Source organism: Euprymna scolopes, chromosome 31 (genome assembly GCF_053919585.1).
Source record: "Euprymna scolopes isolate OS-2025 chromosome 31, ASM5391958v1, whole genome shotgun sequence".
Lineage (NCBI taxonomy): Eukaryota > Metazoa > Mollusca > Cephalopoda > Sepiida > Sepiolidae > Euprymna > Euprymna scolopes.
Window position 1 is genome coordinate 56,556,397 of NC_136512.1, and position 72,089 is coordinate 56,628,485.

A 72,089-nucleotide genomic window follows, 5' to 3' on the forward strand; every position below is an offset into this window, starting at 1 on the left:
TCCAACTATACACACAAATACGATTGAAGGAGAAGTAAAGTGAGACCAAGAAGAAACTGTGCCTTATATTTCCTATGTCACATTTGAAAAAAAAAAAAAAAAAAAAAATTCAGCAACATCATCTACTGGATTTGTATTTATTATGTAGTTTAAAACTGATTTATTCATATTTTTGATTTTTTAACTTTAAAGTTATCTTAGAACTACTATGATTTATTAATTTCTGTGAAAATATTCTTATTTTTGTTTCTTTTAATTTCTGTTAAAATATTCATATTTTAGAATTATTAAACATATAAAAAATATATATATATAACAATAAATAAACATTTCGTAAAAATGAATAAACATATTTTAAAAGATTTTTTTTTCACATAATATTCTGACATGTCAAATTTTAATTTTCACATATTTAATTTAATTTTCACATAATATTCTGACATGTCAATACGGAAAAGAAACAAGTTGGCACTTTTATGAATAGTGACGATTTTCGTTCAATTATGGCCTTGTTCAACTTCATGACAGAAGAGTACAATAAGTTAAACTACCAAGTAATGCTTTACTTTTTCTACCATGTCAAGTTCTATCTCTTATTATCAAACATATACTAAAAATATCTTCAAGGGAGATAACTGTTATATCACAAACAAATCTATTATCACGCTTATATATTCCTATGTCACACCACTAGAGCAAAAAAAAAAAAAAATGTTTAAAAGAAAAGAAAGAGAAACATCAAGAATATACTTTTCAAAACTTACTTTAATTTTAATAATAAAAAATGATTTAATTTTTCAATATTCACTGTCAGTTGACCACTCAATAAGAGAGAAATTCATTGGGTATGGGAGTAGGTATTAGTATAAGAGTGAAATAGATGCTATCTTCTTTTTTGGAAGAAAGAGCTATGTAATAAAGTTGCATTTTCTTTTTATCTAAGATTATTTTGTAGCGAACTGAACGTATTACAAGGTGATATTAAAAGAGTGAACTTACTCAATATGCAAATTAAAAAAATACCCCTTTTAAAAAAAACAAAAAAACTTGAATGCAAATATAAAGATTTGAATTTTTTAATCTTGATTTTACTCATTGTGGCTGATGTGACCTCCAATTTTCTTTAGGTGCAGCGTTTTGAAATTAGGAACCTTCTAGTTTAACTTTGGAATCTTAATGAAGCTATAGAGTTTTGAAGTTAACTCTTTATTTAATTCAGTGAGGGTAGATTGTTCTCATTTTGTCAGCCATGACTTGGTAGAAGTGTTAATTTGTTATGCTTAATTATTATTTCCTGTAGTAAAGAGTGAACATTCAACTTCCAGATGACTCTCAGAACAGACTGTTAACCAATGCTGTTATCCATTATGCCATGTGTTGAAACTTGATGAGCAGGTTCCCAGGTTAAAAAAAGATGTGTCTGAAAAAAGTCTGGGTTTACTTTGGCTGAAATATATTAGTGATAGGACAATTCCAATATTTTTCCTGATTCCAATATAATTACGGATTCCGTGCTAAATTCCCGATTCCGATTCTTTATAAATCTCTAATTATGTAGCTATAAGATTGTTATTTTCCCGATTTTCCTAAAAACCCATGTTAAATTTGCAGATATTTTCCTAAACATCAAAATACACTTGTGGAGAGTGATCTATCGATTTTAGCTTTACTGGTAATCCAAAATCAATAAATATTTATTATTTTATCATTATTACCAGTAATGGAAGATTTTGCTTTAAATACAAGAAAAATCAAATAAAAAAGAAAATTAAAAGAATTATTTTGGCATCTGAAAATAGGCATCAATTTTTCTGATTTTAATACCGATTCTGATACCCCCAAATCTTCCGATTCCCGATTCTGATTAATCATCCCAACACTAATATATATATATATATATATATATATATAATAACCAGATGAGAATATTAATTTGAATAGATATTATCATCTAAAAATTGACAAAACAAACAAAATGTCTGGGATTTAATCGATATTATAGACAAAAAATTAAAAATTCTTATGGCAACTAAATTTCGTTTCCCTTAAAAACAAATGCATATAATCCTAAAGTGAAATTGTTCAGAGCTCCATTTTAAAAAAATTGTTACATTAAAAAAATAAACTAATGAAAATTATTTATATGTTAAACTATGCTTTTGCGCTTATTTTTCACTGTTTGTGTATCGCAATCCTCTTTTAATTAAAAGCTCTATATGTGTTAAATATAGCAGTTTATATGAACAACAATTTTGCTATATTCGAAAATCCAAGGTTTTATTAATCTTACTAATCATTCATTTAACAAGCTTCAGTACATTTTTTTTTACAGATCCGTTTCATTCATGGGGAACAATCAATATCTGTATGTCAACATTGGATATTCCTTTTCGTAGACTCATCAGAAAAAAAACAAAGTTCTTAGAAAGAAAAATGCATAATGTGGAAAATGAAGCATAGAAAAAAAAAAACAAAAAAACTTTACATCGTCTGCTTTACTGTTGGTGGCCATCTTTGTTTTATGAAGGAAAAACTATTTGTATCAGTATATTGCTGTATCGATTTAAATTATATGTTTCAATTGGGTTCTAAGTTACAAAAATAAAAATTATATAAAAAAGATTTTAATCTTTTTTAAACTAATAATTACTATATATTGTATGTTAATTGGGTTTAAAAATTGAAGACTTATTCAATTTGTGGGTGTGAAACTAATTCTGTATATATGTTAAATGTATTTCATATTCTGAGTGCAGCCATCTTGTTTTTATTTTAGAAGGAAACTATTGTATCATCTTTAGTCCTATTTACTTAAACTTTTAAGATTTTCTTTTTGGTTACTGGTTACAAAAAGTATATATATATATATATATATATATATATATATATATATATATATATATATATATATATAAAACCTTAGTATATTTTAAATTAATACCTATTGTCTGTTGTATGCTAATTGGGGTTACTCTTGGAGAAGGAGCATTCCTAGTTTCTATTATTACAAAGCTATTCATGAATCTCGTATTCATTACATACTGTTCAAGGGACATAACCCTGTTTTTTTTTTCATTTTCTTTCTTTGAAGATTGTACCTATTTACTATGCCTCCCCACGGGACAGAGTTAGAAACCAGGGTCGTTTTTTAACGTGGAGAAAAGGTACAAAAATAAAAATTGTCTCAGTCGTGAAGGATTTCTCCTCCACCGAAAGAGAACAAGAAATAGAAGTGCAGCATCTGAAGAACAGATACTACACTTTGATCTTGACCAAAAGGCCAAGCACATGCCAAACCAACTACCAAGATTCCCCTGCTTTTTATTGAAACCAACAGAGAGCTTTTTTAGTATCCTCGATGTTTCTTTAAGTGCAATTGTCTGAATATCTTTTGCACTAGGTTCACCCTGACCTATTCATTGTCAATATGAGGTTTCCTTTTTATAACATACAGTGATTGTTCTTATGGATTAGTTGTATTATAAAGTATTTTTAACAAGGTATCTCCTCTCATAATTCAATGGCATCGGATGATTATGGTTATGCTCTATTTTTTTAAATTTATATTTTGCTATGCCTTAGATGAGAGTGTACGTATTTGGCTATTTGCAAAAAGTTTTGGATCACTTTTGCCTTTTGTCTTATAAATTATCATTAGATGATATGATTCTAGAATGCAAAGGTTGCATCTCTTAGATTTATTTGGTTTATATTTTCTTGCTCTATTGACCATTTCAATTTACATTCTGCATTACTGCTATGTAATTCCCTTAACCACTTTGCTAGCATAGATTTCTTGTTTGTATTGTTGCTATAAATGATCTATGTTTTCAAAATTTGTTCTTGAACCTGCAACTAATGAACCTTATGTATGTCCTAGTTCTTTCAATAATGTCACATACACGATGACCAAGATAAAGGGCATTTATTAATGTTTCTACAATTGCATAGTGGTTCTCCATCAGTATTCTGGCTGATATCCCCTCAATCTTTTTAATTCCTTATTTACTTTTATGGAATCTATTATAGTTGTAGCTAAATTAATTAGATATTGAAAATGATAATTTCACTGTTTATGTTTATAAATTTTCCTATGTTTATATATGAAGGTCGTTCCAATTATTTTTTAACTCAAAAAGTTGAAGCGCAACAAAGATGCGAATAGTATCATTTAAATGACCAACTTTTTGTGCCACAGAATTTATTTTTCTACATAGCCATTACCATTCTCAATGTACGTTTACCAGCAATAAACGAGAACCTGGATGCCCTGGTTGTAAAAGTTAACTGTTGAGGCGGTCCCTTTTTTCACAGCTTCAATTGTTGTCAAAGAAATTCCACCAATGTAATGTGTTCTTCAGAAGTCCAAACAAGTCTATATAATCCAGGTCGGAACTATATAGTGGGTGAAAAAGCAGTCCAACCAAACTTTGTCACACATAGTCTTCAAACTTCTGTGTGACTTGGCATTGTTGTGTTGTAAACAGAATTTTTCCCTTTTCTTTGACCACGCATGGCAATCTGGGCCTTCATCTTTGTCAACGTTTTAATGTAATGGTCAGAGTTGGCTGTCAACTCTGGCTCCAAGAGATCTCAGAAGATAGTGCACATCACATTGCCTGCAGATGTCTGTGTCTTGAACTTTTTTGCTGGGAGCATAAGTGGTGCTATTCCATCAGCTGCTGTTTGAATTCCAGCTTGTAGTCGTGACACCACATCTCGTCACTAGTGAGGCGGCAGACTAAGAATCTGTCACCTTCAACTTCGTACTAATTCAACAAATTCTGACAGACATCCCATCAGCGTTTTTTTTTTTTTTTTTGCCCTGTGTGAGCATCCGTGAAACCCACCTAACACACACTTTGTTGTATCCTCAAGATAACAACATCATTTCCAGTGCGCTGACACCCTCATTCAACTCTACACACATTTCATTCACTGTTATCCGCCGGTCAGCACAAATAAGTTGTTTTTTGTGAAAGTTGAGCAAGGGGCGCCCATAGATTTTCCATGTTATAATGATTTTATGAAAGATTTTTGGGAACATTTAGATTAACTTTGCCTGACTGTTGATCTCGAGTTTTAAGGAACTGTTTACTTAAAAAAGAAAAACTGCTCTGTACCGTGACATTTTTCGCACAAATGGAATAGATTTATTGCCATCTACAACTGGCTAAAAAGTAAGAAATCAATTTTCCTTTAATAAGATAGAATACCAACTTTAAAACTTTTTTTTTGTTATACTCTTCTCCTACTTCATGTATATATATATATATATATATATACATATACAGTGATGATCATATTTATTGGCACGGTAAAATAAAAGTTAAATTTTGTCTAATAAATTCTAAAAAAGGGATTAAATTAAAGAAAATAACAAAGTACATTATGTATTTTTAACTGGCCTTTCCGATGCAGCAATCGGATTTTAGAAAAAATAAATAACAAAGGAACAACAAACATAATTGCAAAAAACCCTTGTTCAAAATTATTGGCACGGCTTTGTTTTTCTTTTAGTATCAGTATAATATCAATCAATTTCCGGTTTACGTGCTTTCTGAACTTTTTTATAGCCATATTATGCTTGTTTAACGCTAATTCAGTGAATAATTTTTTTCAGATAATTTTTAGATAGCGATTTATTTAAACTATTATAAGTGACTAAATTATAATTTTCAATCGCCATGGTTAAAACTAAGGAACACAGCGAAGACGTCAGGAAGCTTGTTGTAGCATGCCATACCAATGGGGAGGGCTATGATAAGATTTCAAAGAAGCTAAACCTTCCCAAATCCACTGTTAGAGCCATAATAAACAAGTTCAAATCGCAAGGCCACGTTATGAGTTTAGAGGGTAGAGGGAGAAAAAGGATTCTTTCCCCAAGAGATGAACGGAAAATTGTTCGACAAGTAAAACAAAACCCAAGGATCTCTGTTGGGGAGATTGTTGATGAACAGAGCACCTCTGGAGTGAATGTATCTCGACATACAGTTGGTAGAGTTTTGAAGAGAGCTGGTTTAAAAGCATGTCGTCCGAGAAAGACTCCCTTATTGAAGCCTATGCACCTGAAAGCAAGGCTAGCCTTTGCAAAACGTCATATTGATAAAGATGTTGCATTCTGGAAACGTGTTCTATGGACTGACGAAACGAAAATAGAGTTATTTGGCCATAATAAAGTGTCTTATATTTACAGAAAATCTGGCGAAGCTTTCCTGCCTAAGAACACCATACCCACAGTGAAGCACGGTGGAGGCAGTTTGATGTTTTGGGGATCCTTTGCTGCCTCTGGACCAGGGCGACTTGTTAAGGTCACAGGTAGCATAAAAAAGGAAGATTATGTTAAAATATTGGATGAAAACCTGAAAGACTCTGCTAAAGAGCTCTCACTTGGTCGTTGTTGGTGGTTCATGCAAGATAATGACCCAAAGCATTCGGCTAAACTGACTAAGAAATGGCTTCAGGACAATCATATTAATGTTTTGGAGTGGCCATCACAAAGCCCAGACCTTAATCCAATTGAAAATTTATGGAGAACATTAAAATTGAGGGTAATGCAAAGGAAGCCTAAGAATCTTATTCAATTGGAGGATTATTGTCAGGAAGAGTGGGCTAAAATTACTACTGAAGAGTGCAACAACTTGGTTGTAAACTATGAAAAGCGACTGAGGAAGGTAATCAAGGCCAAAGGCTATACAATTGATTATTAAATAAATCGTGCCAATAATTTTGAACAAGGGTTTTTTGCAATTATGTTTGTTGTTCCTTTGCTATTTATTTTTTCTAAAATCCGATTGCTGCATCGGAAAGGCCAGTTAAAAATACATAATATACTTTGTTATTTTCTTTAATTTAATCCCTTTTTTAGAATTTATTAGACAAAATTTAACTTTTATTTTACCGTGCCAATAAATATGATCATCACTGTATATATATATATATATATATATATATATATACACATATATATAATCTATATATCTATGAAAGTGTGTGTGTGTGTGCGTGTGTGTTTGTCTGTCTGTCTGTGTACATTTCCCTACATAATAACTGTCAGTTTTCAGTCTACAGACTCGAAATTTGATATACAGGGTATTGAGATTTGGGAAAATCTTTGTAATCCGTTTTCAGCCAGAAATTTGGCTGTTAAGAGGTCAAAGTTCAACGATTTGATCTTTGAGAACTCTACCAAACTCCTCCGACAATTTTGGGTCTAAACACTTGAAATTTTAGATATAGGTTCCTTGGACATGAATCTAACTTAATAACTTGATTTGAGCCCAAAACAAACGTTAAGGGGTTATAATAGGGGTCAAAGTTAAAAACAATTTGACCACTTAGGTCTCTACCAAATTACTCAGAACATTTTTTGTCTAAATGTTTGAAATTTTACATAAAGGGTATTCAGAGATAGGGCAAGATTTTTAATCGGTTTGGGTTGAAAATTTGAGCTATGAATATATAAATGAATGTATGTATGTTTGCATGTCTGCCTAAAACTTTCGACAGAGACAACGGATTTTTACAAGATCAGTATTGTTTTGAAGTTTGACCTTTCAGACGACAAATATCAAAAAATTGGCTAAAAACATTAATATTTTCACCTTCAACTGGGCAATTTTTCAAAAGTCATCCTCTCCTTTCAATTGTCTAGCCTTAATTAAAACCAACGTCACTTCCGGTTTGGCAGTGGCCGTAACAGTAAAGACGTCAGGTTTTTTCCCCCCCCCCCGTTCTTTTCCTCCTTTGCGGTACGGGTTCGAGCCTGCCATCCTATTACCACTTTTTTTATTTTTTTGCTCAACATACACCTCCAAACACCTGGGCAACGCCAGGCTGAAATGCTAGTATATATATGTGTGTGTGTGTGTGTGTGTGTGTGTAGGTATTTAAAAAGTTATCATAGTAATAATTATATATAAATGTTTATGGGGAAATATGTTTATTTAATTATATTTCACCTTTTATTTGTACCAGTTCTTTAATTTATGGAGGTCAATGCAACTGCAGAGCATATATAAATAAATAAGAAACATCTATATTCCAAATTTCAAGATGTTAACCATCTTACTGTTTATTTCTTTAAGTATGTTGAAATGGTCAATTCTTGGCAGCACCTGTTTCGTAGCGCAAAATCATTAATGTAATTATTATGTCAATTTTTAAATTTATTCTAACTGTAACTCATCAGAAGAATAGGAACTCATCAACTTTAAAAGAAAGTAAAGAAATATGGGCACGATTACAAAGTCCAAAATTGGAAGAGAAGTTGCAATCATTTTTCAATTTGTCAAATTTTTTAATTTTAATATATCATATATTTAAATATATTTGTGCAGCATATTTTCCTTGATTCAAGTTTGATTAAACGACAGTGACAATTCCTATTCATTTTATTTTTGATCCATCCTTTCGAGTTAACAAGCAAATGATCTAATATTCTGCACAAGTGTGAACAGTAACTTGCTATATTTACAAATGTTTTTGGACTTTCATGAATCTTTATCAACATGTGACAAGTTATAAAATTAAAATTAATGTATCTATTGAGAAATTGGACTAAAGTCATTTCAGTTTTTCATAATTCATCACATGCCCGACGAAGACTCATAAGCGTCAAAAACGATTACAGATATGGGGAATTCCTGTTCAGTCAAGAAGAAACATAAAAGGATCAAAAACAGGAATTATTACTGTTGTTTAATCAAACTTACATACTAGCAGGAGGACCCGGCGTTGCCCGGGATTGAATGATGATCTATAAATGTTTCACATTTGTATATTTTTATTGTCATTGAAATCGATTAAATCACCCATTTTTTAATCAAATCAATTGTCTAGTTGGGGATCCATCGCTGCTCACTGGGAGGAAACTTCACATGCCTACCTGCACTGAATCAGTCCACAATACATTGTAGTTTACATTGTACTGTAGAGAACCTACTGCTGATTTCGGCTTGTGTGGTAATAAAACTTCTCAAATGTGCCCGCCCGTAATGTTAGGCTGTATAAAGTGTTAGCTTTGGTCACACCCACCTGTTCCTTCTTTCATTGAATTTTTTTGATTATCAATACTTATGGGAAGCATTCTGATATGAAACCTATCTAAGAACACTGCCAGATACATAAATTACATTTATGTGAAATTTCAGAAAAATTGGCCATTATTTTGGAGTACATAGGAAACAGTCTCACACATAGACAAAGTTCCTTTTATATAATTGTAAAAGTTATATAATTTTCAAATAACTGAAAATTCTTTTACTAAATTTTTGAAAGGCTCTAGTAATTCATTAGAAATCAGCTTTTTCTAAATAAATTTTTTTATTTCAATCAAAATGCAAATAGCTTACATCCATGGGATGTTTTAGCTATTTAAGTGAAAATCGAATTTTTCTGGAAAACAGATTTCCATTAAAAGGTAAAGAATTTGCATGCCTAATTACCCCCACTCCAGAAGATTGTTAACAAGACCAAATGAAGTCATTTTAATCACAGTAAGAAAGAAAAAAGTCATTTTAATCACACTAAGAAAGAAAAAAAATACTACTTCATGCGTAAACAGGTTTTTATTAATTTAACCAACAACACTTTTACCAACTATCTTGACGTTGGCATTGAAAAGTTAAAATACAAGGCGATACTTATAATAGGCCTGTCAGTCATGCAACTTGAGAATGCTAGAATTAAAGGCCAGCAAGATTATTTTCATCTTCTACAAAATATAGAAAAATACCGTTCATTATTATTAGGCTTGATTAATAAAAAAAAATTTTGTTTACATTTATTTTCTGGTTATTTTGGAATTTTTTAGATAATGATTGATAATTTATATTTTTTGATTATTTAGACTACTGTTCTCAACTTGGATTTTTGTCTCACAGCATTTTGGTTGATGTAACCTGCAAAGACCTGTCATGCAATGGAGAAAAGTGCTAAGTTATAATTAGTTCCAAGTGACAGTCTTCTCGAGGTTATAGATTCAATGAAGATATAGATGATTATTAATTAAGAATTACTTAAGAATTTTACCCATCCATAGCTGACTAAAGAAAAACAAGTACCCCTATCGATTAAATAAAGGGTTCTGTTTGAAATTACATACAGCGTTTGACAAAATATGCCTGAAAAAGGTTGGGAGTAAAATCATTCAATATGTATTGAGAATAACATTGAAGTTGGGAATACTAGTCGAAATAAACCCAATAATACAAATTATGGAACTTAAACATTTTCATGAGATTTAAAAAAATTAAAATGTTTTCAGTGAAAATTTGTCATTGAAACATTTTTCAAATTCTTTTTCAACTAGTTTCAAGTTTTAAAGTTGTGTAAAATTTTGTTAAATTGAAAAAAAAAAAAAAATGAAAAATACATTAACAGGTATTATAATAGCTATTCATATTCAATTGCTATACTATTATATCAAGTGTTTTTATAATTTCTATGCATTTAATCAAATCGATTTTCTATTTCTGCAAAATGATTTTTTGAGGGGGGGGGTCTTTTATTTTTTCATCATGACAAGGTTATTTCATTCTTTCTTTCTACGGGTATATTCATGGAAATAAGTCAATTATTATATGGAGTGTTCTCCAAAACTTGCCACATGGAATCATTAATAAAAATGCACAATTATTTCTATAATCCAACGATATTTGGTACGAATAAACACCAGTTCATGCCTGACTTGTCCACAACATTGCACAGGATTCATATAGATTTTAAGTCCATTTTAAAGGTTTTTCAAGTCTTTTTGATATAGATAAAATTTTATATATAACGAAAGATATAATTTTAAAAAAAAAACCGTTAATATTCTAATTAATATTTAAAAAATAATTTAATAATATTTATTTCAATTTGGAATTTCATTTCGGCTACATCCAATTGGCCTTCGGGTCAAGATCAAAGTGTAGCATCTGTTCTTCAGATCTACACTTCAATTTCTTGTTCTCTGTCAGTGGAGGAGAAATCCTTCACGACTGAGACAATTTTTATTTTTGTTCCTTTTCTCCACATTAAAAAACGACCCTGGTGTCTAACTCTGTCCCGTGGGGAGGCACTGTAAATAGGAACATCAGGTAGTTTCGTGATAAAGGGGCGTAACTCTTGTATCGCCAATACAAGAAATAATAATGCAATTTTAGAAGAACGTATTTGATTTGATTTTTAATTTGGAAAAATATTTTAATAGTATTTATCATGATTATATTTTTAATATTGCAACACTAATTTTTACTGGACATAAAGAATAAAATTTTCAAAGCCTTTTCAAACCTGTGTGAATCTTGATTGCATTTACAAATGGTTAAAAGTTTTGTTTTCTCACTGTTCAATATGCCGATACATTTTCGTAATTGTTTAATGTGAAGGAAGTACAGTACTTAATGTGCTTCACACTCACTGAAGCTCAGCCTCTAAATTTTTATCTGTGGAATTATTTCAAAGATAATGCTTATCAAAACTATCCCTGTACTATTCCTGAACTGAAAACGGACATTAGAGCATAAATCATGGACGTGTGCCATTACCAAATGGTCGTCTCATCAACTAAAACAGTAGAATTTTTGGCGCTTGTACAGAATTGGGACGAGATTTTCAGAAATTGTAATACTGAATTTCACATGAAAACAATGGTATCTATGTATTCCTCGTATTTTTTAAGATGAATATATCCAAAAATTACGCAAATTGATGAGGTAGAAAATATTTTGTTAAAGAAAATAAAAAAGTAGAATTTGATGAAAACAATCGTAAAACACAGGACAGTTCAAAAAGGGAGGTAATTTTCCATTTGAATTAAAAAAAAAAGATGGTGTCAATTTTTCAGTTGCTTACATGATTAAAGTTGTTTTGTTTAATAACCCAGTAATATTCAGGTAATTTCGACTGCATAATTTGGAAGCTACCATTGTAACTTATTAGAATTGACAAAAAATCAGTTGAAACCATTGTTTTTTATCTGAAAACTTAATTTATCGACTACAAAATCTTGTCCCAGTAATGTAGAAGCAACAAATTTTCAAGCAATACATTTAAAAAAGTTACACCCATTTTATGGATTCAAAGAATATTTGACTGGTAATTATTTTTACAGTAAGAACACAGAATATTCATTGAACAAAAAAAATTAAATCGTTGCGATTTTTAATAAAGGAACATTTATTATTTTTTTTTAATTCAGCGGACACTGACAAATATTTTCAGGGAAGAAAAGTAATTTTTTTTTTCTTATAGTATTAACGCCAATAGGCATCAATTATTCCAAAAGGAATATTATTAGCAACAGTAAATTATACAGATTGACGTAGAAAGCAGCTTGGAATTTCTATAGGATACCACTAGTTATTAGATACTACTAACATATTCCTAACTAAAAAATTTTTCAGTTATTGTTACCTCATACTAATTTAATTCATGCTTGAACTCAGACATGGACCCAAATTGTAATGCTGCTAGGCCTTTTATAGGTATCACCTTGATTAACATAATACCAACTGCAAGCAATTCAATTGCTGATAACGATTGTAAAAAATATATTGTCGACAAATTTATTATATTTCACCCATATAGGGAGGAGGCGGAGCGTATATTTTTAAAATTCATTTTAGAAAGTGTTTATTATTAATAAGTAATCCAGTGTTCCTTTAGATTTCTTCTTGCACCTGGATTTACATAAAGCTCAGTCAAGAAAAATACAGTTGAGGATTGTTCAATCCTTGTTGCATTATAAACTTCTCATAGCGTAGACGGTATCCATTGTCTTTAGAGACAGAAGGTCAGTAGTTTGTCATTAACATAAAACTATTTTTAGTAATCGAATATTGGTTTGAAGAAAGAGGATATCTTCTAATACATATTTCATAGAACTGCAATTAGATGTAACAATGGTTTACACTGAGTTTAGTATATACACGGACGATTTTAAACAACCAATCTGACTCTGGAAACGAGCGAGAAACTGAAGATCAATAGGGTGTTTAAAAATCAAAAAATTAAAATAAAGAGCTTCAGAAGGAATTAGGAATTGGACAGAGGATCAAATGATGAATCAAACGTCAGGTTCATTAAGAGGATCAAATGATCACTCAAACATCAGGGTCAGCAAGAGGATCGAATGAGGAATCAAAGTTAGGGTCAGTCAGAGACTCAAGTGTTAATAGTGTAGGGGTTGTAGGGGCTACAGAATCAAGGTTGCTCATATAATTTTTGTGAATTTTCATGTGTCTAGTCAGATTCGATGATACAGGAAATGCGCGATCACACAAATTGCATTTGAATGGCTTTTCACCAGAATGAACACGCATGTGAGTCGACAAATTTGCCGTCTGCGAGAAAGTCTTTCCACAAATCTCACACTTGTAAGGTCTTTCCCCCGTATGAGTCCGTACATGGCGCAAGAGCGGTTCAGACCACGTGAATGACTTGTCACAGAACTCACAGCAGAAAAGCTTCTCCTCAGAGTGCGAGCACATGTGACGCGACAGGGCCGAAGACTGAGAGAAGCCACGTTGGCAGATTGTGCAGACAAAGGGTTTTTCCCCAAAATGGCAACGGAGGTGCCGTGAGAGGGCCGAGAGTTGAGAGAATGCAGCTGTGCATATGCTGCACTTGAATGGACGCTCACCGGTGTGTACACGCAGGTGTTGTGTTAAATCAGACGACTGGAAAAACGATTTGTGGCAGACTTCACATGAGAACGGTTTTTCACCAGAGTGTATCCTCAAGTGCCGCGTCAAAGCCGACGACCAAGCAAATGAGCGTTGACAAATGTTGCAGATATGCCCTTTTGCATTTTCGCTGGAATTGGACACGCTGTTTTTTGATCTTTTACCTTTGGTTTTATCCATTTTGTTTGATGTTGCAGTTACGCGCGTCGTCTTAGATTTCGGTTTTGCATGTTTTTGTAAACCAACCGAGGACGATGCTGGTCGTGACGGAGATGATACACTGGCTTCATTTAAAGGCTCGTTCTGTTCTACCTTGGGAATAAGGGGTTTGAATTCAGTTTTATCTGTTGATCCTGGTATCTGTTTATCTAAAGAACAATTACTTTCTTTATTTTTGTCATCATCTTCCTTAAGTGATGAAGAAGCAGCGGAGCTTTTTAATTCAGCTGACTGTTCGGAACCTTTTTTAATTCCACGATCAAAATCATATGCTTGGTAAAATGACGTTGAACTAATATGACCAAGAAGATGTTCGGTAAGTTGGCTACAATCCTTAAAAATCTGAAGACAAATTTCGCAGGTCAATATTGTGGTCCATTTTTGTGGTGGTTCATTTAAATCATTCTCGTTAAGATCTTCACCGTCTAAAGAGTTCTGCAAAGCCTCAGAATCTGTTGTTGGTAAGATTGTCTCATTTTTGTTAAAAGATTCTTCTCCTTCATTGTTCTGTAGTTTTGGATTCTTACTTGACGATGTTTCCAAGACGTCGGTATTACATTCGGTTTCATTGATATCAAGAGTTGTACAAGTATTATTAGACTTCGTATTGTCCAATTTGTTGGCCGATTCATCTGAGCAATCCATCATGTTTAATTTTACTTGATGAATTAAAAATCGTTCAGTTGTGCCGAGATACCAATATAGAAATATATATATAAAAAATGAATTGCTTTCTCAAGGGAAATAACTCAAGAGAAAAAAGAAAAACAATGAATAATTTTCCAGGAACAGATTCTTTTCCATTTATATATTGGAAACAATTTGTTTTTTTCTTGACTTTTTTTTGATAAAAATTGTAAGACAAAGAAGGTTTATAAGAAATCCTTTATGTTGTCCATCAGTGTTGGAAAAAAAAGGTTACAACCTTTTTTTTTAATCTGAAAAAGAAAATAATTTTATTGAAGGATTTTGTTGAATAAATGAGAAAAATATATTCAATAAAAAAATTTGGTTCTTGTTCAGAATTCCCTCTATATTAAAAAACAAAAAGAAAAATCTGTATGAGGTACATATCTATGACAGAAAGAAAATATCATATTCCAAAAATCATGTAAATAGCTTTATTTTTATAAATAAAATGACTTAAGTGGTTATAGGGAATTCATAGACATTACAACAAAAATCTGAATTATCTTCCTTGTTTTGTGAGATTGTTTTCAAAATAGCTTTACAAAGAATGTCACTCCTCAGCCATAAAATTTGATTTTCTTATCTATATAAATAAAACAGTAGATATATCTGTTTGAATGTCTGTATGAAAATATTTAATTGATAAACTCTTAAACTACTGATCACATGATACTGTATTAACAGGAAATAGTAATCATACACCAAGGATGGTTTATAACGAGTAAAATCCTGGTTTGGATGGATGAATAACACGTACAGAAATATGTCTGCAAGTTGAAGTGCAAAATGTTCATTTCAACTTGACATATTTCTATTAATTTTGGGCCTGCACTTGAAGTGGTTTAATTTTAAATCTTTTTTATTTGTCTGTTGATAGCTCAAATAGTAGGGAATGTTTTGATTACGATTCTAGCTGATGGTACCCAAGTCATTTCTTTTTTTAATTTTTGAAGTCAGTACTATATATTAGTTATAATATTCTATGGAGAATTGGCTTTGTAATAATACTAAATCTGCATGAATTAAAATATATTTAAGCATGTTTTAAGACCAGGCACACCCTGCTTGCTTAAAAATAAAACTACTTGATCAAGTTATGTAATTTTTAAAGTAAAATATTTTTTCATCACGGGTATGTACATCATAAATTGTTCTTTATTTTTTGGATAGGCACCAAATATTTTCTCTATGAAGTTGCTGATAGAAAAAAAAAAATTAATTTATTTTTGTGAATAAAAATGGTAATCTCCAAAAATACCGTTAGGGCTTACAACATGGCCGCCAGAAGAGTCACGTGATCCGGCTGATCCAAAACATGAATCGTGCAAATGGAAAACGCAGCCTTGAAGGCAAACTTTGACAAACAATCACAATTTGTTTGTATTTAATTTTTTGTTGATATAATGTTGTTATAAAAATAGGCAAACTTTGAGAAACAATCTTAGGTTGTTTTTAGTTAAAACAGTGTTTATAAAAAGTATTTTATTCAGAACAAACAAGTGGTCGACTAGGTGTATCAGAATTTTAGGCAGAATTTTTGACACCCTCAACAAAAAACTGCGAATAAAATATATAAAACTCGTAATTTCTGTTTTTAAAGTGGGTTGTCAATTTTCTTTATGAAATATACTTCCAAAATAAACTATTACAGTCGTTTAAAACATAATAGAAGTATTATTTTTTATTTTTTAAAAACAATGTTTACAAAATGTCTACGAACGTGCATAGACATTTTCCATTTGTACGATTCATGTTTTGGATCAACCGGATCACGTGACTCTTCTGGCGGCCATGTTGTAAGCCCTAACGGTATTTTTGGAGATTACCGTAAAAGTTAATGTTTTCTTATGATTAAAAAGACAAAAACAAATGCACCATATTTGATTTTTGCATTTAGACTTTAATTCAAATGTTTTCCATCAAAATTTTTCCTGTTTGATTGTTTTATTAACTACAAGTGGTATTCACCTGGCATTGTGGAGATATATAGCTGGTTGAAAAGTTACTTAGGATAAAATAATTTCATATATAATCATGTTTACAATTTTTGCCCTGAAATAAAAAGTTTAAAAATAGCATTTTTAATATGAGGTTAAGTAAAAAAAAGAATTGTTGACAGAGAGCTATAAAAAAAGAGGAAATGAATTTAACAAAGTAAAGAGAGTTTGAATGCAAACAAACAAAAATTTTTAATCTTAAAAATACCAATAAAAATAGTTAAATGTTTAAACCATTTTTTTTTAAAATACATTCTTTACAGAGATGGTCTTTCTTAATTTTTGTTCTATAAAATGAAAAAAATCTATATAAAAAAAAATGGGGCGCTTCTACAGAATCAGGACAAGATTTTGTAGTCAATTAGTAGAGTTTTAAGATAAAAAAAAACAATAGTTTCAACTGATTTTATTTTTTTCAATTCTAATAAGTTACAATGGTAGCTTCCAAATTATGGAATATGTCGATACCATTGTTTTCATGTGAAATTTAGTATTATGATTTCTGAAATTTCGTCCAAATAGTGTAGGAGCACCAAAAATTGTTTTTTTTTTTTTTTTTTTTTACATAGGCATCACCACATTATCAAGGCCAAGAGGCCACTCAAGGATAAGGGTTAAAGAGTGTACAGTAGAAATTGGACATTATAGTAATCATTAGTAATGAAAATTTGGTAAAGTTGATAACTTATATGGAACGGCTCATCAAGAACTTATTTACGTGAGACTTGAAGACAACCATATTGTAGTCAGCCGGAAAGCAGGAAAACGGAAGACAATTCCACAGGCGTGCAGTTCTAAGAAAAAAGCTTTGTTCATGGAATCTACGTTTAGGTTTAGGCACAGATAAAGAGTGGAGGGAATTATTGATAGTGTTTACAGCTAGACGAGTGTTTCTTGTGAAAGTTTGGCGAGGGGGGACCATAGATTGAAGCTCATTCGAACACTTTCCATGAAAATAACGATACATCAGAGACAAACTCGCAACATCTCTTCTGTGAGATAAAGGTTGCAAGGAAGACAAAAGGACATCTCCTACGAGGCTACGAAGTCTATTTTGAACTCTATCAAGGCAGGACAAGTCCTTTCTAGCAGCTCCTGCCCAGATGTGGCAACAGTATTCCATCCTTGGATGTACCTGGCTCTTATATAGATAGAGAATAGCATCAGCAGTGAGATATCTACTGGATCGATAGAAAGATCCCACCATTTTTCCAGCGGCTTTGGCAACAGATTTGATGTACGTGTTCCATTTAAGATCAGGAGTAATGGTCAAGCCAAGAAGTTTGTCAAAACTTGAGGCCTCCTGAAGACGAGAGCCATTCATTTCAATTGATGTCATATGTTGATCAGAATGTTGATGATGTAAAGAGAGAAGCTTGGTTTTAGATGCATTAAAAGTAACCAGCCATTCTTTACCCCATTGTACTACGTGCTCAAGATCAGAGGAGAGAGAATTGGAGAGAACTTGGTCATTTACTGTCTTAGATGTGCTACCATAAATGGTAGTGTCGTCAGCATAGATGTCTACAAATGATGTAAAGATGTGATTTGGAAGATCATTAATGTAGATCAGGAAAAGAGTTGGGCCCAGGATGGACCCCTGAGGGACACCGGCATTAATACTGTGAGCTTCTGATTTTTGCCCCTCAACTACTACTCTTATGAACCTATCAGAAAGAAATGATTTAATAATTGAGAAGACATTTCCAGCAATACCATAGCTAGAGATCTTATGAAGTAAACCTTTATGCCATACCCTATCAAAGGCCTTAGATATGTCAAGAGCAATTGCCCTAGAAAGGTTGCCTCCGTCGAGAGATTTACTAATCCTATGAGATATAACTGTAAGCACATCTGCTGTAGATCTAGCAGAACGGAAACCATATTGAGTGTCACTAAGAAGGTTATTTTTGTTGAGATGGTTGATTACTTCTGTATTTAACACAGATTCCAGCAACTTACTCATGACGCACAGGAGACTTATTGGCCTGTACTGAGAGGGTGATGAGCGATCACCTGAATTCTTAAATACAGGGCATACTGATGAAATTTTCCAGGGAGATGGGAAACTATTCTCCTTAAGACAACGTTTAAACAGTTTTGTAAGTATGGGCGCTAGTTCAGGTTGAAGTTTTTTGAGTACTATAATTGGAATACCATCAGGGCCAGTTGCTTTACTGGAATCAAGGTTTTTGATTAGCTTCGCAACATCACGTACAGATATACGTATATCACATAGCGTGTTTTCTGATACAGGAGGAAATATTGGGGGTTGGCAGCCTTGATCGCAAAGGGTAGAATTAGCTGCGAAGTTCTTGACAAAGAGTTTGGCTTTGTCTGATGCTGACGAGATTACCTCAAGTCCATTGATAATAGTTGGGATAGAGCACACGCTTCTGTTCAGGATTCTGTTTGCTATTTGCCAAAACTGGTGGGAACCAAGCCGCTGCTCAGCTACTTTGGACTTAACAGATTGAACATACAACTCTCTTGCATTCTTTATTACTTTCTTACAATGGTTGCTGGCAGTCCTGAAAGCGGCTTTAGTTTTCATACATCTATTACGTTGGAAACAATGGAAAAAGTGATTTCTGTGCGCAATGGCAGCAGCACATTCTGGAGAGAACCATGGCTGACTGTTAGGTTTTTGCTGAAACTTTTTCAAGGGTATGAAACGGTCAATACCTACAATTAACCATTCCGTCAGGTCTAATACTATAGAGGACACATCCTTTTTACACATGGAATGCAGAGGTAGATCAGATATAAATGTACGGAAGTTATCCCAGTCAGCCTTAGTGTATCTATATACTGTACGATGGAGAGGTACGTCTGGGGACTTATTACATTTCATTTTTATCTTAATTGATACAACAGAGTGGTCGGAAGAGCCAAGAGGCGACAGAACAGAAACTGAACATAGTTCAGGGCAAGTTGTGAGAAAAAGGTCTAGTAGGCTCGCATACTGGCCATCATTGTCGGGCACACGGGTGGGTTCCTGAACAATCTGAGTGAGGTCATAGGCAATGGAGAAATCATGACAGAACCTTCCCTCATCATCGGTCTTGTTAGAGTGGGTCAACCATTCGACGTTGTGAACATTGAAGTCACCACAAACGTGAATGTTAGCTGAAGGATAAGCAGATAAGACTTGGTCAATTTTCTTAGATATGCTTTGAAAGATAGTAACTCCGCTGTTATGTTTTTTTTACATTGTTATTTTATGAATGTAACTGATAATTACGGCTGTGACAACAGAATATTCTTTTCATTCTTTTGACTCTCGGGTATATATCCAACACAGTTAATCTGTCTCTATAAAAACATATAACGGATTAACGGATATATACTCAAGTGAAAACAATGAAAAGAATATGCTGTTGTCACAGCCCTACTGATAATTGACCCTTGTGGCCCCAGTTGGCACTGAAGGAAAATTTCAATAATGTCTTTAGATTACTTTAATAATTTACATTTCAGAAACTAATTCAAATTTAACATATCTAATTCTATTATACATTCCTACAGCTATGTACATAGAAAACGGAGCCATAAAACCTGACATGCAACTAGACTTATGAAAAAAAATTTCAAAAACTATTTTATAAATATACCAGGTGAACCAAGTGCAAGAGAGATTCAAGCAATCGCACTGAAAGGGATGGCCAGAATCTTTAAAAGATCTCAGTTGGAATATTTGGGTTAGCGGATATGTTTTGCATCTGGTAGAAGGCCACACTCCCAGCTTGGAAAAAACTGATTATTGAAAAAAAAAATACAGAAAAATAAATATTAACTTATATACAACTCATCGGTGCAGCTAGACAAGCAACTGCTTTAAGCCAGGATTGAAACCCGACTGTGGAACTGACAGTCTATGCCTCTACTCCTACTATACATTATCATACAGCACCTGCTGAATGTAAGTAAAATCTTGAAGTCATTATCTTTTCAGTTAGTTGGAGAGTTCAAACTAGTTTTTAAGCTAAGTGGCATGCAACACCTATTTTTTTAAATTATTTTCATGTGTTCAGAAGCTTTATATGCAATCATGTTTCACTTGTGAAATGATTTTATTCTTTTATAGTCTCCAACGTTTTTCTCATATGAATCTTCTACTCTTTTTATATGATTGATTCAAAGAATTTTGTTTATAAATTAAAAAGAAAAAAAAAAAGAGACCTTTTACAAACTGTAAACATTTTTTGATTGGTGGTAGATTTATTTTGAGTTCCATTACATTCTTAAACTAACATTTACACACATTGAAAATGTCTTAGGTCAGAGTTAATACTCAACAAGTGAAGCGTGCATGGTCCCTCATGAGTGCACAGTGAACGAGGGATAAAAAAATTAAGTTCAGCATTTGCCCCACCCCCATTTAGCACCAAATGTCCCCAGAGGACGTCAAATCCTGGTGAAAATGAACAAATGATGCAGTTTTAGGCCTTAACATATATAAATTTGAGTTCTGCACTATGCAAAAAAAGAAATGACTAAGTCCATCATTTGCTTCCTCCCATTTAGCCCCAAAGTCCCCAAAGTCTTAACATATTTAAATTTGAGTTCAGCATCATGCAAAACTGCTAAATAAACATACACAGAAAATTTTGGACAAATATGGTAAAATAGTCCCCAAAATGGAGTGTTTTTATTGGCCCTAAAAGAGCCCCTAGGGCACACCCAAGAGTTAGTGCGAAGTATAGACAAACAAAATTATATAGAAATTAGTTAGTTACAACTTTTCAGAAAGTTTTATAAAAATCCAAGGCATCAATGTTTTTTAATAAGCACGAACGTGTCAATTTTAGCCATTTTAACCCGAAAGGTACCCCTAGGGGGCAACCAGAGTTTTCCTGGAAAATCCGTTTTGTTACTTTTTTTTACTCATATCATGTTTAATGTTTGTGCGAAAATTTAAAAAATTCCAAGGTGTAGTTATTGAGAAAAGTGTGGACAAGGGTGAATTTACAAGTCCACCCGCCTTTTGTCGAGGGACCAATAAAGTTTTATTAGCCATTTTGCTTATTTTTGTTTGTATGCATGTGCGGACAAGAATTTAGTGTCCATTAATATGTATTGGATATTATTCACGATGCTAGAAAGACGCACATTCGGGTGTTATACAGGAGACCAAGAATCACAACTGCCAGAATTAAATTAGCCAGAAAAAACTGTTTTATTCATCCAAAATGTTAAGCATGTATCCATGCTATAGAAAATATTTGTTAATCAGACTGTAGGTAATAGTAAAATACAAACACAGAAAAAAAAAAAAATGAATAGTTAATGAGAGCTCGTTTTATAAAGCAACATGCAAATTAGTTAACCTTCAGATGTCACTAAAATAGACATGACTAAGTATATCAGAAAGCTGTTTATCTTCTATGATGAATAGGAGAGTTTCAATCTCATTTGTAGTACCACCAATGGTTCAACTTTATAAATATACAAATGATTTCATTAAAATGTTTAGCTACTTAAAAACAGGGTAATTTTTGTTTGATATTGAGTTTGTGGTTATTAAATCAGAGTCTAAAAGGTAGGTCTGTTTCACCAATGTATTAACTATTTGCAAATTTTATACAAAAGACATGTGTCCGAGATGAGTATTTACTGCTGACATCATGTTTTATAACTAGGGCTATGACAACAGAATATTCTTTTCATTGTTTTGACTCGAGTATATATCTGACACAGTTAATCAACCGAGAACCACATCACTCTATATAAAAGCATATAAGATTTCAACGGATACACACTCGAGAGTCAAAACAATGAAAAGAATATTCTGTTGTTCTAGCCCTATTTATAACAAACATGGGAGAAAAACGAATGTACACATATTCAAGGTAATGGCAGAAACTCTTGAAAATGACCTTCAGTCTATAGTGGACCGGGGTTGTAAATAGATGATAACATTTAATGTTGCTAAGACTAAGCTTTTTTTCCCCTCGAACTACTACAAAAAAAAAAAAAAAAAAACCAAAGAAAAAAACCCTTCTCAACTAATAATTGTCATGACATAATACCTTGCTCATCGTTCAAACTATTCGACTTATCATTCAAAGGCAATACATTGTGAATATTGCCAAGGCTCCTACAAAGAAGATAGGTTCCCTTTACTGTGCAAGAAAAATACAGTTTTCTATATCTTTACAAAGCCACAATTCACCCTTGCATTGAGTACTGTTGTCATATCTAGGCCAGTGCATCTATCACTCTTTATTTTTTTTTAGACAGGGTCCAAAAAAAAGAGTCTCAAATCTATTAGGTCCTGCACTGTGTGTCAAGCTTCAACCACTGTCCCATCACAATGTTACATCCCTGTGCTTGTTTTACAAGTACTTTAATGGAATGTGCTCTGATGAACTCAAAGCACTTGTGCCCCACCGACGTACATAATCCCGACTAATCAGACAAGCATCAAAATCTCACTTTTTCACTATTCGTAAATGTGATAGAAAGCCTTCTACGCTAACAGTTTCTGCCATCGAACTGTTTTCTTGAGTGTACTAACATGCAGAACTTTAAATATAATGCTAACAGACATATTGCTGCTCAACTCCCCACAGTCCCTTGTAGACATGATCCCAAATAGTAGTCTCTTATGTCAAGCAGCAATGCATTTTGTTTGGGATGAAGAAGTGTAAATAAAAATATATCATAAGGCATGGTGGTTAGGGTTTGGATGTGATGGTTTACGACTATGAAAGGAGAATCTATCACTAAATATTTTCAAATTAAACATCTAGGTTTAGTGCAAGTATATTTACTATGTAAATTTTTTATATATATCAATGAGATTTATATTTTAGATGCCGCACCACTTATTGAGGCCAAAAGCAACCTGAGGATAAAGGTAAATAAGAATGTAAGTTCAGACGGCAAAGGAGACAACAAGGGCAATATGGGAAGCCAAGAAAAAGACTGAGCAATCCAAGCTTTTAGATTTACTATGAAGTATTCAGGATAGCTTAACAGATGGCAAGCACAAATATTGATATTATTGGGGAGAAGGGCATTTGAAATGAAAATGGAATGAACACAACAAGAGGGGTGTTTGGAAATGCTGTTATGAAATGCTATTATGAAATGCCGAGTTTTCATGGATCGAGAAAGTTCAGAAGTTTCAGAAACACTATCTGATCGAGTTTTAAGAATGGACAAAAAAATGGTACGGAACGTAAGATGAAGAAGGATTAAGCTGGAGGGCCCTCAAGCATTGTTGCAGAAATGTTGAAGGCTACAGGTAAAACAGGCACGGTGACGATCACGAATTTGAAAAATCAGATCAAGAAAAAGATGGTGATCTTAGATCGATTGCAAGGTGTAGTTATTGAAATAGTATTATTGAAAAAATAATTCAATAATTATTGAAAAAAAGATTGTGATCTTAATACAATTGTAAGGTGTAGTTATTGAAAATAGACCCTTAGGACAAGTTGATGGGCTGTAAAAGTGATTGAGCAACAAATAAGAAGTCAGATGAGCATGGATTAATTACATTTTGGTTTTATGGCTCAGTAAAGTACCACGGGTGCTATATTTATCTTGAGACAAATGTAAGAAAAGTACCCTGGTAATAAGAAGAACCTGTATTTTGCTCTTGTGAATCTGCCAATTTCTAAAATTCCCTGACACATGTTAGCATGAAACAACTGTTAAACGAAATATGACAATAATGTAACTTCAATGAAGAATGTTGATTACAATATTATAATAATACAATAATGTTGTTTACAATATTATAATAATAAAAAATAATGTTGTTTACAATATTATAATAATAAAAAATAATGTTGTTTACAATATTATAATAATAAAAAATAATGTTGTTTACAATATTATAATAATAAAAAATAATGTTGTTTACAATATTATAATAATAAAAAATAATGTTGTTTACAATATTATAATAATAAAAAATAATGTTGTTTACAATATTATAATAATAAAAAATAATGTTGTTTACAATATTATAATAATAAAAAATATTGTTTACAATATTATAATAATATAATAATGTTGTTTACAATATTATAATAATACAATAATGTTGTTTACAATATTATAATAATAAAAAATAATGTTGTTTCCAATATTATAATACAACTCAACCATTGTAACTTTTACTCGCATTAACATTTTAAGTTTATACTTATTAAATTATTTAACAAAAACTAAATACAAAAGATAAATAATTGTAATGAAATTTTAATTTCAAAAAAAATATTTTTGCATTAATCGTCATACGAGGATTGAAAGTATTAGTCAGAGAATTACTCAAGAGGTTTTGATTTTCCAATAGGACAGATTGACAATCATTTCTTTACATTTCATTTGAAGAGGACTATGCTGTAGTCAGTTGGGAAGCAGTGTTTTGTACCACAGATGAGATGTTCTTGGAAAGAAACTTTATTTGCAGAAGTTTCATTTTTTGGTGGAGAGAGAGAGAGGAAACTTCTTTTCAGTGATTGTAGCCAGATGAGTTCTTACTGTATGAATCTTTTATAAGTGGAAACCAGAAATTGGCAATCTGATGAGCATCCCTTTTTTTCTTTTTTTTCTTACATAGGCATCACCATTTATCAACGCCTCGAGGCCACTCACTCGAGGATAAGGGTTAAGAGTGTACAGCAGTCAATCAGACAATATAGTAATCGTTAGTAATGGAAATTCGGTAAATTTGTTAACTTAAGTAGCACGGCTCATCAAGAATTTGTTTATGTTGGACTTGAACACAACCATATTGTAGTCAGCTGGAAAGCAGGCAAACGGAAAACAGTTCCACAGGCATGCAGTTCTAAGAAAGAAGCTTTGTTCATGGAATCTACGTTTAGGTTTAGGCAAAGATAAAGAGCGGGGAAATTATTCATAGTATTTTCAGCTAGACGAGTGTTTCTTGTGAAAGTTTGGCGAGGGGGGACCATAGATTGAAGCTCAGACGAGCACTTGCCATGAAAATAAGATTTTTTTCACATCTGATCATGTCTTTAGTTTATTTTAAAGTATAATTTTAATTTAACTAAAAATGGCACAAAATTAAAATGCAAACATAATTTGAATCCAGTTAAAATTTTATTTCTGTAATTTTTAATTATAAATATCAAACTTAACATACCCAACAGTAGCCGCAAATAGGCAATCAATTTTAATTTAACTAAAAATGGCACAAAATTAAAATGCAAACATAATTTGAATCCAGCTAAAATTTTATTTCTGTAATTTTTAATTATAAATATCAAACTTAACATACCCAACAGTAGCCGCAAATAGGCAATCAGCTTGTTTATAATATCTAATAGAGCTTATAATAACGTATTAAATTCAAGATTACCTCATTCTATAATTTAACTAGCCTGAGTGCCCTGTGTTGCCGGGTGTTTGGAGGTGTGTGTTGTGCAAAAAAAAAAAAAAAAAAAAGTGGTAGTAGGCAGGCAGGCTCGAACCTGTGATGCAAAGGGGGAAAAGAAAGTGAAAGAAAATCTGATATCTTACCGCTACTCCAAGATGCGATCAGAAGTCTAAAGCGTTCAAATTTAACGGAATCAATCAAAAACAAAAGATGACTTGCAGAAATGGCATTGCTTTTAAACCTCCCACGAAAACAAATTAGACACAAGATAGTTTTTAATGTGGGGGGAAATACCAGCTCCCCAAAAAGGGGGCACTCTAGCAGCATCCAAATAAATAGTAATTGTCTCAGTATGACGGGTTTCCCCTACATTGACCAAGAACCAATTACAGAACAGATACTATCCGACCCAAAGGCCAGGCATTTGCGTTCAAATAGTTTTGCTTTATCTATATATAGAAAAGGCAAAATGTGTGTGTGCATTTTTTCTGCATGTCTGGCAAAGGCTTTTTTCACGGGAGTTCTCCAGGGAGTTACTATGTCTTAAAACTTTTTAAATACTCCTTAGATAATAATACGTATGATTTATGAAACGACGTTTAAATGTCTTTTATTTCAGCAACTTTAATGTTACAAAATTTGTGCTGTGAATCTTTTTCTCTGCTACTTCTAGAAAACCATACGTTGATATTTATCCACCTGCGTTTTTAAACATTTATTTTCGTCTGTTCTCAAGTCCCTGCCTTCATGGCGTCATGCTATGCCATCAGACTATTAACCTCAAGGCTTTGGGTTCAAGCCTACCTCCCTCACAAAACTTTTTTTGCTTTTTTTTTTAATATTTAAGTTATTACTTCGCTTATTATTTTTGTTTTGATCTAACCACCCCCCTCCCCAACACACACACACACACTAAAAACACTCTGGCAATGCCGGGCACCTCCGCTAGTTTATATGAAAAAACCAAACAAACAAACACTCGATAAAAAAAAAAAAAAAGAATGCGAGATATTACGATCTGGGAAGTATGCAAAAACTTCTTGCAAAATCTAACCGACGCAAGAAGCCTTTCGTGGACATACACAAACGCTGACGCCCATTTTTTCCTTCATATAAAAGAAGATATATATATATATATATATATATATATATATATATATATATATCTTCTTTCTAAAAAAAAGTGGTAGTAGGCAGGCAGGCCCGAACCCATGACGTGAAGGCAGAAAAGAAAGTGAAAGAAAATCTAACATCTTACTGCTACTCCATGACGCGACCAGAAGTCTAAAGCGTCCAAATTTAATGTGAGGGAAAACTAGCTCCCCCGAAAAGAGGGCAATCCGTCACCTCTGTCGAAAGTTTTAGGCAAACATACATATATATATTTCCACAGACAGGTGAGATTTATATTCTAGATTATCATAAAAACACGTTAAATGTGCAGATATTTTCTCAAACGTAAAAATACACTCATGGGGAGGACAATGTATAGATTTTAGTTTTACTGGTTGTTTAAAAATCAATAAATTTTTTACTATTTTAACATTATTACTAACAGTGAAAGATTTTATTTTAAACAAAATCAAAAAGATGATGAATTCCAGTTTTATATATCACTAGCGGGGGGTGCCCGGAGTTGCCTGGGTGTTTGGAAGTGTAAACCGAAAAACCAAAAAAGTTTTGGTAGGCAGGTAGGCTCGAACCTGAAGCCTTGAGGCAAAGTCGATAAAAAGAAAGCCTGACATCTCATTGGGGTGAAGATCAGTCCTAGGAGCTTATCAAATCAGGAAATTTCTTCAAGGAAAGAGTCATTCATTTCAATTGGGGCACAGCAAGAATAAATGAGATAGAGAATAACAGCTATATTAAGCCTTGATCGGCCATCGCTTAGAGATGGTGTCTCGATAAATGTACAAATCTCCATCACTGCACTGGGTTGGCATGAAGAAGGGCATCTGGCCTATAAAAATCTTGCCAGAGTTTAGGAAATGGCTTCAAAAGAAAATCTGTCATATTTTAAGTTATGTAGTTTAAATAAAGACCTGGCCAGAGATAGGCTAGTTTGAAAGTAAATTTCTAAAAGCTGTTCAACACATGTTAACATGCAAAATGGACATTAAACTGAAGATGATGATGATGATTATGATGATGAGAAATGATTATGATGATGAGAAATGACGGTGTCACAAAAAAATGTCATTCATCAAATAAGAAAGAGAGAGAGAGAGGAAGAGACACTATTTTTTGTCACAGATCATCTTCTATACAAAAGTTTGGATCCTTGGGATTTAGTATGCTTCTAAAATTTTGAGAATATTGTTTATTATATGGGTGACCATTTGGGAATTCCAGATGCTGTATGCGCTCTCTGCTTAACTCAGCATTGTTTCCAGACATTTAGCACTTCTCCTTGCCACTAGACTCAAGCAGTGCTGATTCAAGAGAGGTGTAGTTGGCGATTAAGAAACCCTTGCCTTACAATTACACGTGCAAATACCCTTACAGGGGGTATCCATTGTCTCTTGAGACTGAACAGAGGCATCTCTCTCATTGTTTATTATCTTATCTTGCTTGTCACTGTGCACACTTCATCTTTATATAGGAAACATTATCTCGGGCATATTAATGAGATAGATGAATAAACATAAATAATGGGTCAACCAGTAAACAGGTTTTCATTGGATGATACAAATATACTTTTATTCAGCAGTACTTGAAATGCTAAAAGTGATTAATTTTTGTCATAACTGTCATCTCTTGAGTTTATTTGTGAAATCTTGTCATTTTCTGTGAAATGGAAAACAATAACTTTATCCTTTTAAATTCTATTGTCACAATTAGTCAAAAACACAAATATACAATGTACCAACATTTAATAAACAAGTTGTCTGCTATTTATTAAAATTCAATGAAAATTTTAATGAATGCCTCAGCATTTCATTCATTAAATTTTATATTGAACTAGCTGTCCAGACACAGTGTTGCCAAGAAATATACTTTCATTCAGCATGTATTTTAAACTGTTTTTTATCTTAGATGAAACTGCACACAGGTAGAGGAACTTTTATTTTTTATATTATTTATAAAAATTAACTATTATAGCATTGTTTGATCAAAAACTTATTAATTGAATCAAATATATCTAAAAATTATAACATGTTATTTTTTTTAATATTTAAAATTATAACTATTTTTTTTAAATTTCAAAATGGTTTAAGATTAAAATTTTTAATTTCAATATTTTTAATTGACAGTTATGCATTCAATTCCAGTGAAAACAAAGAAAATTACCTCAATTAAATATGTCATAAGTCTGTTGAAACTCTTTGAAAGAAATCTAATAAAACACAAAAAAATATTTATCATATAAAGTTGTGTTTACATAATTTAAAATAAAATATTTTCTTTCAGGCTTGAGAGGAAGAACAGACCTAGAATGATTCTTTTTTTTGGAAAAAAAAAAAAAAAAAAACAAAAAAACTTGTAATTTTCAAATGCTTTTTGGAAATTTTTGTTTTATGCAAACATCAAAAATATGCTTTGTAATTTTTTTTCACATGAGGATTAAAAAATTATTTGAATTATTCAGACTATTCTCATATTAATATGATGTAACTTCCGATCTCCTACAAGTGCGTTTTCGTTATAAGTTCTCGACTTTGACCATTAATATTATTTGGATTATACAAACTACTGTCCTCATCTTTAATGTTATTTTTACAACATTTCAGCCGATGTAACCTACAACCTTCTTTGGTTGCGTCTTGTTAAACTATCGAACTCGCGAATCTGCATGGAACCCTTTATTTAATCAAAGTGAGTACTATACTCTATTCCATCAGCAACCAGAATGAGCTTCTAAGGTAGAAGTGCTAAGTAATTTGCAGTTATATTCTGAGTATTGCCCACACTGAGGATTGAACCATCAACTTCCAGAAGAGTATTACTTACCAATTCCTTTACTTTATCAAGTACTTTATTCATTACGCCATGGGTCCTTGTGACCATTAGATTACCAAATTCGAAAAGATATACCTGAATAAGGTCAGAGGTTACATTGGTAATCATGTTGTGAATATAACAAAGATAATAATCTGAATAATTAAAATAAATACATATCAAAAAATAGTTTAAATAATTACAGCTTTGAAGGATAAAAAGTTCAACTACCTGATATTTTTATAAAAATTTTATTTTGTTTTTGTCAACTAATTTGCATCATTTTGTATGAAATATAAAAAAAGACAATAGTTTACTTCTATTTCTTTACTTTGCTTCTGCTGAATTGAATCTTTATTTTTTGAAGTCTTATATACAAGAAGTAGATTTGCTGAAATGATTTTCATTGGCTGATGCTAAATATCCATTTTACAAATAACCTGTTTTTCTGTCAGGCTATTAACTGTAATTGTATTTTTGAGATGAGGTGTTTTCATTGATTGAGATTGTTGGACTGACTTCCTCATCTTGGTTGTTATTGTCACAACGTTTCGTCCGTTTTGCCCTCTGGCCTTCATCAGGTGTTTTGTATCGAACTGGGGAACCGTTTGTTAGGAGTCTCGAACCCAACCCTTTATTATTATTACGGGGGTACCGTGTTCGGACTCCAGCTAGGCTTTGGGACTTTGAATGTTACTTTTTCACTGCCTTCGTTCAGGATTGAACTCAGCACCTTTGGGTAACTGTAACTTTTGATACGTCTAGGACCACTCGACATAGTGACATATGGCCGAGTGGTCCTAGACGTTGTATCAAAGTTTACAGTTACCCAAAGGTGCCGAGTTCAATCCTGGACGAAGGCAGTGAAAAAGTAACATTCGAAACAGAGAATCAGCAACTAGGTCCCAAAGCCTAGCTGGAGTCCGAACACGGTACCCCCGTAATAATAATAAAGGGTTGGGTTCGAGACTCCTAACAAACGGTTCCCCAGTTCGATACAAAACACCTGATGAAGGCCAGAGGGCAAAACGGCCGAAACGTTGTGACAATAATAACCAAGATGAGGAAGTCAGTCCGACGATCTCAATCAAGGCTATTTACTTTGTAAAGTTTATGTAGCTTGTAGAACTAGAATGATGTCACTTTTGAGAAAGAATCACTTTTTTCTTTTTGCTTGCTGATCGAATGGCTCTATTGATCTAAAGATAGAAAACACCAATGAAACCCATTAATTATTGACGATCATCAACTTTGGAACATCTACAAGATTTGTTTTATGATTGTATAATGATTGAAAGTAATAAAAAAAAATATGATATTGGCAGCTGAAACAAACTGAAGTGAAGACAAGATTTTCGGTATTTTTTTTACTTTCTTTCCACCTTTGCATTCACCATTAAATTGACGACTTTTATAGGTGTTTGGGTATGCTGAAAACGAATATCACATTTAACTTTAGTGCAGACAAGTAGTTTACTGTGTATTAAGAGCTTTCTTATTCAATGTAATCGATCATATTTTACCTGGCAGCCATGTTTTTTCCAACACTCCCCCTCTTCGGCATGTTAAGAACGGCAAATGCCATTAGCATTTATTAAGTAATACATTAGAAAAAATGCCTTAATATCCAGAAAACTATTTGTCTGCTCCAAATTTGAATGTGATATTCGTTTTCAGCATACCTGAAAACCTATAAAAGTAGTCATTTTAAAGATGAGTGTGGAAAATAAAAGTAAAAATTCTCCAGATTTTCACTTGTAGCAATTTTTTCCATTTAAACACTTTTTTTTTATGCAATACATTGTGATAATAAAATAACATTTAAATATAAATATGTATTGAGGCACATAAATTTTATTTCATGGGAAAAATTAATTAAAATTTGACCATTTAACATCGTTAAAACTTGAGCATTTGAGATATGTGACGTCAAAATAAATTCAAGTAATTGGTTTAATATAGAATGTTCAGATGTCCAAAATTTTTGTCATACAATTTATTAATCTATATATCTATAAAAGTGAAAGTATCTGTGTGTCTGTCTGTGTACATTTCTCTACGCAACAACTCTGTCAATTTTCAGTCTACAAACTCGAAATTTGATATACAGGGTATTGAGATTTGAGAAAATGTTTGTAATCCATTTTTGGCCAGAAATTTGGCTGTCAAGGGGTCAAAGTTCAACGATTTGACCTTTGACATCTCTACCAAACTCCTCCGACAATTTTGGGTATAAACACTTGAAATTTTAGATATAGGTTCCTTCGACATGGCCCTAACTTAACTTGATTTGAGCCCAAAACAATAACTGTTAAGGGGTCATAATAGGGGTCAAAGTTAAAAAAAATTTGACCTCTGCAGTCTCTACCAAATTACTCAGACAATTTCTGGTCTAAACATTTGAAATTTTACATAAAGGGTATTCAGAGATAGGGCAAGCTTTTTAATTGGTTTGGGTTGAAAATTTGAGCTTCCAATATTTAAATGTATGTATGTATGTATGAATGTTTGCATGTCTGCCTAAACTTTTGATAGAGGCGACGGATTTTCACAAGATCAGTACGGTTTTGAAGCTCGGCCCTTCAGACGACAAATAGCAAAAAATTGGCTAAAAACATTCATTTCTTCACCCTCAACTGGGCACTTTTCAACAGAGAGGGGTCGCTTTTTTTGCTGATATTTTCAAAAGTCATCCCCTCTTTTCGATTGTCTAACCTTAATTTAAACCTACATCACTTCCGGTTTTTCAGTGGTCATAAAAGCGAAGACGTCAGTTTTTTTCCCCCGTTCTTTTCCTCCTTCGCGGTACGGGTTCGAGCCTGCTTTCCTACTACCACTTTTTTTTTTTTTTTTTTTTTAGCTTAACATCTACCTCCAAACACCCGGGCAACGCCGGGCTGAAATGCTAGTACTTTGAAAATATTTTTCCAGAGGTAGATTAAAAATTTATCCATAAAAAAAATAAAAGATATGGAAGATAATGTCATCACCATCGCCTATAAGAATTTCAATTGTTGTAGTATTACTCTGTGTCCCTCTCTCCACACGCACACACTGTCAATGGAAAAATAAAAATTAAATTCTATATTTTTCAAGCAATTACATGTCAACACCTGAAAAAAGTTTTTAAAAAATATATATATTTTTAAACTTGAGAGTAAAGATTCATTGTATTATGCAAACTTAATGTGATATGATCATCCAGTTGTTGACCATATAATACAGAATAACTATTTTATCTATTAATAAAATGAACAGAATTTTGGAAAAAAAAAAAAAAATAGTTACTCGTTCTGTGCAACATTATGCTGTCGAGGAATGAGTAAATAATAACATTTTCTAGTCAGAAAGTGAATATCCACAAATCTCTCTCTTTCTATATATATCTATAATATAAAGTTGAATGTGTGTGTGTGTGTGTGTGTGTCTGGTCACGAATAGGCTCCTATATGGTTGACTATTTTAAAAAACTGATTACATATAATGATAGAAGATGTATCGAGACACAGGAATGGGTATGTTTGATCTGGCAGAACGGTGGTTCATTAAAATTGTGAGGTCTGCATTTGCGCCTGGTCCACAAAATATGGAGATAAAAAATTAAAAAAAAAAACAAAACGTTTACAAGTGTTTTTGATAAGTATGTTTTAACTTAAATAGGGATGGTATAATAAAATTGTGGGGTCTGCGTTCGCGCCTGGCCTCCATAGAATGGAAATAGGCACACACTTTAATAAAGACTTTTCATATCTATCTGCGTAAGTATACTTTGATAATTATGTTTCAGTTTGAAGAAATATGGTATAATAAAATTATGGGGTGTTTGTTCGCACCTGACCTCCATAGAATGGAAATATGCCACAAAGTTTAACAAGGTTTTTTAATATAGCTCTACAGAATATTGTGATAAGTGTTTCAGTGTGAACAGGTATGGTATAATAAATTATGGGGGTTATCTATTTTATTTTTACTTTCATCATATTTTACTTTGGTTTTGATACCCCCAAATTCAACCCAAATTTACAACCCTTCCTTTTCATAACTTATCATACTTCCATAAATCAGAGTCCATTTTCTGTTTTTGAACCCAGTCAACGATGGGTACTTTTGCTAGTGTGTATATATATATAGTAATTTATAAAATATATATGGCGATTAAGCTACACTGAATATTCTGCGTTTCATCCAACTATAGGATTCTTCGTCAGGCTTTCGTATATTAAATTTATGTGAATAAATGAAGTAGTTATATATATATATATATATATATATATATATATATATATATATATAAAGCAGATTTGTCTGTGTGTATGTGTAGTGGCATCACAGTTAAATGTTTGATCTCAGAGGAAGATTAAATCTGGACATAAGACGAGATGTGCAGAACAGTAGACTTCGATGATAAGTGCATTTTGGAAGAATGAAAGTGAGTTTCGGGGCTAGTAGATGTAGAACAGTCAAGGTAGCAGGTCCATTTACAGGAAAAAAAAAACAAAGGAAAACTTGGAAGTAATAAAATTAGACTTGAGAGAATGAGAGATAAATAAAGACCTGGCCAGAGATAGGTTAGTTTGAAAGTCAATTTTTTGAAGCCGTCCAACACATGTTAGCATGTAAAAAAACAGATGTTTAAACAAATACGATGCTGATTTTCAGATATTTCCATATTATTAATCACACAAAAAATGTCACTTCTAAATAATAGGAATCAAAATAAACAGACGAATGCCAAACTAAATTTATAACTTGGGTTGGGTTAGGGTTAACCAAAATACATTGTGGTGTATATTATGTAGAAGTAAAAACCATATTTTTTATGCTTTGTTGGCAGTATGAGGTCAAAGGGTAAAGTTTTATAGAATCATTACCCGTCTTTCTATTTTTATTGATTTAAATACTTATTTTTTACAGGTGTTCTGAGAACGATTTTAGCATTTAAAATGCTCAATCTAGTTTGGAACCGAAAGTGATTCGATAAAACTATCTTAATTATTAAGCAATAAACAAGATAAAAATATTCGTATTTTCGAGAAAGGTTCTGTTTGCAATGAAAATTTCTTGTAAAACGATTCCAAACTATTAGTTAGTACAGTGAAAATAAATAAATAACGGATTCCTTCCATACCCGTCGTACACTAACACCGATTTGTATATATGTTATGTCTAATTTGAAAAGGCGTTCTTTTCTGCTATAACATCCCCAGCTTTAGATTTTTGTTTTTGATTTTTATTTCGGCAATAAAAAATAAAATAAAATAATAAAAAAAGACTTTACTTTATTTTTTAAGTGGTTATCCTAACAACCTTGCTGGAAAGAAAACGAAACAAACAAACAAAGAATTATTTTAACATTTAAAGTGGAGAATCGATTTCATATTTAACGTAAAGTGGAGGTAAATTTTTACGATGTGCCCCACAGTGCCCCAGCGTATTATAAACACCCCAACGACCACACCTCCAATCTCCCTATGTTAAGAACGGCTTTCGAGGTTGGGGGTGTTTATTCCAAAAACTGTTCTTAAAATGAGGAGGTTGAGGTTGGGGTGTATATAATAAGCTGGGGCACGTCATAAAAATGTACCCCATTTTTTTTTCATGTGTGCTATGGGAGATGAATCCTGTGCAGGTATTTGGCGGGAGAGGGGTGTGGGGGGGGGCAATATTTTCGACGATTATTACCTGGTTTTATGACCTTGTCATTCGGACTTAAGTGTTCCTATCTACAATGCCTCCCCACGGGACAGAGTTAGACAGACACCGAGGTCGTTTTTTAACGTGGAGAAAAGGAATAAAAATAAAAATTGTTTCAGTTGTGACGGAATAAGGATCTCTTCTTTTCCACTGACAGAGAACAAAAAATTGAAGTGCAACATCTGAAGAACAGATACTACACTTTGACCTTGGCCTATTCGGACTTGGAGTTAGTGGTAAAGAAATTTGATTAACTGTCTTACAAGGTTAAAATGGGTGATTACTTTACCCTAAATTTATACATGGAACTGATTCCTCATGCCTTTATCTTGCTAAGCTTTTCAGGGTGTTCACACGTGATCGCTTAAAAAAGATGGAATTTCATTGAAAGACGGGATTTGGTAGAAGGTATAATTCTACAAATTTATCATTTTTTTTCTGTGTACTATAAACTGGTCAAAATCATTTTTTATCCCCAAAATCTACATTTTTGGGGGGAGAGGAGAGGTTGTATACTTTGCTAAAAAAAATGTTTTATTATCGTCAAAAATAATAAAACGAAAATAAAATAATATAAATTTATCTAATTTTTTTTTTTATTAAATCGTTATTTATTGAGGTTTCTAACTAAAATAAATATATCCTAGAATTTTTTTCACTTTTCGATCTTCCAGTGTTTTTACATTTTCATGGACATTTATAAACACGTGCGCAGAAAAAATAAAACCATTTTTACTTACTTAACCAAAAGGTCGGAAATATCAGGCAAAATTAGTAGAACTTCAAATCATAAACATAACTAAATACTGGAGTAGAAATAGATATTTAGTTCTTTTGAAGAATTTGTCAAGACAAAAGCGCCTTAAACCGGAAACGGTGTAAAACTTCATTAAGGCCCTTCTGAATATTTGTCCGGGTTAAACTACGGGAGATAAATCCTAAATTTAAGCAATCTCATTTTTGTGATATCTATGAAAGTTGATCAACTAAGGCGTTTTTCCTGTATATTTTGATCACACACAATACCTGTTAAAATATTCCATGATTTTGAGATTGAGTTATATTAAAAAAAAAAAATCAATTTTCATTGTTTCAAAATTACAATTAAAATAACATCAAGTCACACATCGCTTACTTAGCTTCAGTCTATTAATCCCACCTTTCTTATTTTATTTTGTTTGGCATGCCTGCTGTTATTTTATACATTCTCTCTCTCTCTCTCTCTCTCTCTCTCTCTCTCTCTCTCTCTCTCTCATGTTCTTAATTGATTTCTTTTTTAGTAAATAAAACAGTAGATGTGTGTCTGTGTAAAAATATTTAACCGATAAACTCTTAATCTACTTGTCACATGACACTGAAATTAACAGAAAATAGTAATCCTACACCAAGGATGGTTTATAACGAGTAAAATCTTTGTTTGGATGGATGAATAACAGACACACCCAGAAATATGTCGTAAAGTTGATATGTAAAATGTTCATTGCAACTTGCTGAGATTTCTATTACTTTTGTGCATCCGCAAATTCATTCATAGCTTTAAATGATTTAATTTTAAATCTTTCTTATCTATCTATTAATAGCTTAAATGGTAAGGAACATAGATGGAGCGCTAAATGTTTCGATTTTGATTCTAGCTGATGGCACCCAAGTCATTTTTTTTTTTACTTTTGAAATCAGTACTATATATTAGGTACAATATAATAATCAATAAAGAATTGGCTCTGTAATAATAAATACTAAATAGTCGGCAGTTTAGGTAATCTTTTCCAGGTTAGTACACCAGGCTGTATTTATATAGCATGAGGCACATATGCCAGCATTCAATTCTGGACATAACTGGCTTGAGACTGTTAATGACCCTGAGAAGTAGTCGGTGGTTAGTGGTGATGGTGAGCCTTGACCCATACAAATAGGGATGAAAATATTTGGCAGTATATGACATGTGTAACGTGAACCGACATCTTGCTGCCCAACTCCCTACATAGTACCCCTCTAGCTTATGTCCCTGATAATAGCCCTCTACATCAAAGTGGCAATGTGCCTTGTTTGGGGTGAAAATGTAATAAAAAAATATATATATCCCACAGCTAGCATCTCTCTTTCAATCTGCGAATATCTCTGTTCCATATCTGTGATGATACAGTTGGCATGGCATAATGATTTTTAGTTTGTGTGACGATCACACCTAGTTGAATAAGGCTTGTGTCCACAAGGATATTTGTCTCTTTGCTTATATGAAAGTCTTCCTTTAATTTGTTGACTTCTTTTGCCTCTCACCACCTCTATTCTTTATTTTTCTTGTGAGCTGTTGAAATGATCTGCTCACGGTAGCATCATGTGAGATGAATCAAGCTACATACTGGGCAATACCTTAGAATCAGGTGACTGTTGCAGAGGAGCAAAAGGCGTGTGAATATGCCGATCGACCATACAACTAATAAAGCATGACAAACACAGATGATTGGTTTTACCAAGAAAAAAAAAAAACTAAAATGAATGGCAAATGGATTCAGGATCAGCTGGAATGAGAATGGCATCTTATGGGGTTGGGATTCTTGGATCCTTGAGATAGGAACTGGTAGCTGGACATCAGTGGGCACTGGAGCAGGTTGCCAGGGGTTAGCAGGCAACGGAATGGGTAGCTGGATGAGATTGGGCACTGGAATAAGTAGCTGGACAGGACTTCCTCAGTGTCTAGCGTTATAATCAGTTTTTTTTTCTTCTTTTCTAACCATATACCCCACACAGTGTTGTTAAGAAATTTGAAGTTTGTGATTGCTGCAATATTCTCTGGGTTTGGTAACACTCCATTTTTGCTAAAAGTATGTCAAAAGCATGTGAGTTTTCTCACTAAAAAAGGCATTTTTTCCTGTTTAGTTTTGCCCCAGAATTTTATAGACGATCATGTATGAACCTCAAGCTGTGATGCTTAATCACATCTATAGATGATAATGTCATCTGAAAGAGTTTTGACTCTTGGGATGCTTTTGAAGATGTCGACAATTGCATTTTGAAAGATCTCTGAGACAGTATTTACTCTAAAAAGTAGGCATTTGTATTGAAATTGTCCAGCATGTGTGGTGAATGTGGTGATATATCTGCTGAATTTTCCCAGTTCTAATTAGTGGTATGTACTCGACACCGCTGAATAGTTTAAATCTGCAATCAACTTGTCCATGGTTGGCATGGGATGTTTAACTCTGTGAATGGCTCTGTTTGCTTTTCTTATGTCATTGCAGATCCATACACCAGCAGTTTTGTGTAATGTGTGCATGACACTCTAACTGTTTCATTACATTTGAATTATTCGGACCCACACATTGCCTGGTACTGTCACAAGAATAAACAAGCGAGGTTACATAGACAGAAATGTTGCTAAAATAAACTCAAGATGAAAACAGTAGAATTCAAATGATAAAAAGTTTTATGAACTTTTCACTTTTGACTATTTCTACCTTAAAACAAATAAAAACCAATCCTAAACCACCTGAACGTTATCGCAGTTTCTTGTTTAAGGAGAGTAAAATAATTTACACAATGTTATCGTTACTTAAAATGACCATTACTTGAACCCAATTATACCACTATAGTTTAAATCTTTTGTAACACACACACACACACACACACACACACACACACACACACACACACACACACACACACACACAATGTGGTGATTGAATTGCGAATTTACAAATGCTAAAATCCAAATGGCTATGATTGCATACAGTTTTTCCTTCTCCTTGAAATTTGCTTTCCTCCTAAATCCCAAAAGTTAACATTTTTTTAACATGAAGGCGTTAAATCAAATAATTTTTAATCAATAGAAATACCCCCTCCCCCCATCACCAAAGTAATTAAAATATTTTAGTCATTGTTATTTTCTTGTAAAGCTCAACTGAATTTTTTCTGGATTATTTTTAATTAAAGGTTATAATTATTATCATTTTTGTAGTCCATGCTATTTTATAGAACGTTTTCATTTAACTTATATGATATTGATTTTGAAAAAAGTAATACTTGTTAATAAAAAAAAAGGAGCGATATCCATAAATATAATAAAATAAAAATATAAAATGTTGTCTGTCTATTGTTTAAGTTGGATAATATGAGCTGATGTGGTATATTAGAAACAGGGGAAACTTTATGTGCATGTATGTGCCTCAGAGTGCCTGTTCTGATTTGTGTGTATGCGTGTGCATAAACATGTTTTGTATTTTGTTTATTTACATATTATTGTTAAGCTTTGCCCAATGTGGGAATAAATCTTCTATTGAAAATTTTCATTGTGTGAGTAAGTAGTAGTAATTGTCTGTTTGAAAAATTGATAGTATTCTGAATTTATTTTCACTGCATGCATATATATGTGTTGCAAAACAGACAAGAGTTTTTATATTACTTTTATGTAAGGCCACTCTATTGCTGAGTATTTTGGAGGTGCCTATATGAAATTTGTCACAAGCTGTGCATTTTACTGCATAGACTACCTTTCTGAAGGTGTAATTTAAGTTTTTTTTATTTTGAATGTTTATGTTGAGTTTTTGAATGTGTAAATGTTTCCATCTATTATGTCACACACTCCACATTACTATTTGTTGCATTTTGTGATCACTTGTGTTGTGCATAAATTGGATTTGAATGAGGTCAGAATGTGTTTTAGGTTGGCATTTGCTTTTTATGATTTTTTTTAGTATGTTGCTTAGTTCATCATTTTGGTTGAGTAAGACAAGGTTTTTTATTATCTCTGTGAACAGTTTTGAGCTGTTTGTATTGTGGGGACATATGCTAGGATTTGTTCTTTCAAAGGCTTACACACTATACTCCAAAATCTACACCCCAAAATTAAATTCATCCTAGAACAAAAGTCTACAGAATTACCCCTCTTATACATACTAGGAAAAATGAAAAACAATAACATTATCACAGACATCTACGACAAACCTACATATACCCAACAATATCTTCATTTTAAAAACCATCACCCCAAAAGCTACCTGAAAAATAGTCCTGTGGCGACGAAAAAGTTGTGACGTGTGTTGGCCTGAAAAGCTAGAAGCATGTAATAATTGATTTGCCATCATTATATGTATCTATGTACATGTGTATGTATATTTATATATGTACATGTGTATGTATATGTATGTATATCTATGTGTATATGTATGTATATATGTATGTGTGTATAAATGTTTGTGTGCGTATGCATATACGTATATATATGTTTGTATGTATGTATGTGTATATATGCATATATACAGACACTTGGATTTTTTTAAAATAAAAAATTTGTTTTAGACTCACACATATGCAGTACATGATAATGATAATGATCATGTTGACAAATTCATACATAATTTTCCAAATAACTCAACGTACGATGTGTATATGTATGTATATATGTATGTGTGTGTATGTATATACGTATATATATATTGTTTGTATGTATGTGTACATGTGCATGTGTGTGTATGTGCATATATGCATGTGTGTGTATGTGTATATATGCATGTGTGTATGTATATGCATGCATATATGTGTATGTATGTGCATGTTTGTGTATGAGTGCATATTCATGTATGTGTATGTATATGTAGGTAAGTGTATGTATATATATGTGCATATGTGTACATATGTGTATATGTATTTATATTTGTGTATGTATTTGTATATGTGTGTGTGTGTATTTATATGTATGTACATGTGTATGTATGCGTGTGTATGTATGTGTATGTATGTGTATTATGCATTGTGTATGTATATATGTATATATGTGTGTATGTTTACAGATATGTATGTGTGTATGGGTATATATGTATATTTGCATTTATATATATATATGTATGTATGCCATTGACCGTCTTGTGTAGGTTTATGTATGTATATGTATCTGTATTATGTATTGTGTATGTATGCACATATGTGTGTGTATGTATGTGTGTATGTGTATGTATGTGTATATATGTATATATGCGTGCATGTATATATATGTATGTATGCTAATGACCGTCTTCAGTGTCATGTCTGTTTGAGCGTGTGAATTTTGCCAGCAGGACTAAAGTCATTTTCGGCTCATGGACTTTCAGTGCCTGAGGGAGTAGCACTCGTCTGACAAGACGTTGCAATCATCATCAATCATCATATGCATATATGTGTTTATGTGTATGTATGCATGTGTGTATGTATGTGTATGTATGTGTATGTATGCACATATATGTATGTGTATGTATGCATATATGTATGTATGTGTATATGTGCATGTATGTGTGTATGTGTATGAATGCATATATATGCATGTGTATGTATATGTAGGTTAGTGTATGTATATATATGTGCATATGTGTACGTATATTTATGTGTATATGTATGTATGTATTTGTATATGTGTGTATGTATATGTGTATGTATATGTATGTATATATGTATGTATGCATGTGTATATGTATATGTATGTATGTGTATTATGTATTGTGTATGTATATATGTGCGTATGTTTATAGATATGTATGTGTGTATGTGTATATACGTATGTATGCGTGTATATATTTATATGTATGTATGCCAATGACCGTCTTGTGTATGTTTGCACATGTGTATGTATATGTATGTGTATGTATGTGTATTATGTATTGTATATGTATGTATGTATGTATGCATATATATATATGTGTGTGATATGTATGTGGGTATGTGCATGTATGTGTATATATTTACGCTATGCGTGCATATATTTATATGTATGTACACCAATGACTATCTTCAGTGTCATGTCTGCTTGAGTGTGTGAAATCGCCGGCAGGACTAAATAAGTCATTTTTGGGCTCATGGACTATCAGTGTCTGAGGGAGTGGCACTCGTCTGACAATACGTTGCAATCATCATATATATATATATATACAAATTTAGTTTAAATTTGCGGTTTTTGAAAAAAAATGACAGTTGCTGACTTTTTTTGGTGGCACTGTATATATGGATATATCTATACTCATAACTAAATTGGTTATTGAAATACTCATATCTTTTCTTCTATGAGACGAAATTACATGAAAATTTGTAGGCTATGGTTAAAATTTTATAACAATTGATAAAAAAAGAACTTATATTTTCCAACCAATAAAATATGCCCAAATTTCCATACATTTGTATATATATATAGTGTCCTGGCAAACTAGCTTCAGTTTTGCTGCTTTGGGATTAATTTTGCTTAGGAGTTTTCTTTGCTTGGCTGTCTCCCCGTGTGGCCTTGTCATGCCACTAATATGCTATTCTACTGATTTATCTCCCTTTGATTTACTTATATTGAATGTGTACATTTCTCTAATCAAAAATTTACATCACTTGATCAAGTGAAATCATACAAATATGTTTTGCTGATTGTTTGCCCTTCAATCTTGATCAGACCTTCTCGACAGGAAGATGTTACACAAGGGTCGGAAAGTGGAATTGAAGAGTTAGCACCCCTCCCCCCCCCAAAAGCTCTCTAGCCTGCAAAAAATGCTTGGCTGAACATTCCCTGGTAAGGACGCCTCAGATTATTCACAATAAACTAACTCCTTCTAAAAGGGAGGAGGCAAAGCCTGGGAGAGTAGACCTCCTATAACTGTACAAGGCAATGGGGGAAAAGTCATCTTTATGGAGATCTGTTGACTTTGGTGCTGAGGAAAGATGGCTTGATTGGTCCTTTTTGTTTTTTTGAGTTTGCAAGTAAAAGTTGATCTTTTCTCTCCACAAATGTTTGAAACACAGTCAGCTTTCCACCTGACTATAACATTGTCGTTTTCAAGTCCAATGTAAACAAATTCTTATTGAGCCATCCTCTTAAATAATTAATTTCTCTACTAGTTACAGCCATCATAACAAATTCCCTCTGTGTCTCACTGTCTATTCATTAAATCCAATAACTCTTATCCTTGATTAGCATATGGGTCTTAATAAGAGATGATAAGTTTGTAAAAAAGTGTTTTTTGCAAGGTATTTTAGTTTGTTAAGAGTGTTTTTTTTTGGGGGGGGGCTTGCTACTCAGATTTAGGGTTAGCAAAAACCAAGTACAAAAAATAAAAAATAAAATAAATAAAAATAAATAAAAATCACATCTGATTGGAGATGGGAGTGATTCTATAAAATTACTGAATTATTAACTAACAAAAAAATGCGGGGGAAATTATTTTTTTTGCTGTTCGTGTTTTACTATCATTGATCTAGTACTAGCAAGTATATAATCTGGGAGGATAATATCAGGACAAACGAACATATACTACACTATCCTCAAAGGAGGAGGTAATGCGTTGGGAGGATGGTATCTTATAAAGATAACAGATACTACATTATTCCCCTGAATTGAACATTAAAGTATAGTACTGTTACTTTTATATATTATAAAATTAATAATATAATTTTGCCTTCATACAGATACACTAAATCTCCCTTAGTAATTGATATTAATAAAATGTTTGAGTGAGGAGACATTCATATAAAAGAAAAATAATCCAAAAGCGAATGGCAAAAGAAAGAAAAAAAAATTGTTGCAAAGAGAAGGAAAATGATCCAATTGTAAATATTAAATACAGTTGTCCGAAACAAAAATACACAGCAACAATCAAATCAGAGAAAGTTAAAATTGTAAAGAAATAGTGGTGGTAATCTTGTCAGTATCATAACAGAGTAGTTATTTTATCGTGTCAACACAAAAATTTATTACTGAAAAAATTGAAGAGACCCATACAGTGATACTGGTATCTTATTGGTCCGTTCTTATTATCTCTGGATATAAATAAAATCTTTGTGGTCATACTCTTTTATTGTGACTGAAATATTGCAACACTCTGTGTAGGTTTTTTATGTATACATGACTTACATATTTGATTATGTGAGGAGGTTTAATTATTTTATAAATTATGTGAAGAAGTTTTATTATTTTATAAATTATGTAAAGAAGTTTTATTATTTTATAAATTATGTAAAGAAGTTTTATTATTTTATAAATTATGTAAAGAAGTTTTATTATTTTATAAATTATGTGAAGAATTTTTATTATTTTATAAATTATGTGAAGAATTTTTATTATTTTATAAATTATGTGAGAGAGTTTTATTATGTTATAAATTATGTGAAGAAGATTTATTATTTTATAAATTATGTAAAGAAGATTTATTATTTTATAAATTATGTAAAGAAGATTTATTATTTAATAAATTATGTAAAGAAGTTTTATTATTTTATAAATTATGTAAAGAAGATTTATTATTTTATAAATTATGTAAAGAAGATTTATTATTTAATAAATTATGTAAAGAAGTTTTATTATTTTATAAATTATGTAAAGAAGATTTATTATGTTATAAATTATGTAAAGAAGATTTATTATTTTATAAATTATGTAAAGAAGTTTTATTATTTTATAAATTATGTAAAGAAGTTTTATTATTTTATAAATTATGTAAAGAAGTTTTATTATTTTATAAATTATGTAAAGAAGTTTTATTATTTTATAAATTATGTGAAGAATTTTTATTATTTTATAAATTATGTGAGAGAGTTTTATTATGTTATAAATTATGTGAAGAAGATTTATTATTTTATAAATTATGTAAAGAAGATTTATTATTTTATAAATTATGTAAAGAAGATTTATTATTTAATAAATTATGTAAAGAAGATTTATTATTTTATAAATTATGTAAGGAGGTTTTATTATTTTATAAATTATGTAAAGAAGTTTTATTATTTTATAAATTATGTAAAGAAGATTTATTATTTTATAAATTATGTAAAGAAGATTTATTATTTTATAAATTATGTAAAGAAGATTTATTATTTTATAAATTATGTAAGGAGGTTTTATTATTTTATAAATTATGTAAAGAAGTTTTATTATTTTATAAATTATGTAAAGAAGTTTTATTATTTTATAAATTATGTGAAGAATTTTTAGTATTTTATAAATTATGTGAAGAATTTTTATTATTTTATAAATTATGTGAGAGAGTTTTATTATGTTATAAATTATGTGAAGAAGATTTATTATTTTATAAATTATGTAAAGAAGATTTATTATTTTATAAATTATGTAAAGAAGATTTATTATTTTATAAATTATGTAAGGAGGTTTTATTATTTTATAAATTATGTAAAGAAGTTTTATTATTTTACTAGCATTTCAGCCCGGCGTTGCCCGGGTGTTTGGATGTGTATGTTGAGTAAAAAAAAAAAAAAATAAAGTGGTAGTAGAAAGGCAGGCTCGAACCCGTACTGCAAAGGAGGAAAAGAACGGGGTAAAACCTAACGTTTATGCTGTTACGACCACCGCCAAACCAGAACCGACATTTTTAAAATTATGGCTAGACAATCTAAAGGAGAGGATAACTTTAAAAAATATCGGCGAAAAAAGTGACCCCCCCTGTAGAAAAGTGCCTAGTTGAAGGGGAAGATATTAATGTTTTTAGCCAATTTTTCGTAATTTGTCGTATGAAAGGTGGAACTTTAAAATGATACTGATCTTGGTAAAATCCGTCGCCTCTATTGAAAGTTTAAGGCAGACATGCAAACATACATACATTTATATATTGGTAACTAAATATTTTCGACCCAAACTGATGAAAAAGCTTGCCCTATCTCTGAATACCCTTTATGTAAAATTTCAAATATTTAGACTAGAAATTGCCTGAGTAATTTGGAAGAGACCGCAGAGGTCAATTTTTTTAAACTTTGACCCCTATTATGACCCCTTAAAATTTATTGTTTTGGGCTCAAATCAAGTTATTAAGTTAGATCCATGTCCAAGGATCCTATATCTACAATTTCAAGTGCGTAGACCTAAAATTGTTGGAGGAGTTTGGTAGAGTTCACAAAGGTCAAATCGTTGAACTTTGACCCCTTAATCGCCAAATTTCTGGCTCAAAACCGATCACATCGATTTTCCCAAATCTCATACAGGGGTATATCAAATTTCGAGTCTGTAAACTAAAAATTGACAGAGTTATTGCGTAGGTAAAATGTACACAGACACACAGATACATACACAGACACGTTAACTTTTATATATATATAGATAAATTATGTGAGGGTTCTATTATTTTATAACTTACATGAGGAGGTTTTATTATTTTATAAATTATGTAAAGAAGATTTATTATTTTATAAATTATGTGAGAGAGTTTTATTATTTTATAAATTATGTGAAGTAGTTTTATTATTTTATAAATTATTTGAAGTAGTTTTATTATTTTATAAATTGTGTGAAGTAGTTTTATTATTTTATAAATTGTGTGAAGAAGTTTTATTATTTTATAAATTGTGTGAAGAAGTTTTATTATTTTATAAATTATGTGAAGAAGTTTTATTATTTTATAAATTGTGTGAAGAAGTTTTATTATTTTATAAATTATTTGAAGTAGTTTTATTATTTTATAAATTATGTGAAGAAGTTTTATTATTTTATAAATTATTTGCAGTAGTTTTATTATTTTATAAATTATGTGAAGTAGTTTTATTATTTTATAACTTATTTGCAGTAGTTTTATTATTTTATAAATTATGTGAAGTAGTTTTATTATTTTATAAATTATGTGAAGTAGTTTTATTATTTTATAAATTATTTGAAGTAGTTTTATTATTTTATAAATTGTGTGAAGAAGTTTTATTATTTTATAAATTGTGTGAAGAAGTTTTATTATTTTATAAATTATGTGAAGAAGTTTTATTATTTTATAAATTGTGTGAAGAAGTTTTATTATTTTATAAATTATTTGAAGTAGTTTTATTATTTTATAAATTATGTGAAGAAGTTTTATTATTTTATAAATTATTTGCAGTAGTTTTATTATTTTATAAATTATGTGAAGTAGTTTTATTATGTTATAAATTGTGTAAAGTAGTTTTATTATTTTATAAATTATTTGAAGAAGTTTTATTATTTATAAATTGTGTGAAGTAGTTTTATTATTTTATAAATTATTTGAAGTAGTTTTATTATTTTATAAATTATGTGAAGTAGTTTTATTATTTTATAAATTATGTGAAGAAGTTTTATTATTTTATAAATTGTGTGAAGAAGTTTTATTATTTTATAAATTGTGTGATGTAGTTTTATTATTTTATAAATTATTTGAAGAAGTTTTATTATTTTATAAATTATGTGAAGAAGTTTTATTATTTTATAAATTGTGTGAAGAAGTTTATTATATTATATATCATGTGAAGAAGTTTTATTATTTTATAAATTATTTGAAGTAGTTTTATCATCTTATAAATTGCGTGAAGTAGTTTATTATTTTATAAATTATTTGAAGTAGTTTATTATTTTATAAATTGTGTGAAGAAGTTTTATCATTTTATAAATTATTTGAATTAGTTTTATTATTTTATAAATTGTGTGAAGTAGTTTATTATTTTATAAATTATTTGAAGTAGTTTATTATTTTATAAATTGTGTGAAGAGGTTTTATTATTTAATAAATTGTGTGAAGAAGTTTTATTATTTTATAAATTGTGTGAAGTAGTTTTATTATTTTATAAATTATTTGAAGTAGTTTTATCATTTTATAAATCGTGTGAAGTAGTTTTATTATTTTATAAATTGTGTGAAGTAGTTTTATTATTGTATAAATTGTGTAAAGTAGTTTTATTATTTTATGAATTATTTGAAGTAGTTATATTATTTTATAAATTGTGTGAAGTATTTTTATTATTTTATAAATTGTGTAAAGAAGTTTTATTATTTTATAAATTATTTGAAGTAGTTTTATTATTTTATAAATTATGTGAAGAAGTTTTATAATTTTATAAATTATGTGAAGAAGTTTTATTATTTTATAAATTATTTGAAGTAGTTTTATTATTTTATAAATTGTGTGAAGTAGTTTTATTATATAATAAATTGTGTAAAGAAGTTTTATTATTTTATAAATTATTTGAAGTAGTTTTATTATTTTATAAATTATTTGAAGTAGTTTTATTATTTTATGAATTGTGTGAAGTAGTTTTATTATTTTATAAATTATTTGAAGTAGTTTTATTATTTTATAAATTGTGTAAAGAAGTTTTATTATTTTATAAATTATTTGAAGTAGTTTTATTATTTTATAAATTATTTGAAGTAGTTTTATCATTTTTTAAATTGTGTGAAGTAGTTTTATTATTATATAAATTGTGTGAAGTAGTTTTATTATTTTATAAATTATGTGAAGAAGTTTTATTATATTATAAATTGTGTCAATTAGCTTATTATTTTATAAATTGTGTGAAGAAGTTTTATGATTTTATAAATTGTGTGAAGTAGTTTTGTTATTTTATAAATTATGTGAAGAAGTTTTATTATATTATAAATTGTGTCAAGTAGTTTATTATTTTATAAATTGTGTGAAGAAGTTTTATTATTTTATATATTGTGTGAAGTAGTTTTATTATTTTATAAATTATTTGAAGTAGTTTTATTATTTTATAAATTATGCGAAGAAGTTTTATTATTTTATAAATTGTGTGAAGGAGTTTATTATTTTATAAATTGTGTGAAGAAGTTTTATTATTTTATAAATTGTGTAAAGAAGTTTTATTATTTTATGAATTATGTGAAGCAGTTTAATTATTTTATAAATTGTGTGAAGGAGTTTATTATTTTATAAATTGTGTGAAGAAGTTTTATTATTTTATAAATTGTGTGAAGTAGTTTTATTATTTTATAAATTATGTGAAGAAGTTTTATTATATAATAAATTGTGTGAAGTAGTTTATTATTTTATAAATTGTGTTAAGAAGTTTTATTATTTTATAAATTGTGTGAAGTAGTTTTATTATTTTATAAATTATGTGAAGAAGTTTTATTACTTTATAAATTGTGTGAAGAAAGTTTATTATTTTATAAATTATTTGAAGTAGTTTTATTATTTTATAAATTGTGTGAAGTAGTTTTATTATATAAGAAATTGTGTAAAGAAGTTTTTATTATTTTATAAATTATTTGAAGTAGTTTTTTTATTTTATGAATTCTGTGAAGTAGTTTTATTATTTTATAAATTGTGTGAAGGAGTTTATTATATTATAAATTGTGTGAAGAAGTTTTATTATTTTATAAATTGTGTGAAGTAGTTTTATTATTTTATAAATTGTGATAAGTAGTTTTATTATTTTATAAATTATTTGAAGTAGTTTTATTATTTTATAAATTGTGTTAAGTAGTTTTATTATTTTATAAATTGTGTAAAGAAGTTTTATTATTTTATAAATTATTTGAAGTAGTTTTATTATTTTATAAATTATGTGAAGAAGTTTTATTATTTTATAAATTGTGTGAAGGAGTTTATTATTTTATAAATTGTGTAAAGAAGTTTTATTATTTTATAAATTGTGTGAAATTGGTTTAATTTTTTATAAATTATGTGAAGAAGTTTTATTATTTTATAAATTGTGTGAAGTAGTTTTATTATTTTATAAATTATGTGAAGAAGTTTTATCATATTATAAATTGTGTGAAGAAAGTTTATTATTTTATAAATTATTTGAAGTAGTTTCATTATTTTATAAATTGTGTGAAGTAGTTTTATTATATAAGAAATTGTGTAAAGAAGTTTTTATTATTTTATAAATTATTTTAAGTAGTTTTATTATTTTATGAATTGTGTGAAGTAGTTTTATTATTTTATAAATTGTGTGAAGTAGTTTTATTATTTTATAAATTATTTGAAGTAGTTTTATTATTTTATAAATTATGTGAAGAAGTTTTATTATTTTATAAATTGTGTGAAGGAGTTTATTATTTTATAAATTGTGTGAAGAAGTTTTATTATTTTATAAATTGTGTGAAGTAGTTTTATTATATTATAAATTGTGTAAAGAAGTTTTATTATTTTATAAATTATTTGAAGTAGTTTTATTATTTTATAAATTATGTGAAGAAGTTTTATTATTTTATAAATTGTGTGAAGGAGTTTATTATTTTATAAATTGTGTGAAGGAGTTTATTATTTTATAAATTGTGTGAAGTAGTTTTGTTATTTTATAAATTATGTGAAGAAGTTTTATTATATTATAAATTGTGTCAAGTAGTTTATTATTTTATAAATTGTGTGAAGAAGTTTTATTATTTTATATATTGTGTGAAGTAGTTTTATTATTTTATAAGTTATGTGAAGAAGTTTTATTATTTTATATATTGTGTGAAGAAGTTTTATTATTTTATAAATTATTTGAAGTAGTTTTATTATTTTATAAATTATGTGAGTATCATATCAGGAGGTGAGTAACCCAATTAAAATAGAACCTTGAAAAAGACATCTGGACCCAGTGAGTTCACCTGCTAAAATATGAGTCTTTGCTATCTTCTTGCCAATTAGTTGAAAGGTGACCTTGAGTTTTCGTTCAGCATCCTCCTAACTCTCGTTTCCCTTATTTTATTCTTTAGTCCTCGCATTCCATGAGCGATGTTTCTGATAAAGGGGAAAGAACAAATGTTTTCTGGATCGGAATCTAACACTTATAATTAGCTAGTTTTTGACGAAGTAGGATTTCTTTTGTTTCTTACATTAAGTGGCTTCATGCCTTGTCTGGTGCGATTTCCATTAAAAAAAAGAAGTACCATGGCATGGTTTGTTTCTCTGACTGTATCAATATGCAGAAATTTAAATGAACACACATCTCACTGCACAACTTTTCACTTTGGATGTCATTCCACGATAGAGCCATACATATCATTGGCAATGGGCCTTGTTTGGGGAAAAAAAAAAAAGTTTCACTTCAGAATTGCTGTCTCTGACGTCAAATGCTTACACCTCGACCAAATACTAATCTTTTAACTTTCAATGGAGTTTTTCAACTCCTTCCTCCCTGAGTCTAATGTCAAAATTCTGTTTTTTGGTCCCTTGACAAAAGGAGGGTGGACCTTTAAATTCATCCTTTTCCGTCCATTCATTCGTTTATTCATCTGTGTGCACTTTTCTCAATAGCTATGTGTTGGAATTTTTAAAAATTTTGTACAAACATTAAACATGATATGAGTAAAAAAGTAACAGAACGGATTTTCTGGGAATAGTCTGGTTGCCCCCCCCCCCCCCGAGGTGCCTTTCGGGTTAAAATGGCTTAAATTGACACTTTTGTGCTTATTAAAAAAAAAAAAAAACATTGATGCCTTGGATTTTTATTAAAATTTCTGAAAAGTTGTAACTAACTAATTTCCATATAATTTTGTTTGTCTGTACTTTGCGATACCTCTTAGGTGTGCCCCAGGGGCTCTTTTAAGGCTAATAAAACATTCTATTTTTGGGACTATTTTACCATATTTGTCTAAAATTTTCTGTATATGTCTATTTAGCAATTTTGCATGTTGTCGAACTCAAATTTGAATATGTTAAGGTATTGGGGACTTTTGGGGCTAAATGGGGTGGAGGTAAATGATGGACTTATAGTCATTTCTTTTTTTGCATGGTGCAGAACTCAAATTTACATATGTTTAGGCCTAAAACTGCACCGTTTGTTCATTTTTACCAGGATTTAACGTCCCCTGAGAACCTCTGGGCCTAAATGAGGGGGAGGGCAAATGCTGAACTTAGTCATTTTTTTATGCCTCGTTCACTGCACACTCACGGGGGGGGGGCATGTATGCTTCACTTGTTTACACTATTTTTACACAGGGGCATCCAATATTATTACGCTAGACCAAAATTTAAAAAAGTAATTTTCTTACACGTCTTTTGTCTGTTAGAAAGCAATGTAACTAAATAAAATATTAAAATCATAAAACCTGTTTATTTTTTTGTTGATTTTAATTTTTTTTAATATCTTTAATTTAGTGTGTGTGACATGAAGGTCTTCTCATAAAAATGAAATATTACATGTTACTGGACGAACACTTTGATATAATCAGATCCTCCTAAGACAAGATAAACATCTAGGTTGTCATTGATGCACGTACATCCAAACAACATAATATATTTGGACTTTTAATATTCCTGAAATTTCTATACAACCTCCCTGATAAAACGGTATTGAAGATGGGTATATTTGCTGATGACACCACCCTGTATAATAGACATGAGGGAAACACGAATGTTCACGTATCTAAGGCAATTGTAAAAACGTAAGGAAACGTTTGTAGTGAAATACAGTTTGTAGTGAAATGCGGCCATAAATGGGTGATAGCATTTAACATTACTAAGACTAAGTTTCTGTATTTTAACAATCACAAGATATTTTCTCAACAAACAATAGCCATGACAAATTACATCATTCATGAGAGCTCATCATTCAAATTCATTTCACAGACAACATGAATCGAAACAAATACATTGAGGACATTACCAAGGCTGCTTCAAAGAAGGTGGGCTCTCTGTACCGTGCTAGAAAAGTACTCACACCTAAGAGTGTCCTATATTTCGGCAAAGCTAGTATTCGCTCATGCATGGAGTATTGTTGCAACATGTGGGAACATCATGAGAATTAGCAGCGAACCGGATTTAACGCATCTACCATGAGAGACAAAATGAAAAATCGTCTTTTGCACATGGCTCCATGCATCGCTTCTGCTTGAGGGGGGAAAAAATAAGATAACCACAAAATAATTATCGATTAATGGCAGAGCCCCGTGCCTAAAATAAATGCCTCAAATATCACAGTCACTGGGAGGCAGTTTGCGACTATAAAATGAGGGATTTGAGGGAACCAAAAAGAGGGAAGAGGAGATTCGCCCTGCTGCGTCAGTGAACGCATGAACAGATTCTCCCACCCGACCTGAAGAGACATAATGAAGAAGAAAAAGAAATAAGGCACTAGTGAACTGAAGCCGATTACGCTCTCATGTTATGGGCCAAACACCTTCAATTCTAAACTGCCTAATTCACACAAACCAAAGAAGGAGGGAGGAAAAAGAAGATGAAGACATCGAGCTGCTAGCTGCTGATGAAAAAGTCACCCGCTTTCTAGTTACAAGCCAGGACACGCATCACCGACAGCAGGATGACCGGCCTACCCTACCCATCTCCATCCTCCAAAAGATAAGTTACATTTTACGAACATTCATTTCTTGTCAATTCATACATACCTACAAGCAGTTTACGAACATTCATTCCTTGTCAATTCATACATACCTACAAACGTTTTACGAACATTCATTTCTTGTCAATTCATACATACCTACAAGCAGTTTACGAACATTCATTCCTTGTCAATTCATACATACCTACAAACGTTTTACGAACATTCATTTCTTGTCAATTCATACATACCTACAAGCAGTTTACGAACATTCATTCCTTGTCAATTCATACATACCTACAAACGTTTTACGAACATTCATTTCTTGTCAATTCATACATACCTACAAGCAGTTTACGAACATTCATTCCTTGTCAATTCGTACATACCTGCAAACGTTCTACGAACATTTCACCGTAATACAAACTGTCAAATATCTCAATCGGACAATCCATTCTTCGTTAATCACATTCCATCCTACGAACACTTTGCCTCTTCTAATACAAGTTGTTAGTAGTAAATAAAATCGGTTCTCAACCTTCAATATTTGTTTGTCTTTAATTATATGGAGTCAGAATCTACATACTTCCAATGTTGTTCATTTCATGTATTCTTTGTTGTCATTTCTATGGCATCCTTTTCCACCTCTAAATCTTTTTATAAAACCTTCAGACCATAAACATCTGGGCTGGTGTAACTTCAACTACCACTAGTCTCCCCCTTTAGACACGGCCCAAGAAAAGATTTCAAATCTAATATGTCCTGCACTATTAATCAAGCTCGAACCCCCGTCTCATCGTCACAATGTGGCATCCTTGTGTCTTTCTTTTTTTTTTTTTTTTACAAGTCCTTTAATGAAATGTGCTCTGTGCCCCCTCGATTTACATACCCTCTGATTAATCAGCAAAGCTCCACCCGTTCCTTATTCTGCTCGAAACCGTACATTTTGTTTGTATAATGCACTTTAATGAAGGCTCAATTTCATACGTAAGTTCAATTATTTCAAAATGTGAAATAAAAGTAAACGATGTTTCAAAAAGACCAAAGAAAAGTGTCAGTAAATAAGAACAGGAAAGATAATTCATATTTCCTTGTCTTTTATTATCTCCCTTTAGCATCACATAATAGTCATTGAAGAGAAACAAGGGAAACAATTCATTAAGGGAGTTAATACGAAGCAAAATGTTTGAATTGTTTCCCTTGTTTCTCTTCAATGACTATTTTTATATGATATATATATATATATATATATATATATATATATATATATATATATATATATATATATATATATATATATATATATATATATATGAAAACGTCTATCAACAGAGGAGGTAATTCACATTTTCTAGGTACGTGCAAAATGAATGCCGATGCTAAAACTGTATAAACATCTTGACTCCTCCTTTACTTCAAAATTCACAAAAAAAGGAAATAAACCAATTTTAATAAAAATTTTCACTATTTATCAAATAATGATTACGGAATATGATGAACTCATTATTTTTTTGAATATTAGTAGAAATGTATTATTTTGTTTAAACAAAAAAATACCTTTAATCAAGTTATGATTTTCAGTAGTAAAAAAAAAAAAATAAATAAATAAAAAGAATTTATTTTTGCTTAAAAAAAAATGAAAATAAAGCGTTATAAATTGTAACAATAAGAAAGAAAAATTAATCTTTTTCAGGAACATTACGAAAAACGCCCCTACAGTCCACATTAATGAATTCGATATAACCCAAAGATATTATCATTGAATTAAGCATTATTTATTTAATATTTTCACACAAAAAATTATAATCGCAAAAAATATTTCTACTTTGTTTTTTAGATTACATTTTTTTTGCATAATTTTGTATGTAAGATTCTAATATTTTCCTTGTGTGAATGAACGTGAAACTTTCGGCGTAATATAATTTGTATATAATCTTGAAAAACAAAAATAAAACGCTGAAAAATAAAAAAAATTAAAAAAAATGGTAAAAATTATACAAACGTTTACGAAAGGAATGTACGGATGCAAAAAAAGAAAAAGAAAGAAAAGAAAACCAGCACTCATAACTTCATATAGCTGTCTGACATCATTTTCAGACAGCCATTTGACTGTCTGACATTTTGGGTTTCCATAGAATCCACACACAGATGACTTCATTTGTTTTTGCTTAAGCGAAGTTAGAATCTCTCGCTTTTGGGGGCTAATTTTTATACAAACAAGGTGTTTTTTTTTGTTTTTTTTAAATTTAATTCAATATTTTAAGAATTTACTTTACTAATTATCTTTGAAATAGTCAGAGAAAATTAATATTATCTTTCAAGGGATTTTTACAATAAATTTATTTAACTTCAAAATTTAGCTGAACTTGTCAGTTTCCAAATGTCGCTGTGAAAACATTTTTCATTATATCTTCTTTTTTTCACGTGTACAAATATTTTTCCTTTTGGAAATTAACCTTAGGCTTTAATCTTTCAAATACAATTAAAAAAAGTAGTTCGAAACTTACAAAAAAATTATGATAAATCAGGTTTCAAAACGATGGCCCTCTATCTTTTTTCAGCTATTATTATTAGTACTTAACATTTTCTTATTAGTGTATTATCTCCTTTAATTATAACAGGGGATGTAATTAATTTTTAAAACTTTGCTTTAAGAATGATCTCCCTTGATACTACAATGCAAATCCTCTGAAGTTATGGAAACTAAATAAGTTTTAACAACTGGACTTTGTTTAGAAGAGCTTTGGTTAAATTTTAAACGATCGGTTTACATGTCCAAATAAAGGTGAGTTTTACATTTTAATTAAAGTCATTGAGTAAACGTTAATATTATTTTAAAAATAAATAAATTATTTGATGTGTATTTATAACTTATTTCTACTATTGGGAAATTAGTAAAAAAAATTTTGGTGCATTTTATTGTAGCCTCGCTGCCGTCACATCGAGTCTACTCAAACAGAATAATAACGCACAGCCCCAACTGTAAATGTGTTCGTTACAACTCTACTTTCAACCGAGTCGTTGTTTGTTTCGTTCACCACACTCTTTTCTTCTACCTCTTCTTTTACACACGTCCGTTCGTTTCCGTGACTCAAAATCGTCTCACTTCCCGCTTTTCTTTCCTCGTTATTTTTGGAATCAGGGTACGAGATTCTACGAGATTCCACGAGACTTTTTTCCACATAAACGCATGCGGGCGCCATCTTGATTCTTAGTTTGTGCTCTGCAGGCACAAACGCGTAGCCTCTTTAACGGCACATTCGACTGTATAAAGATTACTTCAGCTGCACGCACATCATCTCTCTACACCTACGCAGATTTGGTGGACTTATAAACGAAACTCTGTCTTTTCACGCGGACGTCTTGGAAAGCACCTTACGTCACAAAGATGTTGTTTTTTTCATCCAATCGGATTACAGAGAAAATAAATTTCAAAAATGTTTTTTTCAGACAGCGTTTGTGGAGTAAGTTTGGATCTATAAAAAGGGCATTTTGCGCCCAAACCAATCAGTCGACCTCAACCAGCATGCGGCAAACATCAATGTCGATCTCCATCCATGTGGACGTTAAACGTGGGCGCACCCGATAATTAATTTTCCACAAAAATGAACTTTTTACACTTTTCTATCTTCTTGCTAAAGTAAGTGAATGGAATTTTTATTGTTGTTTAATTCATCCTAAAAGAAAAATGGTTATTTCTAACCAAGAACTTTTATTTTTCTACTTCATTTCATTTTATTACCTCAGTCGCAGGAAGAGACTTTCAATTAAGAAGAAACTTTATTGTCTTCTCGTTCACTTAATTACGATTTAAAAAAAAAAAAAGTTTTGTTAAATTTATTCATCCACCTCAGTCATCCTTGTTTGATTGTTCAACTTCATTTTACACTTTATTTTCATTTTCATTTTCTTGAGTTTGCGGGACTAACAACGATACCCGTAGTCCCGCAACAATTGGTTTACCCCGGCATGAGTTGTGCAATCGAGCAGGATGACTATCGACAACACCAACGACGATTTCTCCATCAGCGTTGCTGTGCCCTTGGTGCACTTATCGACATTCAGTGAACGTGGCCCAGGCATTACCTCTTGCGGTGGTCGAAGAAGTGGCCGACACATTCGAACATGTCTCTTAGCATGAACTGACACCGAGTTCTTGACTTCATACAAGTCATAAAATGTCAAGGTCTGCAAATAACACTTTTCAAACTTTCTCCAACGACTTATTCAACAAACCCGAACCCTCATCGATTTTCATCACATGCATAAATCCACGGACAGCAATAACGACCACCATAGAACTCACACCAGTTTGAGTTAGCTGCGACACGCACATTGAAAACTCAATGACTGGACGTTATGGAAGAAGTCACCAGTTGAAAATGAGTTAGCTGCTCCATGCACACTGAAAAACTCCACGGCTGGTCGTTTGTTGATTCAACCAATGCATGGGATTCTGATCAACACGAACAATGCATACCGTCCTCGGTACAGACTCACTTGTACCTGGCACTGCAAATCGATTGCACGCCTTTGTGTAACTGACTTCAACCTTATTTGCTTGGACTCTGTGGACACACTCGCAGGACTACGGGTGTCGTTGTTAGTCCCGCAATAATTTATTCATTTGTAATGTGTGTGCAGTAAATTTTTAAAAGACGTTATAATTTTAAGTTATTATGACTCTTTTCTAGAACTTATCATTGGTCTGAGGGGGATAACTATATTTTACTAAGAGATTTATTCATTTTTCATACGAGAATTTAAGACGCTAAAACCGATGCAACTTAGAGGAATTATAGAAAACGAAAAAAATCGACTACTAAAATCTGAAAACATTAGAAAAGACAAGAAAAAAGAAAAGACAAGATTACCTTTTTCGGCTATTGTTTATTAAAAATGTTAAGACTTTTAAAAATTTAATCTAACATTACACAATAAAAGGAAAAACTTTATCGTTTCATCCTATATTGAAAGGTTAATCTGATTGCTTGATTGACTATAGATGACTCGCATTTTTTCATCTTGCGCAGGCATTCTTACACATTTTTGCAATGTTAAAGACTCCATTTTTATTATTAATGTTATAAACTTTGTTACGTTAAAAAAAACATCGCAGTTTTCTTCTTTTTTTTATTTTGGTACTCATGAACTTATTGATCGTGCTGAAATAATAACGTTATTATTTAAAAAGCCATTCTTAACATGGGGAGGGTGAGGGTGAGGGTGTTTTGTACCTATTCTGTACTTTAACCTTACAACTGAATAAAAAAAAAAACGTATCATAAAACTTTAATTAAACTCGGAAATACGATTTAAAAAATAGTGCGGATCAGTAAGTGCATTAGCACTTTTATTTTAAATGTTTCCATCCTTTTTTAAATAAAAAGTTTTGTTTGATAAAAATTACAATACCTCTACAACTATCATCGCACTTTTCTATTTTTTTTTAATCATGACATTTTTATTAAAAATTAGGGTACTCCTGCAGTATTTTACCCACCGATTTCACGATCTTAGCCGAGCGTTGACGAACGCTTTCGGCGTTAACGCCGACGAAAGCCGAGAATTCGGAGCTACGGTGCAAGAAGAACGCTAAAAGTATGTGAATAGCAACAACATTACAAGGAAAAGATATTACACACACACAACAAAAATGGATAAAATTAATACAAAAAATTTGGATAAAATAAATCACAAACACTTACCGTAAGTTTTTTTAAAGTAAAATAAATTTATTTTGTTGAATATTTTTTTTTTTTTGGGGGGGGGGTCATTTTGTTTTCCGATAGCTTTTTTTTGGGGGGGGGGGGTAAGCAACAGTAATAAACACTTCAATGTTTTTTTTTTTGTTTTTGTTTTTAACAAAACGTTATTAAACAGTAACAACAATGTTTTTTTTTTTTTTCAGTAATGTTTGTAGGGGGGGGGACAACAATTACTGTTTATCTTTAGTTCCGACTGGAAGATTTTCTACTGACTGTAGAGAGGCAAAGGGTTTTCAGAGGATGTGGAAAGAAGCTCCTTCCCAAACCGGGTAGCCTTCCGCGATTTGATTTATTATGGAGACAAAAGAAGGGTTGTGTCCAAATTTTTGTCTCCACATAAATTCGCATAAATATGTTTCCAACAACTCCCGGTTTTTTTTTTTTTTTTTTATCGCTAAATTAAATAGCTGAAATGAAAGGCTGTGTATTTTTACTTTGAAACAATAAAATAACTGAAATGAAACGCTATGTGTGTAATTTCAATGAAAATTATTCGTCTGCTGCGCGTTCGTTTGAAGCGCCCTGATTGGCTGATAGAGTATCGTACCGCTCGCCATGTTCCGGCGTTTTCCGACGGATGTCGATCAACGCTCGGCTAAGATCGTGAAATCGATGGGTAAAATACTGCAGGAGTACCAAAATTAGTCCGAAAATAAAAAGTAGTCGGTCGAAGTTTTTTTTTTTTTTTTTTTTCTTTTTAAATATCAATTCATTTTCTGTTGTAATATTTTCATTATTTTTTAAAGAAAAAAAGTAGTAACATTTTTTTTCTACAATTCCTTTAAATTGCGTTGGTTTTAGAGTTCTAAATTTCACGCATGAAAAAAAAAATCGCTCAGTAAAAAGGAGTTATCCCCCTCAGGCCAACGACCAGTTCTTGAAAAGCAAGAAGGCCTAATATATATATATATATATATATATATATATATATATATATATATATATATATATATATATATATATATATATATATATATATATATATATATTGTCATCTATAAAGACTGAGGTAATATATTCATTTCATTTATTTTTAATAAATACACCCACTTCTAAAATAGAACTCTCCCCCCCCAAAAAAAAACAAAAACAAAAAGAAACAAAAAAAACAAGCAAACAAAAAAAAAAAACAAGCAAAAAACAAAAACAAAACAAAAACAAAAACAAACAAACAAAACCAAAACCAAAAAGAACAAAGTAATCTTTTGTCATCTATAAAGACTGAGGTAATACTTGCAAGAATTATGTTCCGAAACAGTACTCTTATATGAGTTAATCTTGACATAAACTGTCGATCAACTCATATCTATAACAAGTCAAATGAAAGGAACATAAAGTCTTTCTATAAATACCAAATAGTACATAAATTTAAGTGACTTACACCGTTGAGTGTAGGTTGCCAGAAGTTTAGATAATGAAGGAAAAGGAGAGCAACAAATGTTAAAGAAAATTTTTAGGTGCCTGAAAGTCCTCGGGCTTAAAAACCCCAAAGGTTCTGGATGTAGTCCTTGAAACATTCGGTCAAAATTAATAGGCACAGTAGTTTGATTAGCCATCTTGTTACCAAATAGTTTCACTAGGGCCGTAATCTTCAGGAATAAAGAAATGTTAATGCGCATGATTGCTACCCTCGTTTATAGCACACACTGAATTTTAATTTTTCATTTTATATCGACCAGTAGCAAGGGAGATAATTCCTAAATTAATATGACAGATATAACTCTATCTTAGATTCTATGATAGATACTATGGTAAGTGTTATAACACACCCACCGAAATATAGAAGGCATATTGATTGAAAAATGCCTGCAGGCAATCTACGTAAGATTTGTCAAACTGTCACTGTCGATACTATATGAGGACATTTTTAAAACGAGCATTAAAACATTTTACAAAGAAAAGAAAGGAATCCAATTCGATTAATAATGAAACTGAACTTTCTTCAATATAAAATATAAATATTATCTATGCAAAATTACGTAATTTTAAAGCAATATGCAATCTAATACTGATAAAACTGAATTATGAATTTAGGGAACAAACAATTAAAGAAACATAAAACACAAACAATTCTTGCCCTTCGGGACAAGATCACAGTGTAGTATCTGTTCTGATGCTACAATTCACCTTTTCTGTCCTCGGTCGGTGGAGGAGAAATCTTTCATGACTGAGACAATTTTTATTTTTGTTCCTATCCAGAGTGTCTCTTATTGGAGAGCTGGATTTTCCCCACAAGATTATATGTTGAAATATTTAAATAACTATTACTTTTAATACAGAAATTATATTTAAAGTTTTGGTTTTCTGTTCTTCTATGTCCATTTTTTCCCATGTTTTTCATCAAAATATGTAGCATATTTTCATCAATTACATGGTTAGGAATCCTATACTCCTCTATAGTCTTCATTTTCATAGCAGTGCAGAATACATGAATAAGAAAATGAAGTTCACATAACTAATAAAAGACAATCATACTATAATGTGAACATTGATTAAAAACTAAGAAAATAAAGTAAACATCTACAATATTAAATCAGGGTGATAGTGAATTTGGGAGGGGGCATTATCATTTTTCTACTCACTAGGAGTTGTCTCACAGGCCATCATCAGTGATCGCTCACTGGCAGTAACCTGTGGTATTCGCTGGAGACTGAGTGACAACAAGTCTCCCCAGATTTCCAGTGTTCTCCACCTCTTGATCACTTGTGCAGATGATTGCACATTATTGCAACAGCCGTTTGCCATTGATTTCTCGTTGGCATCGGCCATTCGTGTTTCCTGGGGTTCGGGTGACAAAATGCCCCTCCCCCCAAGGCACCAGATTTGAACTGCACCCTTTACAACTTGTTGATATGGCGCTAGTCGATGTCATCTACAGTTTTTTATGGCACTTCACAGGGAACGTGGACCCTGCGTAAATGGGCTTTAATTTAATGACTGCTCCCTGAGTTTTTTTTTCACTTTCTTTGTGTATATCTCATACACTTTTTTGTAATCGAGCATGCATTTTATTTTTTGAATTTTTTTATTTCTTTGATCAAATTTGATTCATACTTTTATTTTGTGCTTGTTTTTATTTTATTTTCATTATGTTTTGATTTATTTTTATTATTATATTTTCCACTCTAAATATTTTTTTGTTACATTTATTTTTTCATACACATTCAAATAATGCTTTTGGCCTTTTTTTTGCCTCAAATTTAATGCACTCATTATTTTTTAGTTCATATCAAAACTTTAATTAAAACTGATTAATTAATGAATTTTTAAGACGAATTTGTGTTCGTATATCTCGGGAGAGAATAGAGTATTTTCTATTTCATTTCCCATTTCAGTCATGTAAATTATTTACAGATAAGATGTTATAAAACAAACAAACAAACAAACAAACAAAAACTTTAAGTTTTAAATATATTTCAAAGAAATAAATTATGCCCGATGCTAAAATATTGAATTCATCGATCGATTTAGTAGTAGTAGTAACAACAACAACAACAGCAGCAGCAGCAGCAGCAGCAACAACAACAACAACAACAACAACAACAACAACAACAACAATAAATAAATAAATAAAACAACACCAAAAATAAAACAACAACAACAACAACAAGAACTGCACCCTTCACAAATACTCAATGAAAAGTTTTATTTATTATTAAAAGAAAGGACTGAAAAATATTCTCATATAAAAAATGTTTGTTTTGCAGTTTAAAAAAAATAAATAGAATTAAATATTTAACTTTCTTCGATAGAAATAAAAATGAAAAAACAAGTCCACTTACTGTTATATTTTGTTAGATTAAAATTACCCCAATGTGCAATTATAATAATTGCAATTATATAATTATCCAAATGGAGAATTGTTTTTTTTTTTATTTATTTTAGGAAAAGGAAAAACATGCACGTTTGGACTACCTTTATAAAATTACGACCGTCATTTTCTAAGGCCACAAAAAATATTTTTTATGGCAACGTGGTTGAACACAGGAAACTTTAGGCACCGTTTACCTCCATGTTGATCTGGTTATGACGTTATGCTGTTATATTCACTGCCCTTCTCTCTCGATAGCCGTGGTTATAACCGGTTCCAGTCTTGAGTAAATTTTATTAGACTCGGAACAGTTCAAATATTTAACACTCTTTAAAAATGTAATTATACTGTTTGTAAATAACCCTTAAAAATGTAGCAAGTATTTAATTTTTAGGCAAAATTAACTTTTAACCATTCTGTCGACTATAAACTAACTGACTTTACGTAACGCACCCATTCTGCACATCTTATCCAGCTTAACAGTAATAATAAAAATTATTATCATTATTATTATTATTATTATTATTATCATTATTATTATTATTATTATTATTATTATTATTATTATTCGAAAGGATTATTAGCAGAGTTAAGGAAGTGCATGTTAAGTACCTGCTGGCTGCTTTTAATTTTTGCTGCTGTTGAGTGAATCGGATAAAGTCCAAGTAGATCATATCTCAAGACTGCCTGGCATGCACGGATCCTCCTTGTTAGCCATAGCTATTTGTGCTACCTGCATGATTGCAGTTTTTGATCTGAGCAGTCAGGCCCATCAAAAGTCGGGGAAGGTTGGGCTCAGAAGCAACAAAGAAGTGTCTATTGTACACGCGCAGAGGTAACATTGTTATTCTCACTTTATGATTTACAGTTCTCAACTTGAGGCACACTTGCTACATGCAGAGGCAGAAACGACAGGAAAGTGACGGATCCTGATGTTGACACCTTTTGAATTTTCACCAGATCCCTATTAGATCCCTATAACTACCACGACTACAATGGAGACGTGCATGTTTACTTGAAAGCAGAAACACCCATAACTCCACCCAGTAAAACTCACAAAAACCCCCAAAAAACTCAATATTGTATGAAATTTTACTTTCTTTTCCCACAAGGTCGATTTTTAATGTGGGGAAAATCCAGCTACGAAAAATTGGAACAAAAGTACTATTAAGTAAAATACTCTCTTAAAGTGAGAGCTCTTCAGGCGACAAACAATAAACCCTAACACTGTCTAAAATAGTACACAAAGAGAGGTTAATCCTTTTGTTGCCCTCGAAGAATAAGGTAATGGTTGGCATGATGGTTTCCCGAGGCAGTTCATTTTGATCCTAAGATCGCATGAATTGAATATCAATTCTACTTTTATAGAGAACAATAGGCGCTTTTGGATAATTTGTCACTGGACTGAGGGAGATAACTCCATTTTACTAAAAGATCCATTTATTCTTTGAGTATTTGCGACGCCAAAACCAACTCAACACATTTGAGATTACAAAAACATAATAAACAAAAAAGAAGCTGATGAATGCTCTGGAAAAGTCTCTTCTGATTAATTGTAAGATAAATTATTTGTTTTTCAACTAATTTAATGTAGCAGTTTTAACATTCCAAAATGCCCTTGAAAAGTTACATCTCATTGGCAATATACCTTGTTTACGATGAATACAACAAACAAACAAACAAACAAACAAAACAACAATAAAAATCTGTTGTTTTTAATTTTTTCAAATCAAGTGTTAAGAGATACAATTTTTTTTTTATACCGTTACCATAACCGACTAAAAACGATTTAACTCCTAATCTAATCCCATTGTCTATATTATATTTCTCTCAGTCTGTTTGTCTGTGCGTTCAAACAACTGATCGATATGGCTGAAATTTTGTAGGAACCTTTGTTATGATAAAGTACAACCAACTAAGTATTATGGTATTCGTTCGATGCACAGTAAGGGATGACTCACCACAATACCGCATTTACTCTAAAAGTTTTCTCATAAAATACTGGTTCAATCTGGCTGAAAATTTTATGAAAGATATCTTATTGAACGCGGAATCTTCACATAATTTTGAACTCTCGTTCCACTAGTCATAACCAGTGTTCCATAACTCGACAACATCGCCGACCCAAACGTTGTTTTTTCTTGATCACATTTCCTTTTTTTACTTCTTTTTTTTCTATGTAGGTTTACTCATGCATTCTTTCTGTTTTATTTTACTATCTATATTTTTTATTGGGTGTAAGGGTCGAAACTGGCCCATAGCATGATATGTGAAACATTTTTGAGATTATATTTTTTCTTTCATTTTCTTATTTCATTCAAGATTTTTGAGACTATATTTTTTCTTTCATTTTTTTCTTTCATTTTCTTTCTATATTTTTATTGGGTATAAGGGTCGAAACTGGCCCATAGCACGATTTGTGAAACATTAATTTCAAATAAATAATTTATGTATGTATAGTGTTCGAGACAAATATTACATTTTTGAAAAGATAAGAACTAATCAAACTTGATGTATCTTCAAAATTCAAAATTCATCTGTTAGAGAATCTTTAGTCGAATACAGCTCACTTGAAAAGTTGCATGAAGCCCTCGCCACTGCTTTTAAGCGAGGTCTGAGCCTGTGACATGCAGCATTCACAGTGTCCTTCGAGAGACACTGAACACTAGTTTGATTTCTGCAACCAGTTCATCCTTGGTATTGTAAGACACATGATAAAAAATTACTGATTTTGGATAATAAGTCAAGATCAGCAAGCATCAACGATTCAAGGTGTATTGACTTTCTCTAGCAACAGACACGACAACCAAAAACTCACGAGCATTCATCAAGCACCATAAAATTCCTGGACATCGCTAACAACAACTATGACAAAAGTTGCACCAATTCCAGACGAGTTAAGCTTTTACACACATTGAAAAACTCAACAACTACACGTTCGTTGATTCACTCAATGCACATTAACTCGAATAATGCAACAGTCTCACTTGTACTTAGCCCTGCAGACTCACTTGCAAACTTTGTCCAACTGACTTCGACCATATAGTACCACCGACCTTGACAATTAATTCCGTACTATGAATGATTGTATTTATTTGCTTCCCCACTGAGCAAATTAGGCACAAGGCTGTTTTTTAATATAGAGTGAGGAGGAAGAGGACCAGCTCCCCCAAGAGGGAACTGGATAGTGACAAGTGGTATGAAGGGTTTCTTCTACATTGACCAAAACTGATTGCTAAAAGAGCAATGATCTGATATGTGGTGGTGCCCTCACATATAGTGTTGAGTGCAGCATCTGCCGGAACAGATACTACACTTGAGTCCCGGGCCATGGAGGCCAGCGAGGTCACCCCGCAGTATGAATGATGCAATCAACACGTGCAGACTCACTTACACGCATCCCTTCGAATCTACAGACGGCAGGCAGGCTAAGTACACAAAGAATCGTGCAGACCCACTTGCACTTAGGCATCACTACAACCAAGCAAGCAGATGCACGTGCACCACGGATTTTTCATCAACATTGCAGAGACAGATGCACTCATCATTCTATTAATATTGCAGATGCATTTCTCACATATCTGCAAATGTTGATGCAACTGTTCGGCACATTGTTATTTTTTAATTGATTATTATTAATTATTCAAGGAGCGGGCCTTGTTGCAGTGTGTGTTATTTGTTTACAAACATCACAGAATTCAAGCACATCTTTTGTAGAAACACAGGAGGAAAAACGCCCGTAACAACTGAAAGACGCGTGATGGAAATTTACTGGTTGTTGAGTCTGCAGCAAAAAGATACAAATCATCCACGCATTTTGACATTGTATGTCGCTTTTTCCCACACTGGACAAAAACAAATGACTTTAATGATTGACCGAGATTTATATATATACAGTGAACAAATATCTATACAGTAGATACGGGCAAAAATAGTGGAATAAAGACAGCGGAACTTAATTTTTTTTAGGTTTCCGACTACTTTTTGATTGTATTTGAAAGATTAAGGACTAAAGTTAATTTCCAACAGGAAAAAAAAAAAAAAAATTTGTACACGTGAAAAAAAAAAGTTATGTAAAATGTGTTCACGGCGAGATAACCAATTCAGCTAAATTTTGAAGTTTAATAAATTCATTAAAATTGATTAATTTCCTAATTTTTGGTGAATTTTTAAGTAAAGGGAGGGGTCAAAATATTTATACATTTTGAGCATCAATACAGACAATCAACATTCCAGATATTTTGAACCGCAAAAATTCGGTCATCAATTAATTATAATTAATTAATTATGACCTAGGCATGTCGGCAGTAGTAACCTTTCGTCTACATAAGTAAAGTGGAGACGATCAGAAAAATCAGGTCAGCCGGAAGGTCAGAAGGCTTTCACCCCAATTGCGTAGGCAATCATCAAGCCCTGCAAGGAGAAATAGACACCAGTAGCAGCAGTAGCAAATCAAACTGTCCTTTTAAGTGCACTGCACAAACCATTTTATGTGATTTAATCTTTCACTATTGCTGTTTGTTTCATCCACTCCTCCAACTCTCCTCTCTATTTTCTTCTCCAACTCCCACAGCTTCCATCTCCTGCGCTGCCATCTCACTCCTGCAGCTTCCAGTTCTTGCGGCTCCAGCTCACTAATATAGCTTCTAGCTCCCTCTGCTGCTCCAGCACCTTCTGGCTGCTCTGATTCCAGCGCCTCATACTCTAGCAACTTTCAGCGGTTCCTTTCAAAAACACTCGTTTCAACAGATCCGTCTGCTTCCCGTGCTAGCCATCCCAGCGGTTCCTGCCTATAGTCCCCGGTTCTGTTCCAGTGCCCGTCAACGTCTAACCCTTTATTCTAGTGACCACCGATGCCTAACATTCACGTCCATATCAATCTCCATGTGACATTATTCCATTCTGCCCAGGATCCAGTTTCCACAACTCCAACCTTTCCAGTTATTCAACAGCTAACATTCCTGTCCATCCAGTCTCCATTGTTGTCCACGCACAATATTTCCAGTTCGTCAAAGAATTTTAGTCGATCGACTTTCTCCAGTACTTCTGCCATTTTTCTCTTGGATTTATGATTAGCCTGAGTGCCCGGCGTTACGCGAGTGTTTGGACGTGTGTTTTGAGCAAAAAAAAAAAAAAAATTGGTAGTAGGTAGGCAGGCTCGAACCCATAATGTGAAGGAGGAAAAGAACGTGAAAAAAAAAAAAAAAGAATGTCCATCGTCAAACCGGAAGTGGCGAAGGTTTAAATTAAGGCTAGTCAATCGAAAAGAGGGGATGACTTTGGAAAATATCGGTGAAGAAAGCGACTCTTCCTTGTAGAAAAGTGCCCAGTTGAGGGTGAAGGAATTAATGTTTTTGGCCAATTTTTCAATATTTGTCATCCGAAGGGTCGCGTTTCAAAATGATACCAATCTTGTGGCAATCCGTCCCCTTTGTCGAAAGTTTTAGGCATACATACATACATACATACATACATACATACATTTAAACAGACAGATGGGATTTATACAATAGATGGAATAAAGACAACATTTTTTTATTTGCATTTGTCCTCTTCTTTGCAAAATATCGTATTTTGCCTATATCCATTTTCTTAGTTGTACGGTCGATTCACATCACAACCTATTACCCCCTGCAGCAACTTTATTTTTTGCTATATGTTAACAAGAATATTAAAAAAAAAAAAACAAACACACAAAGCAAGTCGAGTATATAACAATAATCAGTATATTCAAAAAGATTCTTAAAGAAAATAAGTACTAAGAAATGAGCACTAAGAAAATCAGTTTAAAATATTGACGAAGAATCCGGCATCATTCCAGAAATTGCTGAAACAATGTAAAATTTGAAAGACAGTTTTTTTTTTGTGTGTGTGTGTGTGTGTGTGTGTGTGTGTGTGTGAGCAAGAAAACTAAATTAAAAAAAAAAACCCGGATTTGTATTACTGTACACATAGATTCGAAAAAGTTGTCAAAAAACAAATATATAACAAATAAATGTTATTAAAAGCAAGCTAAGTTACTTTTCTACCAAACTGGATATATTTTTCGTGTTTTTATTCAATGTAACATGTTTATTCAGCTCGAAAACCATACAGTGTTTACCGATGTATTGGAAAATTCAAGATGGCGTCTGACTCTCTCTTTAACACGGTAAGTTTGGGAAAAGGTGTTATAAATAAAAAACTATACAAAATACTATTAAAAACCCGCCGAATATATGTCAACCTATGTCACGGTAACATATATTGAGCGAGTTTTTAACAGTATTTTATCCAGTTTTTTTTATTTATAACACCTTTTCCCAAACTTATCGTGTTAAAGAGAGAGTCAGACGCCATCTTGAATTTTCCAATACATCGGTAAACACTGTATGGTTTTCGAGCTGAATAAACATGTTACATTGAATAAAAACACGAAAAATATATCCAGTTTGGTAGAAAAGTAACTTATCTTGCCTTTGATAACATTTATTTGTCATATATTTGTTTTTTGACAACTTTTTCGAATCTATGTGTACTCTGTACAGTAATACAAACCTAAAAACCCTAACCTTACCCCTTTCGCACACTTATTGTCGTCTGCATTCTTACATATTTTTCGCGGCCTTTCCAGGACTAACTAGAGTTTCCCTTCAATACTCGGAACTGACTGCACCAATGCACCATGCCCTGAAAATGCCCTGGCTTACAAGCACTAAAAAATGTTTGAATCTATAAGTTTTCTTAGTAATAGCTGACTTTAGCACTTCCACAAATAAGTATAAAAAATGCCATTAATGACTAAAAAATTTTTTTTTAAATCCTGGAGGTATTTATAACTTTCCTAACAAAATAAATTTACGCCAGTATTTTTATTTGCTTTTTAAACAATAAATAAAAACATTGCATCAATTTACAAATATGCTTATTTTTTATAGTCAGTGTTAGTTATCTCCCCTCTTTTAACGACCTCCCGTCTACATCTTTCATAAAATGTAAGCAAAAATACTTGTCGATACTCGCTCAAACAACAAACAAACGGTCCCCTCATAAAAGGGAAGAAGAAATGGGCCTTTCATCGAATGAACTGAATTTCATTCAAGTGAAGTAACTGCTTCTTTATCTAAGGGAAACGATTCTAATGTTTATGTCTATAAATAAATAAATAAATAAATAAATAAATAACGGGTTCACTTTGCTCAATGCTCAAGGGAGAAAACTTTTCGTTAAGGGAAATAACTCCATCTAAAATACAATTTGTCTTACGCTAAATTCTCACTAATCTAAGGGAGGAAACTCAATCGTTCGACCCAAGATTTTGTGTTAGCATATCAACATAGGATTAGCTTTTTATTTGACAGAATGATGTATATTTCAGTCCCAGAAGGTTTACCCTCCTTCGCATTACCATCTGTTTCGGTTTTGGTATAAACCCAGGAAATGGTTGACATTGCTGGACGCCTCATGCGCTCCTAGCGAGAAATGTCAACAAGCCCATTCTTGACTATTTTTGAGTGACCTTCATCTTCACCACTATATTTGAGTGACTTCACGTCTAACCCTTACTGAAGTGAGTGTTAAGTGGGTTTCAGGTTCAAGTCGCTGCAAGGTAAAATACTTGAGACCTTATGTTAGTAAGTTAATAATAATAATAATAATAATAATGATAATAATAATAATGATAATACCCCCATTATCGGAGCGAGACCAAATAACCAAATAGTCAAGGAGGAAGGAAAGACCGATGAACTGACCAGACCTCAGCCGAATAAGTGCAAAGAGAACTGGGACCTTGGGGAGACTTAGTGCCACTTAAATTCCAGCAAAGACCAATAGCTGCTGCCAAAGAGAAATCATTAGCAGGCAGCGGTTGAAATAATGTAAATTTATTTGCAAATGGTATTGAAAGAGGAGGAGAGTACTGGAAACCTGGGGAGACTTGTTGTCACTCAGCTTCCAGTGAACACCACAGGCTGTTTTCAGGGAAAGATCTCTGAAGACCCGTATGAAAGCTCCTTGTGAGCCAATAATAATAATAACTATCCTCACTAGCTTTTGTGTAAGAGCCCGCTCTTAAGGGGGAAAAAACGGTGTAAAACATCACAACACTGTGAAGTTAATGAAATAATAATAATAATAATAATAATAATTATAATAATAATAATAATAACTATCCTCACTAGCTTTAGTGTAAGAGCCCGCTCTTAAGGGGGGAAAACGGTGTAAAACATCACAACACTGTGAAGTTAATGAAATAATAATAATAATAATAATAATAATAATAATAATAATAATAATAAACAATAAACAATAAACAATAAAGATGTGGCAGTGTCACCATTAAGATACTCTGGACCGTTTATAAGCTGGACCAAAGAAGAACTAAGGAATCTCGACCAGAAGACCAGGAAACTCATGACAATGCACAATACACTCCACCCAAAGGATGATACTGACTGACTATATGTGAAAAGGAACGAAGAAGGAAGAGGGCTTGTTTGTATAAAAGACTGTGTAAATAATAAAAAAAAAAAGATGAGAAAAATACATAATGCTGAACACCGAAAGAATAATTACTGCAGAGACAAGGAAGAAACAAATGAGATAAAAAAGAGATGAGGAATAAGACAAGGAAAGAAAAATGGGAAGAGAAATAGCTATGTAGACGATTCATAAGGATTAAAAAAGAAGAGACAAACTTAAACACTTGGAAATGGCCACAAAAAGGAAACTTTATTAGGGAAACTGAATCACTAATAACAGCTGCGTAAGATGACGCAATTAGAAATCAAAGCAAGGATCGACAAGATATAAGAAAACAGCAAATGCAGACTCTGCAGACAAAGATACGAAACAATAAACCGCATAATAAGTGAATGCAGTAAACTAGCCCCAAAAGAGTATATAAATAAACACCATCAAGTGGAGAAGGCAGTACATTGGCAATTATGCAAACGATTGCATCTTGAAAACACAGACAAATAGTACAAACACAAACCGGCAGCA

The 72,089-nt window shown here is 31.6% G+C and overlaps 1 protein-coding gene across 1 annotated transcript; it reads right to left on the minus strand.

Annotated features, from left to right (window-relative positions):
* Positions 1-9,550: 9,550 nt before the first annotated feature.
* On the minus strand, positions 9,551-36,658 carry LOC145255762 (uncharacterized). The gene is made up of 2 exons (XM_080114422.1): positions 36,311-36,658; positions 9,551-14,830 (listed from the first exon to the last, which is right to left on the minus strand). The coding sequence occupies exon 2, from the start codon at positions 14,538-14,540 to the stop codon at positions 13,092-13,094; it is 1,449 nt and encodes a 482-aa protein (XP_079970548.1). The 5' UTR covers positions 14,541-14,830; positions 36,311-36,658; the 3' UTR covers positions 9,551-13,091.
* Positions 36,659-72,089: the final 35,431 nt, after the last annotated feature.

Bases quoted from the DNA above. Each gene is read 5' to 3' on its own strand.
- LOC145255762 (XM_080114422.1), bottom strand. From the start codon at position 14,540: ATGATGGATTGCTCAGATGAATCGGCCAACAAATTGGACAATACGAAG.